Source organism: Ptychodera flava, chromosome 12, assembly GCF_041260155.1.
Source record: "Ptychodera flava strain L36383 chromosome 12, AS_Pfla_20210202, whole genome shotgun sequence".
Taxonomy (NCBI): Eukaryota; Metazoa; Hemichordata; class Enteropneusta; family Ptychoderidae; genus Ptychodera; species Ptychodera flava.
In genome coordinates, this window is record NC_091939.1 from 11,427,674 (window position 1) to 11,488,621 (window position 60,948).

Here is a 60,948-nt window from a genome sequence, read left to right on the forward strand (position 1 = left end):
AACAATGTCTCATTCCTTGCTGTTGTTTGACGATGTTGTAGATAATTGTAAAAGAAAACTGTAATCGTGACCAAAAAACGACGTAGGTCGCCCAACGTCACTCCCGTCCTATTATACAACCGGACGGGAGTGACGTTGGGCGACCTACGTCGTTTTTTGGTCACGATTACAGTTTTCTTTTACAATTATCTACAACATCGACAAACAACAGCAAGGAATGAGACATTGTTTTTTAATATTTTTTATTATCGTCATCATCATCATCACCAACAACAACAACAACAACAACAACAACAAGATTACTAAGTTCCCTGTGGTGTAACGTGCACACCTAACGTGTACGGACCTAACGTGACTAAGATGTCTAACGTGTATGTCATTTTAGGTTCTCAAAATGAGTCAAAATCTATTATGCCAATCGTGCAAACCTATCTTGTATCGTGCACACCTAACGTGTACGGACCTAACGTGGAGAGATAATTTTATGACGGAAATGTTGACAGTCCGTGTTAATGCATGGAAATAATATGCTACGTGATAGGCATTTATATGTTTATATTATAATTTCAAATTATTTTAGATATTCTTCGTCTGCCTTACCTCGCTTCTTTCCTTATGTTATCGACAAACTTTTTGATTTTTAGAAATCTCTGGTATTTATCCTCATTTCACTGTGGTATAACCATCTAGCTGTCTGTTTAATTCATCAGTTGTCCCCCCTGTATCATAACTACTGCGTCAGTGTCATTGCAAACATTCGAATTTTCAGTTATTGTCGTTCATTTTCTAACATTTCCAGTTTTGTTCCAATTCTCTAGTGATTGATCATCGGATGTTGCCATCTTTTCGTCTAATTTCATTTTTACTTTTCGTCAAAAAATCGAATCTAAAATAAAAATATTCTTACTGGTTAACTTCGGACTACATTTGTCTACACAAATAACATATGCAAAGTAAAGCAGTTAAAATAATACTGATATTGACAGAAGTGCAAACATATTTGCTAACCATGAATAGCCAGAGACCGACTCAAGTTCTTTATAGATAACGCGAGTTAAAACTGTAAAACAGGACATAATTAAACCCTCCTACAATCCTATTTTCAGTCTTTAAGCCTAATATGTACATACTATAATATGTACATATTATTTTTTGTGTGTATATAATATTTTAGATCATGTAGGCAGAAAAGTTCCAGAAACTATTAAACACTGATGTAGACGTTTAAAACCCTATTGCTATTGCATTATTTCAGATCGATTGCCTTTCGTAAGAAGGAAAATAAATTTGTGCTCTTCGTTTGTGGAATTCTCTACCGTCACAGCTTCATGCACTTCTATCGCTGGTTGAATTCTTTCGCTGGCCGATTTTTGCGTAGGCCAGCGGTGCGAAAATAATGCTCTGGTCGCGAGAATGCGGTAAACCGGCTGTTTTAATATAGTGCAATGGTGTCCCTCGTGTTTTTCAGGCTCGTGTTCAGAGCAATAGTATGGAAGACCGGTCACGACATGCGACATGCGACCTGCGACTTCAAACTGCGACCTGCGTCCCGCGAGTTTGAAACATGCGACCTGCGACTTCGGCATTTAGACCTACGTGTAACCTGCGACTTCACAACAGCGACCTGCGTGTTTGTCAAACTGCGACCTGCGACTTCACAACTGCGACATGCGACAACAACACGTAACGTTTCATGGTGTTTTCCTCAGTATTAGATTGGAGGCGTCTTGCGTGAACTTTAATCCTTTGAGCGCCAAAGTCTATTTTTGTCCCCTTTATATAATAAACCCCTGTCAATTTTTCTCCAATTTTTGCAAAAAAATTGGGAAAAAACCTGTAGCCAATGAAATGTGATGTCGATTTGGTCCAAAATTATCAAAAAATTACAGAAAAATCATACAATTGGTAAAATTTTGCACTAAAATTTTGGTGGGAGAAAATTACAGCGCTCAAAGGGTAAAACGTGGAAAGGAGATTTAACGTTCAACATCGATCAATTAATAAGCCATTGCTTTCGCTTTGGTAAATCGTTCACCAAGTCTGGCAAAACTCAATTCATGTACACACCAGTTCACTCATTTTCATCTGGAGAGATAATTTTATGACGGAAATGTTGACAGTCCGTGTTAATGCATGGAAAATAATATGCTACGTGATAGGCATTTATATGTTTATATTATAATTTCAAATTATTTTAGATATTCTTCGTCTGCCTTACCTCGCTTCTTTCCTTATGTTATCGACAAACTTTTTGATTTTTAGAAATCTCTGGTATTTATCCTCATTTCACTGTGGTATAACCATCTAGCTGTCTGTTTAATTCATCAGTTGTCCCCCTGTATCATAACTGCGTCAGTGTCATTGCAAACATTCGAATTTTCAGTTATTGTCGTTCATTTTCTAACATTTCCAGTTTTGTTCCAATTCTCTAGTGATTGATCATCGGATGTTGCCATCTTTTCGTCTAATTTCATTTTTACTTTTCGTCAAAAAATCGAATTGATCCAACTTTTGTTCAGTAAATTGGAAAAATAAAAATATTCTTACTGGTTATTAACTTCGGACTACATTTGTCTACACAAATAACATATGCAAAGTAAAGCAGTTAAAATAATACTGATATATTGACAGAAGTGCAAACATATTTGCTAACCATGAATAGCCAGAGACCGACTCAAGTTCTTTATAGATAACGCGAGTTAAAACTGTAAAACAGGACATAATTAAACCCTCCTACAATCCTATTTTCAGTCTTAAGCCTAATATGTACATACTATAATATGTACATATTATTTTTTGTGTGTATATAATATTTTAGATCATGTAGGCAGAAAAGTTCCAGAAACTATTAAACACTGATGTAGACGTTTAAAACCCTATTGCTATTGCATTATTTCAGATCGGTTTGCCTTTCGAAGAAGGAAAATAAATTTGTGCTCTTCGTTTGTGGAATTCTCTACCGTCACAGCTTCATGCACTTCTATCGCTGGTTGAATTCTTTCGCTGGCCGATTTTTGCGTAGGCCAGCGGTGCGAAAATAATGCTCTGGTCGCGAGAATGCGGTAAACCGGCTGTTTTAATATAGTGCAATGGTGTCCCTCGTGTTTATCAGGCTCGTGTTCAGAGCAATGGTGCGAACAAATCAAGACTGATATCGCAGTTTGACAAACACGCAGGACGCAGGTCGCTGTTGTGAAGTCGCAGGTTAGGCCTACACCTTGGTCTAAATGCCGAAGTCGCAGGTCGTATGTTTCAAACTCGCAGGACGCAGATCGCAGTTTTGAAGTCGCAGGTCGCATGTCGCATGTCGTGACCGGTTCTTTCCATACAATGGTGCGAACAAATCAAGACTGATATCGCAACTTTGGACAAACACGCAGGACGCAGGTCGCTGTTGTGAAGTCGCAATTACGTGTAGGTAATTTTAGGATCTCCACATGAGTCGAAATCTATCATGCCAATCGTGCAAACCTATCGTGTAACGTGCAGACCTAACGTGTACGGACCTAAGGGGTGGACCATTTGATATCTTGGGGGGGGGGCTTGGAAGATTTTGGGAAAAAAAGATGCCAGGTGGAGTTGCATGCTCGAAAAAAATGGCTTTAGGCTAAGTGGCTGATTGAAAAACAATCACATTGCGACTCGGAAAAAAAATCTTGGCAATTGTTCGATGCACACTGCAGCATCAATAAAAATCAAGCAGTAGCTCTGGAGTTTTATAAAGCATCAACTATTTCAAGCTTGAGGAACAATAACTTACAATTTATTAAACGAGGAACTGAAATAAATACACTAACAAAAACACTGAAAAATTGTCAAAAGTTACAGCTTCTATCACTGTAGCTTTCAGCAACTGAAAACAAGAACTCGTCTGAAGTGGTCTCATTGAGGAAGATTTTCACACTATTTCAGACGGCTTTTCTCTCCGTCATCTCTTTTATATTCTAAATCACTGAATATGAACAATTGTACAGTATACATGACCTTCTGATTAGAGGAAGTATGCTGAAATTGAAATAGCTCACCAGTGTTTTCCAGAAATGTGTAAATCTGAATGTATGGATTTTGTCAAAATACCACAAGAAGAGAGACAGCCTGCCATGAACTGGGTCAAGTGGACTCAGTCAGTCAAGTGGACTGTTCAACTTGCTAATATCACTCAAACCAGGACACTTGTCAGACAATGACATATTTTTTTCAAGCACAAGTAAATGCCATAAATGTACATGATTTTACAAATACATGTAGGATACCATCATCTCTTCTGATGACACCAGTGATGTTCTCAGAAAAGTTTTCACTGTAAGTTTGTTAATGCTTAATGTAGAACTCAGTAATCAGGTTGTTTGATTTGTATTTTCAGTGTGTTACCCATGGTATAAATAAGATCTATAAACTGATATTTTTGTAAAGTGAATCAAAAATGTACATTTATTTACATATCTTTATTTACTTTTCTTGAATATAGTCTGTGTGCGATAGAACAGCATCTTCAAGTTGTTACTGGGTGTGAAAAACCAAGGAAACAAACATTGCACCGAAATTTGGTAAAAAAAAATATATCTCGAAGAAGGAAAGTGAAAAATAAAGTTGCCAGCATATGCCCTGTAGAAAAAAAATAATTCATGGTGAAGCAGGTGGGAAAAAAATAATGGCTCTCCACCAATCTTCCAAGCCCCCCCCCCCCAGGATATCAAATGGTCCACCCCTAACGTGTCTACCTATCGTGTATATATACCTATCGTGTATCGTGCACACCTAACGTGTACAGACCTAACGTGTCTAAAATGTCTAACGTGTAGGTCATTTTAGGTTCTCCACATGAGTCAAAACCTATTAGGCCAATCGTGCAAACCTATCTTGTATCGTGCACTCCTAACATGTATGGACCTGACGTGTCTAAAATGTCTAACGTGTATGTCATTTTAGGTTCTCAAAATGAGTCAAAATCTATTCTGTCAATCGTGCAAACCTATCTTGTCTCGTGCACTCCAGACATGTATGGACCTAACTGTCTAAAATGTCTAATGTGTAGGTCATTTTAGGTTCTCAACATGACTCCATACTATCATGCCAATCATGCATACCTATCTTGTATCGTGCATACCTAACGTGTACGGACCTAACGTGTCTAAAATGTCTAATGTGTAGGTCATTTTAGGTTCTCAACATGACTCCATACTATCATGCCAATCATGCATACCTATCGTGTATCGTGCAAACCTAACGTGTACGGACCTAACGTGTCTAAAATGTCTAACGTGTAGGTCATTTTAGGATCTCCACATGAGTCGAAATCTATCATGCCAATCGTGCAAACCTATCGTGTAACGTGCAGACCTAACGTGTACGGACCTAACGTGTCTAAAATGTCTAATGTGTATGTCATTTTAGGTTCTCAAAATGAGTCAAAATCTATTATGCCAATCGTGCAAACATATCTTGTATCGTTGCTACCTAACATGTATGGACCTAACGTGTCTAAAATGTCTAACGTGTAATCCGGATATGCTGTCTGTGGAGATGCTGCCCAGGACCATTAGGGTCTACTAGTAACACTTTCACTCGCCATAAAGTTGATATATTTGTGTTGGTTTTATGACAATTTCGTCTAAGATATCTAAGTTAGAGTGTGCTATAGGAGCTGCATTATATGAATGTTATCGAGTTCATCCTATACCTTCCTATTCAAGAGCATGTCGGGCGCCTGCCAACCGTGAGTTTGAACCCTTCAAATGTTAGACTCTAACTCCGAAATCAGACAATATCATCGATTTTGTCCGATATTATTTGTTGATATTTGTTCCAAACGGAAATATCTGGATTGAAGATCGTGTAGGAATTATGACAATTTTATCTTGAACTAAGATAGATAAGCTTATTCTTTTAAAAGACATGGTTCAAAATTTCTTGAACGCCACTGTTTCTGACACAAAGCCCCAGGAATAAGTTAATACGAAGAAGCACTTAAAGGGAAACCTAAGTCCAGCGACATTGACCGTTTATCCCTTCCAAAATCACCCTTGAATAAAATGCAGCTCAAATTTGCAACATAATTGCACGCGCTGACGACTACGGAGCGACGAAAAGAGAAGTTGAAGTAGACGACATTTATGGAAATGAGCTCGGAATCCCATGGGCGCGAAAGGGCTCATGGGAGAAGCGCGCGTGACGTCATCGACGATACAGACGATTGTAGCTTGCAGCTGGAGGAGTACCGTTAACAGTTCAGCGCGTTCGTAAGACGACTCTGGAGAGTTCGGACAGCGATATTTCTTACATCGAGTATTACTTTTCCCCGACTGAAATCAAACCATACTAATTTGAACCAATATATGTAATAATGGGAAAGCATCTCCACACATCGTTCATAATTCCGCGGAGGGAGTCACTGTGCTTGTACAGACCCCGAACTGGATCGGAGACACTGCAGCTGAGTGACTCTGCGATCCTTCAGCGCTACGTTTCTAAAACAGAGTTTTCTTTATCAGTCGCTTAAAATTAATTTTTGGTTCGTGAATGATACGTAAGTCGAGCTTGGCCAGATCTTTAAGGTTGCGAAATCTTCGATATATATCGGAAAATATTTATTCGCAATTTGACAAATGTATAGTGTCGCCTTTTTTTCGAAGTTGGTGTCGAACTTAGGAAGTCAGGCTTACTCAGATCTACAAAGTGATGAAATCTCCGATATAATGGATATTTGCCCGCTATTTAAAACAATAGTATCGTCTATCTAGAATGTATTTCATACAAGACCAGCCAAAACTCTCGATGATGTCCGATATGTCCTCTGTTCAAGTCCCGATCGCCAAGTAAAAATGTATTACATGTAAAGAATGTAACTCGTGCAAGGCGCTCCCCAACTCACGGTGATATCCGATCGGCCCTCTCGACGGAGTTCCGATTGTAGTGTATGAAAGTTCGTGTGGAAATTTAATGAAAAAAATCCTTTACATGTAAAAAATGTATTTCGTGCATGAATAATTCTAATAATGTAAAACATATTCTTGACTATCGGCCACGGATGCTATGAACTAAGAGTCGGACAGAGGAGGTCGGGTGGTCAGAACTGTTAGGCACGTGGTGAAATCTCCGATATACATCGATATTTACCCACATTTTGACAAAGTATCGCCTAGTATCAGAGTTATGATGTCCAAAGTCGCCGATATTTATCGGATAAATATCCTTGATTTCGCAGACCCGGCGTGCCGACACCACACAGTGCACGTAAATCTAGTATCGTCTGGTATCGATATCGATATTAGCCTGGGAGTCCCGGCGCAATTTATATAATATCGGCGATTTCTCAGACCCGGTGTGCCGATCGAGACACATCATTCTCGACCGGGGGCCATCCGGGTACTTGCGGATTCTTACGTCATTTTTGCGTCACCGTGACAGCGCCGTTGGAAGTCCGAATTTTTCAACCACCAAAGAAATATTTAAAGTTTCAATATACATAAATGACATAACTTTTAGTTCTGCTTTTTTCCACACAATTTCTGTATCATTCGCTCTTCTGTATCGTCTGATCTCTCATTCACCTCGCTCGTATGCGTTTCACCTATTGACGTCTCTCCGCGGTCGAGAATAGGCAAGAAGTCATTGCAGTATCTTGTAATATCAATATTACGAAATTGCCTATATTTATTGGGTATATAAGGGCGATTTCGCAGATCCGAGCTGTCGAGATGAGAGACGCTTTGTGTAGTTTCGTCTTTTCGGATTTTAGAGTCCCGAAATCGCCAATATTAACATTTATCTGGTTAAAACCGGCGATAGTAGGCTGACTCAGCATGTCAAGATACGAACCGCATTGTGTAGTATCGTCTTGTATCGGTATCAGAGTCCCGAAATCACTTATAAAACAATCATCCTGAAAGAAGTAGAACATAACTTTGTATCTTTTGAGATTTTAAAACTCGCCCGACTTTCTTTAGCCACTGTCTTCGAAAAAGCTGTTCTGTGGGACGACGATAAAAGCTGACTCCGTTTGTTCTTCCTTGAGTGATTTTTGCACTCAACTGAACAACAGTTAATCATTTTTTATGCTACTGAGCATTGAAGAGTCCTAACGTGCAGAACTGCACTCCTGCAGTCATAGACTCCAATGCTTTGGTAAGCGGTCACACACGTTCGTGTATCACCGATGACGTCACGCACACTTCTCCCATGAGCCCTTTCGCGCCCATGGGATTCCGAGCTCATTTCCATAAATGTCGTCTACTTCAACGTCTCTTTTCGTCGCTCCGTAGTCGTCGGCGCGTGCAATTATGTTGCAAATTTGAGCTGCATTTTATTCAAGGGTGATTTTGGAAGGGATAAACAGTCAATGTCGCTGGACTTAGGTTTCCCTTTAAGGTAGTTCGCGCCCCGAAAGTGAAAGACTTAAAGTTTTGATCAAACTTTCCTCAAAGACTCTTTCAACCCTTCTCTTTAAAAGTCAAGAATAAAAATCGGGAATCAGCGTACAATTTGTTACAAGAGACACAAATTACCCATTATGTGCCGTATGTATAACCCCCCCCCCCCCCTCGTATTCCGAACGAGTGTGGCTGCGTCGCGGACGAGTGATTCCCCGTGTAGTGGCTGTATCCCTCTAGGAGCGGGACGTGGTGACACTCAGCCGCAGCTATCCGGCTACCGAGAACGGGTTATTTTTGTCAATATTCGAACATCGTTCAAAGAATTCAGTTTGGCAAAGTTTATATGAAATTTTCAAAATTACCAATTATTATGTCTTACGAAATTATCAATTGTATGTTTAATATTTTACGAATAAAATGAAGAACAATGTTCGGCTCCGACTCAATCGGTGAGACTACGAGCAACGATCGAGTCTTCTGAGCTCAGACGCGATTCAACATTTTTTGAGATTGTATGTTTGTTTATTTATCTATTTGTTATATTTGTCTGTATGTTTGTTATTATTTATGTATCTTATGCTTGTTTATATGTTTAAATATTTTTGTTTGTTTATTTGTTTGTTTGTATGCTTGGGTTTTTGTTTTCTCTGACTCCCCTGGCACGAAACAAATAAGCAAACACCCATGCACACACAAGCAAACAAACAAACAAGCAAAACAAATAAAACCGTTCTTTATTGACAAATATGAACACAAATACAACTCCTTATTGGTTCTTTATTGTATATGGATATAATAATACGTAACAAATAAACAAACACGTGTGAAAAACAAGCAAACAAATAAACAAGGAGCCTGAGCTCACTGTGGTATTGAGGATCATTGTTCATCTGACAAGTTATAAATTTTGAGCCGAAATGGTGTAGAAAGAGAGTTCCTACACAGAGAAATTCATTATACATGTTTTATGAAAAAAATATCAATATATTTCATGATACAGCTGATACAGTACTACAAGATCGCTGAAAACAATCGTCACGTTCCCATCAGGCGTAACCACGATCTACGCAGGAAGTTATAACGCATGTAATGCGCAGGATCGGAAGTGAACAATTATCATGGCTGCCGTCTTCAAGGAGAACTCTCAGCACGTCGCATTTAACATTAATTTTTGATCGTTTGTGTAATTTAGGGACGATGGCCATACCTCGACCGACAGGGAAAGAATTCGATCACAATTGGCCTGAAAATGCTGAAGGATTAACGCTTGACTTTGGTCCATTCGAGACCGTACATAGATGGCGACGAATGCCTGAATGTGACGAGTTCGTCGGCGCAAGGTAAACAGTTCATTCATTCGTTACCACATTCAATATTACAAGGCCATGGCTTGCTGGGTCCCAGTTCTGCATCGTGTCTTTACACTTCATATACTTAAAACAGTGTTAAAAATACCCTAAATTAGCTACAGTCCTATTGTCTGACCAGTTTTGGGTTTTACAATACAATTTCGATGGTCTGGTTGAACCAACCTCGAATGTCCACAATCTGTCATTTGTAAATTGTAAACATAAAAAGCTTATAGCGAAATTTGAATGTATTTCAGTGGAGCCGGCCATGTACTACTAGTATGATGTAGCAGGAGATGCCGAGTTAGAGTTACCCACAAAGTGTATTGATCCTCAGTCGTCTAAAAAATCCATGCCCTCACGCGAAAGTTTGGTGAACTCTGGTGGAAGACTAGTGTATTAGTACATTGAAATCTGGACATCATAGGCTAAAGACGTGGTTTTGAAGGACGTTCGTTTGTTTACAATAGTCGGTACACTTGTCACGTTCACATTTCTTTAGAAGCACAAGAACAAGAAATATTCTTCGCTTTTCCCAGGCATCATGTGGCATCATCAGTTAGGCGTCTGTCAACTTATTAGATTCCTAGCTTCTCCTTCGAAACAGCCTGTTCGATTCCTTTAATAATTGGAGTACAGGTCCCCAGGGATGACCTTCATCAGATTGTTCAAATTGTGATGAAATATGGATATTTGTATTTTCGAGGCAAATTTTGCCATTTTTTGAGACATAAATCTTCTTCTTATTAACAGCTGGTCCAACAGCTTTAATATTTGGTATACAGCTCCCTAGGGATGACCTTATTTAGATTTGTTCAATTTGTGATGAAATATGTAAATTTGTATTTTTAAGGCAATTTTTGTCATTTTTGTTCAAAAAAATCTTTTAAAATCTTCAAAACTGCTTGTCAGACATGTTTGATATTTTAGATATAGGTCCCTAGGATGGACATAGTTCACATTTATTAAAATTATGTAGGAATTTGCGAATTTCTTTTATCATTTTTTGGTCAAATTTTTTACCAAAACTGCTTTGATAGCAGTTTTGATAGCAGATAGCTTTGATATTTGGTATAGGAGTTCATAGTAATGATCAAAATATGATATATTCAAACTATTATGAAATCTGCAATTTTGTATTTTGAGGGCAATTTTTGCCAATTTTTACCATATCAGCTTGAAACTTATTTCTGAGAGTACCATCCATGTGAAGACATGATATATTACTTGGGTTCAAACAAAGAAAGCTCACATCAGAAATTTAGATCCCAGAGTTTTTGCAAACTTCTCTATATTGTTTCAGTCTCTAATAAGTCATACTTTCAACATACAAAAAGCAAAAAAGACAACTGCACACTGCCATCTGAATTGACTGTGCACATGATGAAAATTGTGCTGCATGAGCAACTCACAAACTGTGGCAGGGTTTATAGACAGAATCTGTCCTCCACTCAGTTGGTATGTGTTATCTTAGGGTGCCTTCCTGAATAGACTAATGGCAACACACCCCCTAGGATGATGTTACAATGCAATATGGCCCAGCCTGCACCTAGTGTTCAACAGTCTAAGTGACCTGTCTTTGGTTTGGTGTTTCTGCAGACGAAGCAAGCACACTGTTGTTGCCTACAAGGATGCCATATATGTCTTTGGTGGTGATAATGGAAAAAACATGCTGAATGACCTGCTGAGATTTGACGTGAAGGACTGCTCCTGGGGAAGGTAAGTGATAAAAAGAGGCCTGATGAAGAGAAACCCACACCTACTCATCATGATGACACAAAACCTGTCGTTAAAGGGACATAAGCTGTAACTTGTGGCAAGTTTTTCAGTATTCTGTTTCTGTATTTCAAATACCATGTCTGACCCTAATCCATTTGTCGTGCTGAAATTTTGAGTATTCACTTTGTCAACACAGCTTGTATGTGTGTAGTGATCATTGTTTATTGTTTACAAATGAATTCTAGTCTGGACTTGAATACAATTTTCAACAATAACAATGTAGATTATACTTATATACCGTAGATTGTGTTGATATGCTAAATACTCAGTATAAAATTACGGTTTAGGGATTCAATGCAGAAAGTGTAGGGAAACCACAAAACAAAAGTTCTGAAAAAATAGCCAAAAAAAAACAGCTTATGGAGCTTTTATTGAGATGTCTCCTTATGACAGAGGTAATAGTAAGGACAGGTGCCTTTGAATCCTGATGCAAAAGAATACATGGATGTCAGTGGCTAGCATTTGCCTCTGATCTGTCAATGAGATGATTCCTGGACAAAAATATGTTATATCAGAGTTTGCAACCCATGCAGCAACTACCAGTTTGGTATTGTGGATGTGGAGGGGAGAAAACACAACATGGAATCAAGAGGTCATGACTGTGGCATGTCACACTATATTTCTGGCAATACAAGATAAAAAATTCACAGCTGTGGTATTTGTCTTACAAGGAGAAGAAAAAAGTGATAAGCCATCCAGTGTTCATTCTAGGATGTATAAACAAGGGGCCACTGTGGGACCCTACTCCTGCCCCTAGGGGGCCATTTTAGAAAATCGGGGGCCATCATCCACACACATGTAAAACCCGTGAATTTTCTGTGGAAAATACTATAGTCTATCAAGTCAAGAAAAGGAGAGATCAGGCCCCGTAACCAACCAAGCCCCACTGCAAAGTTGTCCCCGGTACATACGCAACAGGCCCAACCATGGCAACAGCAAACTAACCTTTTGGTATGATTCGTTTTAATTATTGATATGACGGACTTGAACAACTGTACATATTGCTAAGGACTGTGATTTTGAATGTGGAGACGATCATGATCAAAGCTTAGCGCACTGGTAGGATTTCTCTTAGAATGCTCCCCGATTTGCACACATCGACAATTACTCATACACTGATACAGCACGAGATTGTAACCGTACAACCTAAATAATGTGATCGATACATCAACTTTTAAACATAACTTGTATGTATTAGCAAATTTACAATCATTGGTTCTGGTTTAACACAATGGTGTTGTTCTATGCATAGAACTGGCTACTTTGGAAAATGAGATACATGTATCCGACATAAAATGTTGCTCTTCAAAATGATCATCTGGCCCAGCATGGATGCTTTCCTTGCAGTGTTCAACATTTCATTTGTATGGACGGTAGACGTTTCTAAAAAAGGGGTTCATCAACTATGCTGGTGTTAAAAATCCGAGTCGTGACTAGCCTTCGCCATTCGCGACTTGTACCGTTGTTTACATTTATCTGCCATGCCACATGAGCACGGCTTCAATACCCTTGCTCCTACATCAGTCCTTTTTACCCAGCTTCCTATGCACCACCGTATATGCTGTACTGGGTATTTAATTACAAAGGTCGATGGGTAACTGAATCATTTTACATGTCATACTATGACTGATGTGATGACCTTCAGGGCGCCCATCTTCACTACGCGAATGTATGAACTATTGCATGATCGACCCATTCATATAATGTTGCGCCCTTAGTGGCGCATCAAACGGTGAAATTAGGGCGATTCGATATTTCATTGCGCGAATTGGGCAATGATGCATCCTAGAATTAACCCTGAGCTATCAAGGTTTTGCATAGACCATGCAGCGGGCTTGGCAAAGTTCACAAGATTTTAACATTTTCTGCAATTTTCAAAAATCGGACAAAAGTCTCAACCCTGTATCTATGGTGATTTTGATGCACTTACCCAAACAAAAGTTTCCTCGTTCATGCAAGGAAGTTCTTTGTATTGCATCACAGACCTACAGGGCTTATGCAGGGCTATCAGAATGTTTTAAATTGATGAATAGAATATAAAACCGGTGCTTGTAGATATGTGTCCACATAATTACACCTGAACAATCAAATGTTGATGATTGATCAATTTCTGGAGAGCTTGTAATTAATGCTGATTTTCCCTCTACTATGTTCACTAGAAGAAGACATCTTACAAGGCAGGTTATTTTGTAAAGAGAACTGTCTTGAGATGGGTCACCCCTATTTCCAAGTATTAACCCTTTGAGTGCTGTAATTATTCCCTCTCTAAAATTTTTGTGCAACATTTTACCAATTTTTATGAACTTTTCTGTAATTTTTTTGATAATTTTGGACCAAACAGACATCACATTTCATTGGCTACAAATACAATTTCTAATCAAAATTTTGGCAAAATTCTGAAAAAAATTTGACTGGGGTACATTTTATGAAGGTGACAAAAATTGACTTGGCGCTCAAAGGGTTAAGGTCCGTCCACCTGATTTAAAACAAGGGGGATGCTCTATTTTCATAATGAAGGGTGAGTATTTACAATATTCCAACCTCATGATCTGAACCTAATCACAGTATCTAGACCACACTGTATGTACAGAATTTAGAGCAATGAGCTGTGTCTGTTTTCTTGCAGAGCTTTTACCACTGGAACTCCCCCAGCATCAAGATACCACCACTCGGCTGTGGTCTTCGGAAACAGTATGTTTGTATTTGGTAAGTGACAAGTTCTGGAGATAGCAGAGTCATTCACTGTTGTTCCTGCAGTGTCTTTTGTAACTCTTTCGGAGTTGTTGCCAAGGTTTGGGAATACAATGTATTGGTAAACAATGTTGGAATTCTGGTAGCATTACAGCTATTCTCAAATGCAATTGCTTTGCTATACTGTTGGGAACCCCTGTAAAAAGACCAAAACCCTGACTGCATACCTTCCTTAATGAAAACACTGTTTTTCATTTACGTGGAGTGTTAGATGGTCAAATAGAAAGAAGAGCCAGGGATGTTGTTCATTAACAGAAATTGACACAAGAGAAAGCAATTTTAGGGGGAAGAGAAAGCAATTTGTCAAACACAAATGTGTTAACCTTTTGAAGTTAAGCCTGTGTATTGACTTTTGTATTTACTTTTCCAGGAATGCGTAACATTTTCCTTTTCAGGACCTCACTTCCATTTGTAATGTTGAATTTGAGTGTTTGCAGGTTTCACTAGACAGGATCAAGGACGGAATCTGATCCCTGGCCGTGGCATTTTCACTTTGTTGCAAAACCCTTTCACCACCATGGTTTCATCCAAAGCCATTGTAACCAATGGTGATTGTGGGCTTGTTTACAAGATATTCAAGATATTTAGGGGAGGGGGTGATGGGTAGTAGTGTGTGCCTGGAAACGTAAAGACTTAAACTTTTGCTCAAACTTTCCAAAATGAGGCTTTCAACCATTCTCTCTCTTTACCAAATCAACGGTAAAAATCGGGGCCACTGTGCAAAGTTTGGAACTTGCAAAAAAATTGCCCAACATTTTGTAATATTTGAAATTCAAAATGGCCACAATCCCTGTGTTAACTCTATGGAGGAAAAATTAAATTTCTGAAATTTTACTAAAGACAGTAAAGTTTTCCTTTCTCCAAGAGCTTTAAAGAGAGTCCCCACAAGTGGTAGATCAGAAAAGAATCGTAGAAATTTGAGAGTCTGAATATCTATCCCCAAAGCATGTTCTACTTTAAAGATCTAAAGAAAGGTGATGATTCGTCACCTGAAGTAAAAGCGAATAGTGTTTCAATCAAACATACAGGAGTAATGGGAGAGGGGACCACGTATAGTCCGTGGGCCGACCTCGTCTATCGTGTCAAAAATGCCAGATGGTCCTGAGGATAATTTTTCATCAGTACCAATGAAGGTTCCTTGCATACAATATATAGAAATATCCATGTTCTACTGCCGAATCTTGAATAACCTTGGCGAGAATTTCAGGTGAAAATTACATAAAAAAATGGTAGACGCAGACAAGGGTAAAGGTCACTATACCGTCATGTAATATAACAAACGTTTTCATTGGCGGCAACTGCAGGAGGGAAATCAAGGTCGCCAATCAGATGTTACTTTACTTAGTAATTAAAATGGCTGCCTCTACTGCTACGCAGTATGCTTGCCATGTCGTCGAGACAAAAAAGAAAGGAGCCAATTTGCTCCTTTGCAGAAAAATCACGCGCAAAGTTGCTAAGTGCAGTGAAGTATGGATAAATTCCGATGGCGTTGAGAAGGAGGTCGCTCAACAATTACTCGGTGAATGCCGAGATCAAGCCTCGGTCAGCTACCATCGTTTATGTTGTAAACGTTTCACGGATAAACGTAGCTGCAGTACAGTAGCTCGAGGTTTTGCCTGGGTATTTCAATTGGGTCGGAAGGCAAAACCAGACTTAGGGATGTGAAAAATACGCTCGGGAAATGACATGTTTTTATCAATATCTCACGATCCGCGCGGAGTCGCCACAGAGTTAGGTCCGAAATTGTGTCTTTTCCTGAAAGCCATTTCTAAACTACGTGCACTCCCTATGGAGCTAAACTAGCTAAAAACGATAAACACGGCAAAAAAACCGATAATTATCACTTTCTAAATATCGTTCTAAGTTCAGAAAATAGCTGTAGTTTAGAAAGTCGGGCTTGGAGTAAAAAAAGTTTCCAGGGATATATCGGATAAAACGATAATCATCACATTCTAAATATAGTTCTAAGTTTAGAAATTAGCTTTAGTTTAGAAAATTTACAAATGTCGGGCCTGAGGTTGAACATTTTTTTTCCGAGGATATATCGGATAAAAACGATAATTATCACTTTCTAATAGCGTTCCAAGTTTAGAAATTTGCTGTAATTTAAAAAGTTTAGAAAGTCGGGTCTCAGGTTGAAAAATTTCTTCCAAGGATATATCGAATAAAAACGATAATTATCATTTCTAAATATCGTTCTAAGTTTAGAAATTAGCTGTAATTTGGAAAATTTAGAAAGTCGGGCCCGAGGTTGAAAAATTTTTCCAAGCATATATCGGATAAAAACAATAATTATCGCTTTCTAAATAGCGTTCTAAGTTTAGAAATTAGCTGTAGTTTAGAAAGTCGGAGTTAGAGTGGAAAAAATTTTCCAAGGATATATTGGATGAAAACGTTGGAACACCATTTCTGTTGTCATCTGTATATTCCCTAGTGTTTGAAGGGGAAAAGTGTGAGCTTGTAGGAGCAGTCTTGTAGAACCTGGAAAATACTATCAGTTTTCTCCAGAAGTAAGTTTTAAAAGTCAAAGCTGAAATGTGACTTGTCCAATAGACCGACGAGATAGTACCTCCAAATTAATGCATTTGCCCTATCAAAAGTGTTGCCTGCCAGGCTGCCATCTCCCAGCTGCGTGCTCACAGTGAAATGTAGAGTGCGTGAGATGAAGTCCCGCAAACTTTTCCAAGAATATGTCGGAGAAAAGGTTGATACATGGTTTCTGTTGTCATCAGTATATTCCCAAGTGTTTGAGTATGCAGGAGCTTTCTTGTAGAACCCGGAAAATACTATCATTTCCCCCCCAGAAGTAAGTTTTAAAATCCAAAGCTCAAATGTGACTTGTACAATAGATCAAAAATGGAACAATACTACCAAAAGGTGTGTTCAATTATGATCGCGCGCGTCAATTTGTGCTTCAAGTTAATGCTAATGAGGCATTGATAAGGCTATGGACACGATTGTCGTGGAACTATCTGACCCACTTCTTGTCTGTATCTGAACACACCTTGGTCATGCGAATTGTGGCAGTATGGTTATTTACATTCGTCTTCACGTCACACATCTGGTTTATTTGTCATTAACACTTGCGGTGGCTATTTGACAGTCTCTGTTTTTGACGGTCAAAGAATAAACATTCACAATTTTTCGTCATCGCTCACTCACAGCCATATTTCTCTCTTAATGACATTCAATTCTTACCCAGTGCAACGGTCAATTCAACACAAGGTGCTTTTCTCGCTGGTCTATGGAAAAAAATCATATTTGAGCTTTGGATTTGCCGATTGGGAAAACTGATATAATAGTATTTTCCTGGTTCTATCCGACATATCCTCGAACAGATTTTTTCACCCGAGGCCCGACTTTCTAAACTTCAGCTAATTTCTAAATTTAGAACGCTATTTAGAAAGCGATAATTATTGTTTCTTGCTAAACTTTCTAAGTTTAGATTTAGATTTAGACAATTCTAATTTAGCTTTCTAAACTTCCAGCTAAACTTTCTAAAAACGATAAAAACACAATTCGGCACCCTAATGCTTACTCAAGCCCAGAAGCGCAAAGAGAAAGGTAATCTGCTGAAAACGCTGTTATCAAGTACATCAAATGAGCTGTCAGACTTTGATAATGACGACAAACAACATGTGTCTCCTAAAAAAACGACACCTACGGTCTGACCCTGCCTCTAGTTCAATTTCTGCAGCAAAACGCAAAAGTGCATATGTACTACCACCGATATGTATAATATGCACACGTCAGAAACGACTTGATCCTATTACAAACAAGAGGCTAGGTCATACGAAAGACTTACTGCCTGTGAAACTAACGGACGAACATTGATTAAAGCTGCCGAATGACTGGAAAGTTTTACCACAATTTAGAGGTCAAGACTCGGTCAGTATTGGAGTGAAGTATCACAGATCATGTTACTTAAATTATACCGGATGCGTAACTTACTCATCTCAGGAAAAAATCAGAGGAAGACAGCGGTATCATGAATGCTCCATCCTTCAAGAAATTTTGTGATGAAGTTGTACAGAAGAGAGTCATAGAGGGACGGGAGTGCATTGCAATGGATGTGATGAGAAATATCTTTATTAAAATGATCAATGACAATGAAGGCATTGGTGCATCCACATATCATAACTTGTCACTAAAAAGAAGACTGCAAGCACGGTTTGGTGACAAACTTGTGTTTATTCGACCTGAGTATCGGCAATGCGAAATTCTTATGGCTAGCAGAGAAGACACCGGTTCAGATAGTCATATCTTGAATATTACCAATACAGATTCTGAGAGTGAAGGGAGTGAAAGTGAAATGGAATCACAGTCGATGACAACAAGCTATTTTAACAGCCAAGATTAAAGGCTTGAGATGATCCATACTGCAATGAATATTCACAGTATTCTTGAAGAAACTGAAGGCGTTAATAACTGGCCTCCCAGGGCAGAAGACCTGTCAATCCAACAAAGTAGAAGTTTTGTACCCACAAAGCTGTTCAATTTCCTAGCCTGGTATGGATGCTCATCAGATGTTCATGTAGAGAAGTGGAATTGCTTTGCACTGAGTTGTGTCATGTGTTTCCTGCACAAACAATTCTATAGATGATGAAAGCAAACTAAGAGATGAAGAGAATGACTGTTCCTCAGACATTGATAGTGATGCTGAATAAACAAAAAGAATTGCATGAGACCAAAGATGGATATTACTCAGTGATGATAGAGAAGTACGGGACATCTCTGTATTTCAGACTCGTGACAACAGAAAAATTAGTACACAGTCATAAAGAATGCGTGGCAATAGTGTTTTGTCAATATTTGGTTAAAATGGAGTTAAAAGAATGATTTTTGGTCAAAAATTAGTTATAACTATCATTTTCCAAATAGAAGGACATAACTCATCATATATTTTCTCTGAGAATCATACACTAGTAAAATGAAATCATTTACAATTCAATTTAAGGGCCTTTTAAATTTTATGAAAAATTGAAAAAAAACCTCTATTTTGGTCAAAAAAAGGTTTATTTGACGTTTTGATCAAACTTAGTGTTCATTTTATGTCAGTAAATGTGAAATGAGAAAGGAAAATGGTTTACTTTTCATGAAAGAAAATAAACTTGTATGCATGTCAACATTTTGGTGAAAAAATTGAAAAATGCACGTTTTTGGTAAAGAAGGCCCCTTTTTACTGTAATTTCATTAAGTTAATTGCCATTTTGCTGATAAGTACCATTTTAACTGGTGATCATTTCAATAAATGCAATGCAAAGTAAAGCAACCTTGACTTAGTCATTTTTATCAAAAATATGCAAATCTGCACTGATTTGGTCAAAAATCTGAAAAGTACAGATCTAACTGCGGTAGAACATTAAATTTTCTATACAAGTATGTGTAAGGAATCAATTCCACCACATGACAACTTGCTCAAATTTCCTCTTTCAAAAAGTCAACTTCTAGAGCCCTTTTCAGGGTTCGGCCCCACAGACTACGTTATTGAGAACCAGCAACACAAAATGGTTGATGCGTTTCAAATTTCAAAAATCCATAGTGTATCAGTGCTTCCGGAATTATAACCATGATGTGAGATGGATTCAGTTGTAGAAAGTTTTCTTTTTGAACAAATTTTCATATTCAGCGACTCAATGTCTGAAATTAATATAATGACCAGATGTCAATATTCTTATTAAAATGTTTGTATAACTTCTCCCCTTCTGCAAATAAGCCTGCTCCATTGAAGTATACAACAGGAACTTAGGTGTATATCTTCTTCTTGCATCACATACAATCCAGCATGCCTCATTACTTTCCACACCTGATCTTTACAAAGACATAAGGAAAAGTAGCATCTTATAACATTGAATGTACACATACGTACTAACATCTATCATGGATGCCGCCTCCTGTAATAGTAAAATTTCCCTTCTACAGAGAGATGATGTACTTTATGAACAGGTAAAATTCCATTCAACTTGTCATTTTCAGCTTTAAAATCTGCCCTCAATAGTGAGGCCTGTCCGTAGAGACACCTAATCAGAATTCCCCTTCCCTATTAAGGAGCCTGGCCATGGACAAATTCTTTAATTAATGTAAAAACTACTAGTTATAATGGAATATCTTACTTCCTATAAAGGACAGATCAAAGCTATAGCTGAAAGCTATAGGCTGTGAAATTTTTTCAACTTTCTGTTATGGGAAGCCTGATGTTCCAAAGGTTGTCCAAAAGACCTTGAGCTGTAATTCTCAGAATTTTTTCGGACCTCAAAATATCTTCCAATTTCCTGCAGATATTTGATTAAAAATTAAGTGATATTGCTATTTACTGTGTCACAGCAGGCGTTTGTGACAGAATAGACACTAAATGAATCATTTTAACCTTCATTACTGTTTTCAGGGAGAAAACAGCATACAATAAAGGACACAGCGTGTTCATTTTTAGCCGGATGCTGGCCAAATTGACCGGCTACTTCCGTATTTTGGCCGGCTACTTTTCAGCAATGTTTCGCTCTCTAGCCCCCAAATTCTGGTGTTGATAATAATATTTTGATATTTTTGTTGTCTTGCAAGCCGGAGATCACATTTCAGAAGTGCCTATTTGGCTATATGTAGTCTAGCAATTTACGCGGTGAACTTTTTGCTATATCGTATCAGCCTGTAGTACCGCTATCTGCAAACATGTACTGTACTGGGAACCGCTCTCGAGGTTATCGACATCCTTGCTTTCTCGACTACAGCCCGAATTATTCCGACGTTCACATCGGGTGCAACTTACTATTGGACTGACGAATAAAGCCGACGTTTTTTCTCTCAAACGCAAAAGAGAAGAAAGTCTCAAACGCGGAAGAGAAAGTCGACGCTTGAGAGCTTTGGTTTTTCTGCGCAAGAGTAGGCCTTGTCTGATGGGTAGGTTTTTGATCAAATGTAAAGCGACCAAAAGTTACTGAGTCTCATTGTTCATACTTTTGTCAATCCATCCATAGTCGATCATAGATCGATATCGCGTTTTGTGGAGGGGCCGTGGTACAGCGGAAAGGAAAGTCTACACGGGAGTCTACGCTTGAAAACTTTGATTTTCTGCGTAAGAGTAGGACTTTGTCTTTTGGTTGCCGGAGGTTTTAGATCAAATCTAAATAAAAAAACAATTACTTGGTCTCATTTTTCGTACTTTTGAAACGCTACGTCGATGGGCGGCATAGATTTTATCTGGGCGGCCGTGAAATTAAAGTGGGCGCAACGCCCAATTAAAAGGCGCCGTGGAGAACACTGCAGAAGCTAACCGCCTACTTTTCTATATTTCCGCCGCCTTCAAAAAATTTTGAGAACCCTGGGACATATGTCATCAGGGACATGCAGTTGCATGTGTTTGACAGGACTCCCCAGGTTGTGTCTGTGGAGATGTTTTGTGTAACTGTTTATTCAGACAGTTCTTACCTCATGTTTGGAACTATACCCTCTGGCTTGTGGCTGTTGTTTCATCCCGGTCGGCAACCTGTGATTTCTGTAAGAGTTACATCTCCATTGTGGTTCAATGGAAAACAAAACCCATGACCTGTATACGGCTTGATGATTTTACTGTTGTTCTTATCAGTTTTTTGATACACCTAAAATGCAACTGGGTGTACCTTGTTAACTCCATGGAAAGAAAGTAAACCTTCAGCTTTCACAAAACCAAGAATGATACAAACTGGATTTTCCCTTTAGGTTTCAAAATGATTCCAGACTAGAAAAAAAAAACTGTAAAATTTTAAGAGTGTGCATATCATTCAGGCGAGCTCGAACACATCTTGTTCAAGCGTGGCTGTAATATGTGTGTCAAAAAACCTGTTGTCTGGTTCAATCATGTTAAAAAAATATGTCTGTGTTCTGAACATCTTCCTAAATCATTACCACTTCCAAGTTCAAATAACCAAATCATAGTAAGGACTACTGGTAGATAGGGAAATCTTTGGAAATGGGAAATTTTAACGGTTTTAGCCCATAGTCCTTGTGTAATAATTGTGGTTTTTTTTCTATCGCAGGAGGCTACACAGGTGATATATACTCCAACTCAAACCTGCGAAACAAGAATGATCTCTTTGAATATAGATTTAACACAGGACAGTGGACAGAATGGAAGTTTGAAGGAAGGTAATCACGTAAATTTTATTTCTTCTCTTTCAACCAGGCCCCATGAGACAAAACATAAAAATAAGTACCTCTTGGGAGAAAGAGGATGAAAGGGTTTTTTAGATCATTTCACAAATTTTACTGAGGAAAATTCTGAAAGGACAAGTCTTGGACCAAACAAAAAAAGCTGGTCAGATACGATTTGTACTGTTCTCAATTCTCAACTGTATGTACCGGGTAGATGATCTTTGCGAAGGAAAGGTTGTCTGTCTGATTGATATTGCATTCTCAAACTCCATTCACTATCTTTTGACGTGTTTTGGGTATTGTTGTCGCGTTTATAAACTGCAGTTGCTCATTTTGTTTTCAAATCATATTTTAACTGCCAGTTTCTGACTTGTCAACACAGTCTGTATGTGTGTTTACGTCTAATGTTATTATTGACATCTGAATTTCAGTCTGGACTAGAATTCAGTCATCAGTAATAACTGCATATTTTACACAAATCATTGCATTGGCAAGACTAAAACTTTGCATTTCAACATACCAAAATAGAATTGAATCAGACATAAATTTGTTCTATAGAGTAAAAGATAATGAAAATATAATAATTATCAAGACTTACAGCTATTTTTCCGCCCCTTTAACCTGCATTGTTTGATGCAATACATTGAAGGAATATTTCATTACGATCATTTATAGGTAGGGTTGGTGTTAACCCTTCGAGTGCTGTAATTTTTCCCGCCAAAATTTTAGTGCAACATTTTAACAATTTTTATGAATTTTTCTGTAATTTTTTTGATTATTTAAAACCAAACGGACATCACATTTCATTGGCTACAAGTTTTCATCAAAATTTTGGCAAAAATCTTAAAAAATTTGACTGAGGTACATTTTATATTGGTGGCAAAAGTTGACTGTAGCGCTCAATGGGTTAAAAGGGGTGTTCCAGAATGGAGAAGTAGTTCAAAGTTAAAAGATACAGCTCCTAGGGAGAGTGGTTTGATACATAATCAAATTTATGAATGCACTTCCAGTTTCAACTCAAAACAAAAGACAGGGACACCTTTTAAATGCCCTTCTCACATTAACCTTACCTTTTACCACAATGGTTTGACCCTTTCCCGTTGTTTTCTTGGGGAAAGTTGGGCCTTTTACACAGGGAAATGGGGTAAATGGGTTAAACCAACTCAATCCCAGGAATCCCTAAGTATTCCTGTAACTAAAGAAATTTGATCTGTTCAGAGTTTTACGGGGCAAAAAAATATCAGATGTGGAAGTGTACATTTGCTGTGCACAATCCATTGCTTGCATTTAACCTGCTTGACAGTATCACTTCCCCATCTGCAAAGTTAGTAAAAAGCGGTATTAACCCAAAACCATGTGTCTTTTCACCCACTTGGCTTGGTATGTTACAGCAGCTTTAGTCTGTAAAAATCATGTTTACAGTATCTCTGTCTTCAGGGACCTTCAATCTTCAAGTCTTTGTTAAAATGCAACATATGGGACATGTTTTGCTTTACTAGCCAACTTGATCTGAGGTGAAATATGAACTTGGCAAGTGAAGGATTAATGATGCAAATAAATCGTCAAGCACATTTGAGAATGTTCACCTTACCTCCTTATCAAAATAAAGTGGAGGTAAGAGGTTATATTATTAAAACAAACAGCAATTTTTTGACCTGGAAAGATGTGTTGTAATTCACATTTCTTTGGTTCCTGCTTTCTGTAGACTGCCACCAGCAAGATCTGCCCATGGTGCTGCAGTCTATGACAAGAAACTCTGGATATTTGCAGGCTATGATGGCAATGCCAGGTCAGTATGTGTGTCTACATCTAAAACTAACCCCCATCTATTTGTACCATTGTATTATAAAACACTTCTGTTTCATACAGACTGGAATAGCTTTCGCAGGATGTGTACATACGAAGGTTTGATTTTTACAAATGATTTTATATATGCAAGCTAGACAACCAAAAGTTAAATTAAGAACAACTGTACATGCGGTACTGTAAAAATTTTCAGCAAGGTGAAATGATTACACTTCCAAACCAGTAACAATGCTTTCAATATGGCAGCAACTCCTAAGGTGGTTGATGAATGAAGAAAGAGTTCACACTCTTGTGACTAGGTTTACTATTCATTATGCAAATGTTAATCAGAGTTGTTTCTGAATTTCACTCAAGCTACGGAGCTTATATCAGTTAATTTGAATGCAAGGTAGAGAAGAGTTAGCTGTTTATACTGTTCTGTTTTTCCTTTTACTCAGTCACTGACGTTCCTAGCATGTAATCAGCCTTGTAATGCAAAACTTAATAAAACAGGATCACTCTAAGAAATGCTTTTAAAATCTCTTCCTCCAAGACATCTCAGGACCACACGTCATATGAAACCAGAAATATCTGATTTTTTCCTATCAAATGGTAAGATATTTGATGAAAGAACGGATTTATATTGCTCTTGCTCTGTTTATGCCTGTCAGTAAATGAGATAAAAGTAGGTGAATCAATAATTTGATTTTGAGAGTCTTAAAGTAAGTTGGTAATCTGTTTTATTTGTAACTAGTTGGAGATGAAAAATGTTTTGGGTTTGCTTGTTTTGTTTTTCTCACCAGGTTAAATGATATGTGGACTCTTAATCTGACTGGTGAGCCGAAAGTCTGGGAAGAGGTAAGCTCTGCTCAGTTTTGATGGTTTGTCACTTGAAATGTGTTCAAACTGTAATTTTGTGTTTGATAATGAAGCCCTGATTTATGTTGCTTCGTAAGATTCGAAGATGATGTAATGTCAACTGTCTTGGACACCATGAGGGAGACTCTTGTGTTCAACAAGACCAGAATTCTCTTTGCTGTAATAAAATCTACTAAAAGTGATTAACACAGGCGCATATTGTTGTTGGGCTTTTTATGGGAGTATTATCTGCCTCGTAATTTGATATTTATACATGTTTGGATTTTTTCCTTGGTATTGGCGTCTCCCAATAAAACAGAGTATTTATCAGTAAAGAGCAAACTCCTAGACTTTCCAAATGCTGTATTTCAACAAAGAAACCATTACAAAACTGAAAGTCTTTACAGTCAACTAACACATTCTATTCATTAACTTCATTAAAAGTTGAATTTAAAATTTGCATCACTGCTACAATTTTGAACAATGTTGCTTTGCAACCAGGCTGTGACGCTTCAAATCACTCCTTTCAGGTACACCAGTCTGGAGAGCATCCCCCAACTTGCTGTAACTTCCCTGTTGCCGTGGCGAGGGACAGCATGTTTGTCTTTTCAGGACAGAGCGGCGCCAAGATAACCAACAACCTGTATCAGTTTTATTTCAAGGAAAAAAGGTAAGTTTTGCTCCAAAAGAATGTACATGACTTTTAAAGTCACTTACAAAACAACATTGTTGCATAATGACTCACCATTATCTGACCTTAAAAGTAAAAAAATTAGTAGTTATTTCTCACGGTGGTCATATTCTAGGCAATATGAGTCAATAATGCCCTATCTCTGTCCAATCAGAGACTGGAATCAATAGTCATGTGGTTACACACTATGATGTCATATGTATATAGAAGAGATAAGAAAACAAGTTTTGTATTTCTGTTTCTGTGAACAGATGGAGGAAAATCCCCACGGAGCATATACTGAGGGGGGCTCCCCCTCCTCCACAAAGGCGATATGGTCATACCATGGTGGCCTTTGACAGACACCTGTATGTCTTTGGTGGAGCAGCTGATAATACACTACCCAATGAACTACACTGGTGAGTCTCACAATTTCTTGTCCGGGTCCATTCAATGGCTGTCCTGCTATTTTAACAGTTTTACGTTTGGATCTGCATGGCATAACATGACTTTCACAAAGAATTTTAACTGACTTGACAACCCAAAGATTTTGAAAAATACAAAGTATTTACTGACTTGTCCAGCCAGAAAAGGAGGTGATTTCTTTTCTGGTTTGACCGGAAAGTAAAGTGTTTGTATTATGACATAGTAATGTTTGTCACAGTGATCATCCAGATGCTATGATTTTTATGTTGATTTTGGATGAACAGATGCAAAAAGAGTAATTTGGACTTACTTATTCTGTTTTTTGGGAACTCAGCAAGAACTGCATGATGTAGCATTGTTCCCAACTTTCAGGAGCTTTGTCTACCTAAGCTGACCTAAACACCTTTTAAAAGAAATATACACTCACAGTGATTTGAAACTTTTACAAACTCTCTTCTGTAATTCTCTGCAGCTTTGACCTTGACAGTGAAACATGGGAAGTAGTCATACCATCAACAGACAGTGAAGTAAGTCTTGTCTGAACTATTGATCGTACACTCTAAAATATTTGAATATGTTTTCCTGGACACCTGTACATGATATCAATGTTTCTTCAAGGCTGTTTCTATGCCAACTGGAATTGTGCAAAACCATTGTCTTGCAATGAAAGGGTTTACTTGTAAATGGAAATAGTGTTCGGAACTCTGCCTGTGCGAGTTTCTTCTTTGCAAACATTGTGTTTCGTGCACAATATCTAGATGCACCGCATCATCATAGCTGCAACATTTAAATTATACGATGTAGATATAACAGACATGTTTCAACTTTCATCGATCACCATCATACCTTGGATACAGTGTTTCCATTGGTCGTATGGGTCCCATACGACCTTTGAGCACAGTTCTGAAGTCTGTATCCCTTTCAGTCCGTAGTTTGTCACTTCCCATAGGATTACATGATAATACTGATCAAATAAAATTATATTGTCACCGCGCTAATTTTGAGATAAACAGTATTGAATTATTTCGTCCATAGAAAATGCATTGGTGAAAAAATGCTGACTCAGCATTTTTTCTCACAAATGGCAAAATCCATGGTCATTTATCTCACAAACGAGCGCGGTGGCCCCTATATTTTATCACACATTTTGATAATACTTACAAAGGAGAATCCAAAAATTGACAATTTAGAGAAATGACCTTACTTTTAATTTTACCGATCGTACATCCTTAAACCCCATACAAGTACCATCCATTTCCTGTAGCTGGTTTTTTTTTAATTTTCACTTTTGCTTAAATTTTACATGGAAAGCCATTCAAAGCTAAATATGACATGATTTTTACCTCTCTCAATCTAAATGTTTGAACCAGTGGAATTATCTACCAGCCTCTATTTTTGTTGAATTTTGCAATATCTTTGATTCGCGCATACGTTTTCAGATACCCAGTGGCAGGCTGTTCCATGCAGCCGCTGTAATTGGCGATGCTCTCTTCATATTTGGTGGAACGGTCGACAACAACATCAGAAGTGGTGAGATCTACAGATTCCAGGTGAGTGCTCTGGTAAAATGGTAAAAAATATTGAAGCCAATTAAAGGTACCCTCATCTTGTTCATGGTCTTCACAGACCACATAGCCTTCAGTGTCCAAATTTTGACCAGTGTCTGGAGATCATAGGAAGGACAGATGATATTTTGGTCATCAACAGTTATGAAAGTTGCTCAGTCAAAGCAGTTTTTGTTGACGACACACAACAATGCCCACAAATCTGGATTTCTTACACTTTGTCATTTGTCCAAACAAACGAAGCATCTTGCCATAAAAATTTTATGTTTTTTCCAGTTTGCAGCATACCCAAAGTGCACCCTAAAGGATGACTTTGGTCGACTTCTTGAGAGTCAGCAATTTGCTGACGTGGACTTTCTGATTGGCAAGGCAAGTAATTCTCCATTGACGCAAATTCTTTTGTACTCTGGCTTCATTGACTGTCAATTAATCTCTTTGACCCTGATTTCCCTGTGCACTGGTCCAGATTGACCATTGAAAACAGTTAAACTAGGGCCATTCCATTGGCAGTTAAAGGGGTTCAATTAAAGTTTACCTCCTAGCCTCACAATTCCAGACAAAAGATTGCTTTCAGTCACTGGCAGGAAGGCATAAAATGCTTGTGTTTTTTTCACAAAGATAGTAATTCTCTTAAAATTGCAATCAAAGGCGTGATAGCCCATATAATTTGATAGTTGAGATGTTTACAAAGTGACATATAACATGTAAACCAGGCAACGGATTTGTTTCTCACAATGCATTAGTGCAATATGCAAACCAATGAATACTCAACAAAAGTCAGCTTTTGTGATTAAACTATGAAGAATATCGCATACTATAATCATGATAAAACACTTTGAAGAATGGTATTCATGGCTGAGAGTTCATGTCATGGCTTGCACAGACACACTGCTGTCTCCTGTCTTGACGCAGTGATTGTTTTGTGGTATTCACTTTATTATCTACGATTTAACATTAAACTTGGCAGTTATGTGCTGGAGAGTGACAAAGTAGAACACGCCGAGAAAAGTTCAAGTTTTTGCCAGAGAATAAGTTGTTACAAGATAATTTAGTGCAGAATGTAGTTGAATAATGCTGGGTGCTTCCAAGAGTTCAGTCACCCTGGTGTATTCACACCAACAACAATGGCAAGATCGATGTTTATTGAGGGATCAAATTCAATATAATGAGCCATTGTTCAAAATCACTCAGCATTGTTCCTCTTCTGACAAGTAGCTTTTATACCAAAATCAAAACTCTTGCTTTTGTCATTTGACATTTTTAAGTGAGCTAAAGATTTTGGCAAGGAATTGGTAAATTGTACAACAATTTTCATACCCAAAATGTCAGTAAAATGCTCTCTCTCTGAGACTAGCAAATAAATTTCAGAGTGTGGGAAAAAAGTTGAATGATAAACATTTGAAATAAAATGCTCCTAGGAGGCAGATATTTGGACTGTCAAACTTTCATAATACGTCTCATATTGAAGGTCATTGAAGTAACTAAATTTTCCACTGGTTTTAATAGTTTTGTGAATGTCAAAAATTTGACTTTACCCAATAACATAGGCAGCCATGTTGAATTTCAAGTGTCAGTATAAATATTTGGTAATTTATTTCTCTAGTACCAGTCACAGCTGATTTTAATTCTTGATTTTGAACGAGAATGATTTAAGTTTCCCTACAGAAAGTTTTAGCAGAAGTTAGTCTTTCATTTTTGAGGTGAATACCATCTAGCTGAGAGGATGTCCACTATTTGAAGAAGATTTATATTTTTTAATACATTCTGTGTTTCTGTTCTTCAGGATGAAGTGAGGGTGCCAGCCCACATTGCAATAGTGGCTGCCAGATCTCCATGGCTGAAATCAAGAATTGAACAAGCTAGAGATCAGGTACATCAGCATTTATATCATCATTCAGGTAAATTTGGTAAAATCACGATGCAGGTTGGAATTAAATACCAGATTCAGTTGTAATGAACCTTGTTGACTAACACCATATGTCACAATTTCAGTGTGAATTTAATATGTTACAGGTACAGTAGCAGTAAAATTTTGATGATTTTTTTCTCCATTTGTTTCTACTGTCAAATTTTGAGATACCGGTACATGCATATCTTTCAGCCTTAGCGTTTACACTTGCATGTTAACACACATTTTCTTCTAAATTGCACACAGAATGTGTTGATGACGCTGTATCAGCTGTAGTGTTCAGCTTGACAACTCAAGCCCAAACAGGTGTAGACTACATTGCTTTTGTTGACAAGTGAATTCTGGTCCGTAATAGAATTCAAATGTAAACAATGCATTTTAAATGTGTAGATACTGTGTTGACAATGCAAATAGTAGGCGTTTCTACATGCTTTTGCAAGTACACAGTACAAGAAGTTGCAATTGACATACAAAACAAAAACATTGTAGAAATTCATCAAACATCACAGCTACTTGCCCTCTTGAGTTTAGTTTAATGCACTCCTCCTAATGACAGAAACCAGTGCTCATCTTAGGGTGGCTGCAATGGTGAATAAATACAAACATACTCCCTAAGATAATGTTGAAATGTACTACGGCTCAGCTTGGATCCACTGTTCTTCAGTGCTGCCGTGTAGATGAAACTTGAAATGATTCACTCTCCAAGAAAAATATTCCACTAATGTCCACACATCTACCAACATTTTTGTTCATATCAAATCTGCCTTTCAAAACGGAAAAAGGGCCGTTTTATTGACTTAACATGTTTACACAGAGATAAGGCAGACTTCAGTGTGTGGAGGGATTGTGGGCAGACCAAAGTTACCACAAAGCCAATGTCTGTATTTGCCCATGTTCCAAATCGTGCCTTCAGCACTGCATTTTTTTCTCTCTATCAGTCAATCTGTTGGTTGGTAAACATTTTGTTCCAGTCAGAACAAAAGATGAATTGCCATGTCAAATGTAAATCCGTTCCTCCCTTTTGTATTATCTCTTTGTTTCCCCCTTTTGTCCATGCAGTCACTACTGGGTTTTTTCCTAATTCGTCGCCATTGAATAGAGATGCTGTAACAGACAAGAAAAACAAGTGCTTCAAAAGTGCAATAAACACAGCCCCCCCCCCCTAAAAAAAAACACCATATAGATACTACTGTATATTTGACTGCTTTGCTCTGGGAGGAGTACTCTGTTTCAAGTTATCTTGTTTGAATTTGGTTTGTCTTAAAGTGAAGAGTATCTGCATGCAGTCTTGTTACTGTCACCACAGATGCTCATTAATTCAACTCTAAATTTAACACCAAGACCTTGTTTACTAAGCAACATGGCCTGGAGACACTTCTGTCTGGCTTCATGGTTTGTAGACTCAGCATGGTTGTGTTCTTCAATAAACACAGTAACTGATGTGACATTCCAGCAACTGTAAATGAGATTGCATTACTGTCTTTGACTGAAATGATTTATATAGAGGAGCAATTTTTTGGTCCATTTCAAAACACATGATTGACTAACTATATTTGGTGAAACGGACTGTTTTCTGGTGACACAAAAGCTCTCAGAGAAACAAACAAATACTGTTATCCTCATTGCCAATCAGCGTTTGAAAAACTCGTCCTCTCCTGAGTGCCTTGGTTGAGGGCAGTATGCAAGCATGAATTATCAGGCCCCTTCAGCCTTGTCACTTCCAGAATACCCAGGGTGAAGCACAGCTACTTTTAGCTTACAGCATAGACGTCAATATGATTCTGCAGTCAAGCGCCCATGTTCCTAAATGTCACCAAAAATCACGTGTTATTTATAACCCTTGCTTTATATTCAGATGAATGAGAGTGTCCCTCAAACAAGCAAAGGTAGGAAAAAGGCCAGCAGAACACTGCAAGTCCACCTCAAGGACGCTGTACCCGAGGCTTTCAAAATTGTACTGACTTTCATTTACACGGATAGAATTCACAAGGCTGTCAAAGGTGAGGCTCAAAAAATAAGATGTTGTATTACTCATTTTCTCACACATTGATGTCGACTAGCCATGTGTAATTTTTTGTACATTTGCTAGAAAAAAAAATCGAGTATAAGTTGACAGTGAACAGTTGTATGGCAAAAATAGCTGTACCAACAGCTCACACAAAATGGCCTAAAAATCTACTGGGGGAGGGGAAATAAATAAGCATGAGAAAAGGCCAAACTCTTAAATTGAGAAGATGAGCTTTGCTTTAATTAATAGGATAGGCAGTATCGATGCCGTTTCTTCTATCAGTTACGTCGTGTCAAAAGTCATGGAGTGTCAACCCTTTTTTTTCAGTTATTTGATACCAAACTAAATGAGTGCCACACAAGTACACACAGAGAATTGCAGTGTTGCACAGACACATAAATACCTGATTTTTTATCTACTATCATTCACTTTTTTCTTCTATAAATTTCAGTTCATACATTGTGTCTGGAGACTTGAAAAGATAGGCCTGGTCCATTTTTGTCATTTTATAAAGTTGGCCTTTTTTTTCACTCACCTGTATTTATTTTGATTCCGGAATTATTTTTGTTTAAACCAATAGGCTATGAAGGCAGAAGCATAGAGGTGGTGCTGCTGATGTTGGAGGTGTACAGGCTATCACTACATTTCCATCTCTGTAGATTGGAACAGCTCTGTGTTCAGTACCTGGAAGCATCAATAGGCCATAAAAACGTCTTAGTTGCCCTTCAGAATGCTGCTGATCTGAAATTAGACTTTGTCAAGGTGAGTGGGTATCATGGTAATGAATGCATTGACCTTTGACTTGATCTAAAATGAGACTTTGCTAAGCTGAAGGGGATGCTGCAGTAGGTGGACACATTAATCTTTGACTCTCTAAATCTGAAAGTAGGGTTTTAAAGGAATTTGGGTGCTGCAGCTATGAATACATTAACCCTTGACCCTGTACTTCACTGTACAGTAATCTTTGACTCTCTAAATCTAAATATTTTTGTCTAGATAATGGGGAGTGGCAGCGATGAAACATTAACCCTTGACCCTTGACACTTTCTCTGTACAGTAACCTTTGACTTGCTACATGTATATCTGAATTTTTTGTCTGGGTAATGGGATGTGGCAGCTATGAAATATTAACCCTTGACCCTTGACACTTGACTTCATTTGTTTACGGCATACTACGTGTTACTAGTAAATACCCGTACATCTATGTGCGGTTTGCCAATGTACTTTCTCACTGTAACACTCCTTTCATTACTACATTACGGTTCAAGAGATATTGGGGAATGCATTAAGACTTTGGATTTCAGTGTGATTAAAGTTGAGAACTAATTACATGATGTTTGTGTGACTTTACAAATAATTTAAGTGTTACTAAATGCCCCATTAGTGCGTAATAAAGTTTCAAAAATAATGTGACAGATTTGAAATTTGACAAAGACACACAGTCAACAACCCAGTTTTGGTTTACCAGTCTTTGAATATATAACCAGAACAATAACAACAACAGTAATTTGCACTGATTTTTTTTTATTTTTCATTTATTTTAACGGATTGTCTTCTTGTGTTGTAGGAATTCTGTTTGAATTTTATCGTCAAAGAGAGCAACTACAATGACATTGTAATGAGTAGGGAATTTGAATCCCTAGCACAGCCTCTGATGGTGGAGATTATCAGACGACGGCAACTACCACCAACTAAACCACCGCCAGAGCCTCACGTTGATGCTGTCAAAACCAGTGAGTTAAAAAAAAAACTTTCCTTTTCGGTGTGATCGTTCTACATGTCTGATTGACAACTGTGCGCCCTCAGCGTTTTATAGTGTATGGTCATGACTGAGGCAGTAGAGTTCAGCTGATGCTTGTAAATTAGTCTTCATAAAACATGGATAGGTGTAGGTTGAATGTAGAGACATTTCATGTAAAAGAGCTGACTGAGCCATACAAATGAAAACAAGTCTTGCAGAGCATATATATTCAATATCATTGACAATGTATATACTTTCTTTAGTAAGTTATTTAGTAACTTATTTTTTGTACGTTATTCCAAAGATCTAGCACAGTGACCCTAATTTTTGTTCTCTATGTAATGAAACAGTATTGTTTCAAATTTTTTCATAAAAAGACTGAGCAAAAGCTTAAAACTTTCAGTTTTCAAGTCATGTACTATCTGGAGTTAACCCATGGATTTTCTGTCTTTTCTCTACAGCCAACTCACTTGAACAAGATACTGAGGTCTTCCTGAAGGGATCCCTGGGTAAGGAATTTTGTGACATCACCCTGATGCTGGACGGAAATCCAGTGCCTGCCCACAAAGCTATACTGGCTGCAAGGAGCAGCTATTTTGAGGCCAATTTCAGATCTTTTATGCCGGATAATGACCAGGTCAATGTAAGTAATCCATCTGTACATTAAAATATATATTTCATAAACATGATGCGATATTTGTGTCTTAAACATACAGAGGCAGTATCTCCACACTTCCATATCTGACTTAAACGTGAATAATGGTGCCTTGATCATTATACTATAGCCTTCAGAATAAAATGGATACTTAAAGATTACGACTTAGAGGATAACATCTTGGAGAAGCCATACTGTCTGAAAAAGTAACCGTTTTGACCCCTAAAAAATGAGATCCTCTGTTCCCTATAAGAAGTAGATTGATAGAGAAAAAAAATTGAATATTGCAATATTGTCCAAATTTTATTAAAGAAATGCTGAAATTATGTATTGCAATTATTTGTAGTGCATCTTTACTTCATTACCTGCTTTCAGTATCGGAATAATGGTTTCATCCCATAATCTTCAGTTGGCTTTGATATATCTATGTACAAAGTAATTTGGATATGAAAGATGCTACGCTGATATCATCATAGCTCTACCCCATCCTGTTTTGTTTTCAGTGTCCAAATTTGACTTCCACACAGTGAAGTAGGAGGATATTTAAATTTTACTTTTTTTCTCTCAGATAACAATCGGTGAAATGATACCATCCAAGCAAGCCTTTGACTCGTTGCTACGCTACATTTACTATGGCGATGTGACCATGCCACCTGAAGACTCCCTGTATCCCTTGACTTGCACACACTGTACTTAATATCCTATAGAAATTTGGTGAGACCTCCACATCTTCCTGATGATTCTGCCAATCGTTATTGCACTTCATTTAACCCTTTCACCACCATGGTTTGGCCTAAATCCATTGTTATCAATGGTGAGTTTGGACCTATTTACAGGACACTAGGGGAGAGCAGGTTACTTCACCCCTTTCCTGTAATGTTCATCTGTTGCCCACTGGGTAATGTTGGTTATAGCAACTTACAAAATATGGATTTTCACTATTAAAAACGTCTTGCTAAGACACACATAAACAAAGTGGTTTCCTACTGCCTTGACCTGATAGTGGTAAGTGTATGTGACAGTGATTTGTGTAATAGAGTTCTGCCAGTTGTCGTGATTTTAATGCAGATCTAAATGACTTTGACCTAAATAAAATGACTTGACCTTCAAACCCTTGACTTAAGTTGCCGTTTTCTAAAAAATACCATGCCATTTCCCGTGAAATGGTGTTGACAAACTCTGGTATAGTAAGTAGATATAGAGATAAATAGTATGCAAACTATATATGCTGTAAATCATAAAATGTAATTCTTAGCTTCTCTGTGAATAATTGTTCCTTGATCTGTTTTTGTATGTCAAATCAACTTTACTTCTCTGTCGATTATGCACAGCTAATAACTGATATTCCTTGACTGACTGTTCAGATATCTGTTTTCGGCTCCGTACTATTACGGATTTAGTAATAACAGACTGCAGGCTTTCTGCAAACAGAATCTGGAGATGAACGTGTCGTTCAAAAACGTGGTCCAAATCCTGGAAGCGGCGGATAAAATCCAGGCCCAGGATATGAAGAAACACGCTCTCAGCATTATCACTCACAACTTTCCCAAGGTAAGATTTTCAATCTTTCACCCCCACTTTCCTGTGTAGAGGTCCACCTTGTCCATTGAAAATGATGGGATTGGGACAAACTAATATAGTGAAAGGGTTAAAAGGGTCTGCTATCTTTTGCTATTTCATTTACCAGCAAGTTCCATCAATGTTGGTGTACTTAAGCAGATTTTATCAGTTTTTCTTAGTGCTGGAAAATCATTTAACCCAACAACCAGACATCCAGACAGTTAACTTTGAAAAGTTACTGGCCAGAAGAAAATTGCACCTACCCTGATAATAAATTCTTCTATACTGCAAACAATACCTACCCTCTGATCTCAGCAGAGCAAAAATTAGCGATTATTTCCATTTGACCGTAGGACAGGTTAACCTGCCTGGCCAAAAATTTACCTGTCTTGGGCAAGCAGTTATTTCCTACTCTGCCTCTCAATCAAATTTCAAACGTTGACAAAGTATTGTGTATGCATGTACTTTGACACTGAAGTTGTTATGGCAAAATGACTATGCATTCAGTCTTTTGGTACTTGTACAGCCATCACCATGACACTGAAGAAATATCCTTGGCAGTCATTTCTTTTCCAGAAAGATGAAACTGTCACTTGCTATAGCTTTTGTCTTTCCATGACTTTATTTTGAACACAATGCACAATTTTTGTAAAATTTTGGATCGCTATCAAGAAAAAAAGGAAAAACAAATTGAATGTTTTCATTGAGTATTGCTTTCTTCATACATATAAAGAATTCTTTAGTTTACAGCCTGCTGAAACCTTCACTCACACAACTGTGGGTGCTGTTGGCCAGAATTTGATTAGTTGGCTTCTTGAAAGGAGAAATTTTAGAAATTGTTTTTGTTTATGCAGCTGACATGGTATGTTGCGTCCAAACTCAATTTTTGAATAGCATGAACTTCTTTAGTAAACGCTTAAATGTTTCGTTTGCAGGTGGCAAAGTTACCCAGGATCCGCTCTTTAAACAGGCAACTGTTGCTAGATATCATGGATGCCCTGGCCGAACACATGTCCGAGAGCCGACTCTGCCAAGACATGTCATCGCTGAGCTCCGACTGCCACTGAGATATCCCACCACCGATCTCAGACTGCCAATTCAACACAACTCTGTCATGTGACTAGCAATCTCAAGCTCTGAAGTCCTTCCCACCTTCAGCAAGCAGACTTGAAAGGCAAGCCACAGAACCACTGTAGGCATACAGTCTAGATTCTCAAGATGTAGGACACTTTGGAACTCTAGAGGGCATTCTTCATATCATTCAGTTAAGATATGTTTACATAAAGGAGCTGGTAGAGTTTTCTGCTGTTGCCAAAGATGACAAATCCCAACCTTTATCAGATATCAGTAACCATTTGTGTCCACTGGCATTTGCGGGGAATATACCCAACACTGTAAAACTTCAAACTTGCATGCATGTGGCACCAGTGCAATGAACGTCATATACAGTTGTGTATTTATATTTATTCTATCATGTTTGTAATGACATGAACAATTAGCAGTAAACAGCTGAATAGGCAGGCCTGTTTGGGGAAAAAAAGACTGTTCATTGGGATTCCCTGTCCAATTCCAGAAGTTTTTGTACATAACATGCACAAAGGTTTTTATTTTTCATCAAATTATATGTAGAAGTTTAAATGTCTTGTATCAAATACTACAGTAAATGTTTAGTAAAAGTCCAAGAAAGCTTTTGTATACCTGGCAACTTCAAGTGTGTTGCGAGCATGTACTTCTGTGAAAGGTACTTTTGATTCCGTTGTAACAAAATATCTTGTTCTTGGTCTTCAGTGGAACGTAAAGTAAGGTCAAAACAAACAAACAAACAAATCATATAATGGGCATGAAAATATGTGCATTTAATCAATTTGTCATCACTCACTTTTTGCTGAACTTTCCAGAGATGCTGTATCTTGTGGTTGCAGCTCAATTTTAGGGTGAAGCTCCATCATAAAGATACATAACATGGGTTCAGAGAACACCACTTTGGAAAAAAGACCTCCTTAACCTTGTGACAGAGACAAACATTCTACAAACCATCTGTTTTTATTTCAAGCAACAAGATATCTGGTAATCCAGTTAAAATTTGCAGAGGTTTAAGACCTTTGCCTGGGGTGTAGATGTTTCCCAAAAGATGACATTCAGTAGCTGGCGAAGACAAGACACCACAGATAGGACACGCTGCTTCAAGCATTAGCGCCCTCTGTGTTAAAAAGTGTGTACCATTTGTTTGGCACTAATGGCACGAATATGTAGTCTCATCTAAATCTTTGAAGTCATGTACAATTGTGATTCACTCTAATGGCCAACATTTTTGACATGTAAGATCACCAGTCAATAAAAGCAAAGCATTGTTCCTGGATAAATGATTTTCTTGCATGTTAATTTTTGCAAAAGTTGACCTCATGCTAGCAATAAATGAATGGCAACATTTTATTGTCTTGCAAGTTTGACGCAAGACACTTACACAGTATATATCGTACACTTGATACCTAACACTTGAAAAACTCCCTCTTCAGTTGATGTGCTGCTCATTATCTGCATCTGACATACAATACTCTTGAACTTGACTTGCTACTTGCTCATGTCAAAGGCATTTGTCAGCCTGAATGTGAATACACTACACTGGGGGAACAAAACATGACGAACAAATGACCTACCCTACTTGTTAAACTTGACATGCCCCACTAAAAACTAACAGTGCAGTTGATACAGACCACTTGACATTGTAGCGAAAGGAATTCGATTCCCCTACTTGAAAAAAAACAAACAATAGAGTGTGCACAGGGTCGTGAACAACCCTTGATATACTTAAACACTAAAACTGGTATACTATACTTGGTAAAAAACACTAAAACTGGTATACTGTACTCTATAAAAAACAGTACAAGTTTATGTTCAAGTGAATAAACTTGGGTACTCTTAAAATGTACCATTAGCATTGAAAAACCTGCGATGCAGTAAAAATTAAGTAGCACCTTACAGAATAAGGATCGTTAATATTCATACATTCAAATGTGGCCAATTTTTACATTGTGCGATAGTTGCAAAGTGTCGGTGGTTGTCATAAAAACAGATCAGAGGAGATGTGATAAAATCATTGATAACTATCATATGATAATGTAATCAGCTTGAGAGGAATTTGCAAACAGGTGTACCATATGGCTGAGGAGACCAATATTTGGTTCAGCCAGTAGGTTTTACATGAGATTGATTTCCACGTCTGCTCATTCTACTACATTCGGTGGCAAACTTATAAATTACAAAGATTATCAATGTACTCTCCAGAGTAATCGAAATTTCTGATTAATTGCATTCATTATGTTAATCCCAGAAGCCATGATATGACAATTTAAATAGCATTTTTTTTAAAGTTTTCTTGTTAAAATGCTTAATTAAAATGCTCACTTTTAAAAATATTCAACATGATGCCATGGAGTTATCAAAAAGACATTCATCTTTTTTCTCATAAAAATTTCTTCTCAAATAACAATAAAAATTACATGTGTTATTTTAATTTGAGACAGAGATTTCAAAAAAGGCATATGGTGACTACAAGCTGCATGCTTGCAGTCGAGTCAAAATTGCATTCAATGATTTCAAGACATTTACCAGCACAGCACGAGGTCTTTGTCTACGTGCCGTTGGGTCAACCAAGTATACTTTCTGAAAACAAAAACTGATATGATTTCTCCCCATATTCTGACGTTTGATCAAGTGCAGCTGGAATACCGATATAATTGCTTTCATTCTGTTTGCCATCTTCACAGGCGTACTCTGGCGGCAAATCCAGGCTTATGTTGTAATTATTGTTTCCTATTTTAATTCCAGGGAGAGTCACGGAGCTAACCTTGTTCTGGATAGAAATTTGGTCTGGCTCTTCATGTTCTTCAGTGATTTTGTGAGTGACAGAACTAGCTTCATCACCCATTTCAATGTCAAGGTCAGTTTGGGGCTGACTCTTTTCATTTCCCATTTGTCGTAGTGTACCTCTTGAATCATGAGCATGTGGTGCAGGCGATGTTTTTGCTGATTTCTCATTTTCACAAACGTACTCTGAAGTTAAGTCCAGGGTAATGCTGAACTGCTTGTTGCCGATCAGTATCTGTGGCTGTGAGGAGACTTCAGGGACATAATCTGATAGCTGGTCACTTTCCCCCATTGCAGTATCGTCAGTGGATTCTGCACCATGGATTATGCGTACTTGCTTTCTCTTTGGTTCATTTGTTTCCAATTGTTCAGTACAGTCAAAGTTTTGGTCAGAGCCTGTGTTTTTGAAGTTTGTTCTGGTAAGTTCCAGGCCCTCACTATCACGCATCTCCATTTCGAGGGACTTGGGCGATTTTTTCTCAATCTGATTTCCATCAGCGTACTCTGAAGGAAACTGCAGGCTAACATTTAACACTCTGTCACCTAGCTGGATTTCTGGAAGTGTCATAACCTTGCCAGTCTCACCATCATTTCGTTGGTCCTGCCCTTGCAAAATATAACCATCTCTTCCATTGCGCACAGCCTTTCCTCCAAGACTTTCTCTTCCACTTACAAAACTGTGACATTGTATTTGGATTAAACTGCCGTCAAGCTTCTCTGTGCTACCCATATCAGACGACTTCGTATTAGAGTTACCCAGTACAGGAGTCAAATCTGAACCTTTCATATCTTCACAAATATACTCTGAGAGTAAGTCTAGGCTTGCATTAAGTTCTCTATCACCTGGCTGCAACTCAGGTAATGCTACAAGACTTGATTTCATTAAATTGCGTGTATCATCTTCACCCCTCTTCAGATCGGCCATCTTGGTTACCATGGTTACTGCTATCCGTTCAGCATCTTTGTTGATACACTTAGGAGATGTCTCTTGACTTGATTCTGTTCTTTGTGTGGTGATTTTTAAATCGGACACTGTTGTATGACCTTCTGCTTTGTCAGATCCAGTGATGTTACAATCATAGATCTCCTTATTGGCTATCTTCCCGGCATCAATATACTCATTGGTCAAGTCCAGACTTACCTGAAGATTGCTGTTGTCAAGTCGTATGTTCGGCAGTGATATTTTCTTGCAAGTATCTGGTATTGCTTGAGGTACAGCCTCTTGTTTCAGTGTCTCTCTTTGTGTCTTGAGTTTACCAGTGTCATCGCTCTCTTCTATATCGCTATATTTTGGCAATTGCACCCTACTTGCGCCAGCTTTCTGGCCAGTCTCAGTTGAATGCTGTACTTCATGTCTGTCACATTTGTCAGCTTGCTTGCTCGGCTCGCAGATAAAGTCAGAGATCTCTGTCTGCTCACCATTACAGCCATCGTCCGAAAGAAATTCTTGACAGATTTTGAAGTCATTCTCACCGACCTGTATCTCTGGCAGTATTGTAGATTTGCCGATACCTGGCAGTGTCACCTCCACAGGCTCCCCGGCGTCATTGACTCTCTCCAAGTCTGAAAGACTCATGTTGCTCTCGTCAGGGTCAAGTTCAACACTTGATAGTAACTCATTTCCACTTGATTGAAGACTCCACTGCTTGACCGTGTCAGACACAAAACTTGTTTCTGTTTGATCGGTTTCAGAACAGTTCTCAGAAGGAGACACTAGGCCCGCATTCACTGGCTGGTTTGATACGTGCAATGCTGGCAGAACCACACAGTTGGAGGTGACCGGCTTCCCCTTTGTTACATCTGCTTTTGTTGCAATTTCATCGTGTAGGTCCAACCTCCCAGCGCCATGATCTTCCTCCCATGGACAAGTTTCACGTGAATGTGGTTTATCAAGGGTATCGTCATGGTGACAGAGTTCTTGTTTCTGTGATTGCATTCTTTCACATTCAAGGATGTGCGTCCGATTGGCTAGTTCAGCTTTGACTGTTGTTTGTGCTTTATTTTCCTCTATGTGAACACACTCAGGAGGGACATCTTGCACAAAACCCCCTTCACTGTTCTGTGCTGACAAGTTGACACCTTCTACAGACTTTGAGGTTGCCTGGATTGTGGACATGCTTACATCAAACTCAGTTTCTGTCTTCAAGCCTGCAGTGGACGCTGCATTTCCACCTTTACTGCTGTTGATTTCAACTGTTTGTGGTTGTAGCCGTTGATCAATGTCAGTAGTTGGAACATCGCCTTCTGACGGTTTTAACTCACAACAAACAGCAGCCTTCTGCTCTTGAGTGTCACTTGAGGGCGCACTTTCAGATTCTCTTTCACCATTACAGACATACTCTGGAGCTAGATCTAGAACGATGTTTAATCCTCTGTCACCTATCTGAATTTCTGGCAGTGTCACAACACTTACATCATTTGCTGTTACCTGATGTGCCAACTTCACTCCACTGTTTTCTCTTTGCATGTCAGAACAACTTCCATTCTCTCTCTTCTCCAGATGACTTTCTGCTGGTACTTCCCTATCACATAAGTTTGGGCCACACTGGTCAAAATTCTCAGATTCACATTTGAGATGTTTCACAACGGTAACACCTGCATCCGATGGAGAGGCTGGTCTCTCCTCTGTGTCGTTTTCACAAACATATTCTGAGGAAAACTCAAAGCTAACTGTCATTTCTCGTCCACCGATTTTAATTTCTGGCACACTCACTTGAAGTTGTGTGTTTGGATCATTGCCTTTCTCCTCCAACTGTAAAGCGCTCCTTTCTACCGGTTGAGTTTGATTGGATGAATCAGCATGCTCAACTTCCAAGTCGACCACTTGATCTGGAGTCAGCTGTAGTGAATCACTCTTGTCAGATTCATCGCTTTGCTCTGAAAGCAGCACAGTGCCTCTGTACATTTCACTGTACATTTCACTTGAACGCAATTTCACAGGTGTAGTTTGCTCATGACCTGTTCGTTGGTGACAACTTGGCTCAACAGAATTGACCTCCTCAAGTATTGATTCATTCTCTTTTCTTCTATCATTCAAAACCACATCAGGTGACTCGATTGGATCCGTACAATCATTACTAGTCATTTCTCTCTCCTCCTCTCTCTCCAACCACGGATTCTCACCCAATGCTGGATGATGCACATTCATTTCTCTGGCGGTATATTCTGACCTGTCCTCATCTGCTTTTGTGGACTGATGACAATTTTGCCGTTGTACGTCCATTCTGTCAAATTCACGAGCCTCCAACTCTCTGTCTATTGGAGAGGTGTCGGCAATTTGTATGATTGTTTGTGTCTTTTCTTTATATCTTGTCGGAGGATCTTCCTCCTCCTCGTCAAAATCATAATGATGGTCACCAAATCTTGAGGAGTCTATGTTCACATCCTCCTCTTTGACTTTCCTTTCCACTTTGATCCCTCGAACAGATTCACTAGCAACAGTTTGTTGGTGGTCAGCTCTAACACTTTCCTCGTGCTTCTCTTCACATCCAGCAGAGCCAACAGAACTCTCTGAATCTTGCATACTGTCCAATTGTTCACACTGATTCAATGTACTGACTTGATAGACTTTCCCAGCGAGTGCCAAATCACTGTGTTTCAGTGTAGCGGCTTCACCACTTCCAGACATTTCTTTCACTGGTTCTGTGTTCTCAGCATACATGTGATTTGTGTCCAGCCGAATGTAATCATTTCCTTTGACTTTCTCACCACTCTTCCACACGTTTGAATGGTTCACAGTTATTGTCGAGACGCTAGCAACCTGGTCTGGTTCAGCTGTGTTGAAATTGCACACCAATGGTGGCTGGCTGTACTGACTAGAACAATCCTTTTCTGTGAGCAATGAACAACCAACGATCATCTCTGTGGCCTGACCCTGGACCTGTGTTTCACTGTCATTGTTAGGTTGATGATCTACCATGGTTTGAAAGTGAGTAGAACCATCATTGTCATTACAATTAACCTCTGACCTTGACTGCTCAATGTTTGTCTCTTTAGCCTGTTTTTTTGCAAGTGGTTCATCCACATCATTATATCTATCCCCCTCCGGTGCCTGATGGACGCTATCATTCCGATCATTTTGCTGACTTAAAATAGTGGAAGTTTCAGGCTCCGTCGTTTGTTCTAACCATGGATAAACTCGTTTCTGTTTCAGTTTGTGTTTCATGTAGCTAACTTTCAGCTGCTCTGTTGATGGTGGATTGGGGCCTCCCAAGCCATACCTTGGAACAAATCTATCCAGTTTTACTTTTTCAGTCGGTATCATATTCTGTATGCAATGAGCCATCAATTCAGTGATGTAGTCATACGTCTTTTTTGGAGACAGAGTTAGTAATGCCCATTTTTTTGAAAGTTTGTTGAAGGCACGCCGATTCTTCACTGGATGCCCATCCCTCTTGTTGATGTCTGTATGGCTGTTGTGATCGATAGTTGCCAAGGAAACACACATTTCATACGTTCGTCCTCTGTAACATCTTTTGGAGGCATATTTTAGGATGACATTGTGATAACTTTCCAGAGTTCCAGTGCTGCGATTTCTTACGTAGTACTTCAGCGAATCAACAAACGTCTTTCTGCAGAGGAGTTTCTGTACCACTTTGTATGCAGAACTATTTTGTGACAGGTAAGTGAGTCGTTTTGCGGCAGGTGGGAGCTGTCTGGGATGAAATGTGCAATGGCCGCCCTCCCAGGCGTGCTCTCCCCGAATGTGATGCAGGAACTGATGGACTATCTCTCTCATCGTATCTGGGTCTCCGTTGCAATGTTGCGCAGCAAAGTAGAAATGTTTGCGAATGGCTGGGATCCACGGAACCAGCACTTTATTTGCTTTCAGGCGCGATTCCAAAATCAGCTTCTTTGCGATATTTTTCGCTTTATGCCACATGTCTTTTGAGTACTGAATTGCACGGAACCGTTCTTCCTGCATCATGCTGGTGATCGCAAAGTGATCATCCGTGACAAACTCGGTGACGTTAATCCCCATATCTTGTACAGCTGTCATACTCGCTCGTGCACATACGATTTCCATGGTCGTGGACTTCCCATCCACCTCGCGCACGTCAAGATGCTTCTGAAATACAATTTTGTTGGTTTCTGCCATCATCAGAGTGTACGTGTGTTTTGTCGCATGCATGCCCGGAGAGTCGCTGCGTCCATCACCCTGCAGAATGACAGGTTCGCCGGTCTGAAGCAGATCAAGCTGGATTTTTCTCATTTGGTTTTTCGCTGCCTGGAGTATGACATCACTCATCGCATGAATTATCTTGTAACTGTTCTGCACGGTGCCAAGATTCATGAAGCTGAGAAGCCGAGTCAAGCGATGCATGTTTGGCTCCCCCGACAACACATATGCAATGACAAGAATAAGATTTATGACGAAGTGGCCGTAATACATCTCACTGGAGTACCACTTTCCAACATGTGAACACAACTGACACTGAAAACTTATAACAATACACACGCCCTTTCTTATTTCTTCAATGATGCTGACGCTGCCCTGACATTTCTGACAACGGACCAATGAGAATACAGACCGCAGCTGATCTACGGAAACGATACAGTTGGGTGCAGTCGCATATCGTAACTCCTCCCCTAGGCTAGAAAGGGGTTTCAGTTTCAAGTGCGGTTCACTGCTGTCAAAGTATGATGGATGAGCAAAATACTCTGTTGTTGGCATTGGTTTTTCTTCTAATTTAGCACGCTGTCTAATTAGTCGTTTTCGCCTCCTGATCTTGTACAGCTTCTTTGCATTGCATTTGCTTGGTTTTGCCCCATTATCCACTGGAGTGATGGGTTTTGCTGCGTTATCTACCAGGGTGACATTAGTTCTTTGAGGGGCCTGCTCACTGGGCTGTGAGTTACTGCCTTTACTGTTCTCCCTGGGAAATGAAACAGAGAAATCATATACTGTGTAACATTGGAATACCAGGTACTTCACAACATATACTAGACTAAGTGCTCCAAGTCTGTGGGCATTATCAATATCAAAACAGAGTAAATTGAATAAACTTTAGCAGACTGCCACGCTACTGGGAGGCTGTTGCGTAGATCAGGGGGGGAATGCTAGGCCATGCAGCCAGTAACTACTGCAGAGAAAAGCCAAGCGGCTGGAGCCAGCTGTCTAAACATATACCAATATGCTTCAGCTTTTCATTTTGGTCTACTCCAGATGGATAAATAAAAGCAAAAACAAAGCTGGCAATGAAAGGTTTACTGTTGTTATTGTTTGCACATGTGTAGCTGCCTTGGTTACGTATAAATGAACTTCTTCAACATCATCTGCTTGAAGAAAGTCTACAAAGCCATGATGAAATTCAGATGCTATGTTATGGTACAGTATATGACATAGAAAATGATGAGTTAAATTTTCGATCTTCTCTGATGTGAATTTGTTCTAGCCATAACAGTCATATGGAAGCCACACAACAAAGCAAATGTTACATAAAATCTGGTCCTTCAGACAACTATCAAGGGTACTTGTGTCTGGAACAGCAAGCCTGTCAAAAAATATTGCAGCCCGCTAACTGATATAATTTACTTGATTTATTTATATGATGTATACAAAGCAATTATACAAAATAAAAAAACTTACACTATCTGCTTCAAGTGGACCATGGCAAAGAGGATAAATGCATCATAGGACTGGTGCATGAAGCCATAGGCTTTCCTCATTTCCTGGAAAAGTGGCCAGGAGTGTCTGATACGAATGACGTGGGGTGTTTTAAGATGATGCAAGGTTCTCCCACTCTCTCTTGTCCCAATGCGAAGGTCTTGCCATTTCTCTTGCAGGGAACGGAAAAACCAACTTTGAAAAAAAATTGAAAATTAATTAAATAATTAATTAATTTATTTATTTATTTATCCATTCACTTCATTATAGAGATTCTTTTTGTATGGTCTTAATGTCATATGCTGGCATTACACTGTAGCACAGCCATACAAACCACTGTTGTATGCTCACAACAAACAATTTTTAAACCTTTTCGCAAAATTCTCAACTGCATGAATAGGAATGAAGCCTTCAACAGCTCTGTATTTAGCGTAATATATTCTCAAAAGATGATAGATAAATTTTTATGATTTTCTTTGCACTTGACTCTCCAATATAAACTTGTACAACGTAACAAGCAAATATGACTTACCTCATCTGGAACTTGGTTTTGGGCTTTTGTGTCAGTTTATTCTAGTATCAGTGGACAGAAAAAGCTATAGTTATAAATATGATAAACGAGAAAGATTGATTGATTTTTTGAAGTTTATCTTCTTCCCCGAAGGTTGCTGTGCAAAAGTATACGCAATGTCAAACTGCTTTGGATCAAGAAAGCTTTCTGCAACCCCTTTTACCGTGGAGCGCTCACCAACCCATCCTTGCAAAATGCTGACACACCAATATCTAGATATCTTCTTCAATCACAGTATTATGTTACTTATTTGCCCAAAGATCGTTTACTTCTTTCCTTTGACAGATTTAAGATTTAAGGCTGATATAAAAAATTTGTAGTTCCTCTCTACCAGACAATATCTACCGAGGGAGCAAAAATTCACAATACCTTTATCCCATGTTGCTTCTTGAATTCTTTCCTTTCTGAAGCTAACTTTGGCTTAGCAGTTTTTTTTACTCTCTGTGCGCTCTTGGTTTTCTCTGTTCTCTTGGTTACGTACACTTCAGACTGTTTAAGACATGGAAATCAAAGATTTGAACTGGTCTTCAGAACATCAAAACGGGGAGAATGGATATATATGGCATGGTACATTACTGTACGGTACAGTACATTTAAATGTGGCTGATGATGGGAATGGAAGTTATCAGTATTCATGTGACACAAACCCTACACAACAAAGCTCCAACAGCTGTACTTAATAAAACCAATTTTGAGTAAACCTTGGTGCAAGAAATCATGGTACACAGTTCAAAACTAAAGGAAGCTAGCTCATTTACCTCATCATCGGCCAGTAATCTTGAAAGAGGTGAGACACAAGATATCAGTGTTTTGTTCTTTTATTTAAAAAAAAGCAGCGTTTCTCATGGTTTCTCTCACAAGGGGGAATGTCTTGGGGCATTTGGTACTGACTTTTTTTTTTTGGGGGGGGGGGGGGGGTGGTTCCATAATAAGTTATTCAAATTAAGGCTTTTTTTGGTTAAAGTTACAGCTACTGTCCTTTTAAAGTGAAGTAAAGAAAGTAAATTTGTAGGCTTTAAGCAGCAAAGAACAAAGGAAAAACTTAATATCAGTATGTGGCTATTCCTTGTATATTTACACCAGAATTTCAAGTACAATTTTAAATATGTAAGTAATCTGGCAGGAAACATTATTTTCTGTAAAAATTTGATGTTCTTGCCAATTCTGTTATTCTGAACTTATGGGAGAATGCATCTCAGGTCTTTCAGAGTGAGGAAAATTTTCACCATGTTAGTTTATTGAAAATCAAAAAATTTTATTTGTTTTCATACAGTTAACACAGGGATGGCAGCCATTCAGAACTTCAAATATAAGTAAATGTTGGATAATTTGTTTCTTATTACCAAACTGCGCACAATTACCCTTGATTTTTGTTCTTGGTTTGGTAAGAAAATGGGTGAAAGTTTAATTGAGGAAAGTTGGAGCAAAAGTTTATGTCTTTCACTTGAATGGCACATACAGACTCAGCTACCTTTGCATTACCATAGTAACCGATACCTCGAGCAAGATGCAACCAAAACAATGTACCAGGGAGTTAATTATTGCCACTGAATGAACAACAAAATACGTCTTGCTTACACTTGACTTTGATGCTTGGAAGTGTTCATCCAGCTCTTTTTCAAGGTCCTTGTGAACTTTGACCTGAATGAACAATAAAGGTGGTAATAACGAGAAAAATTATGTGCTTCAAAGACAAAATTTCATGCATTTCTGTACAATTTTTACTAGCAGTAATCACACACACACACACACACACACACACACACACACACACACCACTGTGCAGCTAGGAGAAGATGACTAGTCTACTCCTTGTAAAGTCCCTGAAATATTCATCTTGGTAAATGATGGATGGACCCCAAACCTGTACTAGGGAGCCATCATTATTTACAGCCTTAAGGGGTCAGAGGAATTTCATCGGAAGCTCTGAAATTTCCAGTAAACCCGTGCCAACCATGATGAATTTGAGTAACCCCCCTCTCTAACAAAGAAATTTTGACCGACACCCCCTCCACTTAGAAAAGTTAAATATCAATACATGTATTTGTATAATTTACAAAAATACAGCAATAGTAAAGACCTTTCAAATCCTCTTGTACCCAGCTAGATTATCATTGGTTATCTTATGACGGTTGAAAAAGGTGAAACCGACAAAATGAAATTCAAAGTCACAACAAAATGTAGATATAAAAGCTCATGCTACAACCAGTATCCTACCATATAGTATTGTTTACCTTGGATGGTTATCATGACTAAGGTTTTCACTAAGATATCTGACAGGGCAGAATTTGAAAGTACAGGGGGAGAACACGCAGGAGGCTTAGGAGGAAACTGTCATAGGGGGTTGCATGTCCCTGTCTTGCATGGAAAATTTTGAGAAATTGATGTGTGCAATGGTGCAATCTGAGTATATAGGTGTGGCTGGTGTTTTTCAATGTGCATTTTTACTAAGTGAAACTGTTAGAATACCTCACATCGAAAATTTTGAGAAACTGATGTGTGAAATGGTGTAATCTAAGAGGGTTTCAATTCATTTTGCACCAAAATTTGAGTAATCCCCCCTTCTTTCTCTGCAGTTTGAACGACCCCTGCTTTCAATTTTTTGAGTGACCCCCTCTGATTCGCCTGACCACCCCTATCCGCACGGGGGTAAATAATGAGGGCTCCTCTATTCATTGCAATCTGTCTTGTCCCTCCCTGTTTTGTAATTTGGGAGGAAAAAAAGCAGACCTTTGAGTTTTGAGACCTGCATTGGTGCTTGATTGGTTTTAACTTAAAGTTGAAGTATTTTTGTAAAGATAATTGTCTGCTTGAATCAAAATGCAGACTCTTGGAAAGATAGCAATCACATTCTGTGGTAAAACGGGAGTTATAAGGCTCATGGAAATCATAGCACTGGGGGCGCTATAAACTCAAAATTTCCATAGACTTGCCCATGCAAAAAATTCATCAGTAGTCAGCTGACATTGACCTGACACCTGTCAAGAGGATTCATGCCGCTGAATATATAAAATAGGAAAATTCAACTCAACACTGCTGTGGTGGCCATGGAAAATTAATTAGTGGTCTTGTGTCTTATGATATTTTTCATATTAGCCTTTTTAAGAGCTTGTTTTCAACTGTTTCTTGTTATCACAATGGAATGGTCTTACTTGTTATCACAACTTCGCATGGCAGATCACATTGGACATATGTGATAGGACATGTTAAAGGTATATCATACATCCTGGATTAGAAACAAATGCAAACACATTGGTCTCTTGCACACACTAGCACTCTCTATATGAGAAAAATTTGGATCGTAGACAAGATGAGCAGGCTACAGGCATCAGTGAAAACACACAGTGACAATAACAGTATGGAGGGTCCGTAATTGACTATACACTAAACAAACAGGAAGTGTAGAAAAGTGGCATACTGGAAGAATGGAGAAACGGGAGGTATCAATGGATCCAGTGTCAACTTTTGCTCTGTCTTCCTTTTGTCCCCTCTCCTCCAGTTCCTTACAGATATCCTGCAACTGGAAGCAGAGTGATGAAGTGTGAATTGATGCCACTCAATACCATTTAACCTTTGGGTCACCCATGAAAAATCACCTGGGTCAGCTTGGGTGAAAAGGGGACAATGTCACAAACGATAAAGGCCTAAATTTGACCATCTCGTACGTCAAATTCTTTGGACTGCCGTCGCCACCTCAAACTTATTCTGTTTTACCGTCGGGCTAAAGTTCGGTATCATATAGAAGCCATCGAACAAATCATGTTTAACTGTTTACATGATTAGTGCTGACCGCTTTGATTTCCATGGCGAAAGAAAATCTAGATATTTAAAATTGTTAATTATTAACAAGATGTAGCCGATTCAGCAAAATTTGCTGCCTGATGTATGATGCTGGAAATCACAAACAAATACAAGTTCCGTGCGGACCAGAGTTTACTAGCGGAGTGAAAGGCTGAAATTTATATCACTATTGCATTTAAAGCGTATGAAGTTTGTAACATGACAAGAACAACATGGTCACCCTCTTCACGAACACGGAAACTGTCCAAGGAAACGAAATTTGATGATGAATGACTTGGCATATCGTGCGATTTAAGACTGTTAAGACTTAGACGTGCTGCATGGTAACAAACGTCAGAAAAATTCATGTAATTTTCAGCACGTGCAGTTTGTGCGATCCTAAAAATAATTTACTCACGCCTAGGATATCATCGTCATTGGCGATCTTTTCATCCATGATTGGAGAGCACGGTGCTGCCTGACCTGACTCGAGTACGGGGTAGTGCTTTTCTTTCAAAACTTTAAAGGTAACCACGCCCCCAACCAGAATCTCCCGCGAAACAGACGATAAAATTTGAACTTCGACCTCTCATTACTGGAGGAACGACGGCACAACAATGGCGTCTACCGGCGATATTTCTTCGCTGAACAATTTAATTTCGCGATTAAAATACGGCCAACCTGCCCAAATTGTGCTTGATTCGCTGACAAGAATCAGAAGCGAATTTATAAGAAGATCAGATGGGGTGGAAGAATTTCGAAGATTGGGAGGTTTGAAGCCTCTGCTGACCCTGATAAGCACACCGAACGAGCGAATTGTTGACGTTTCGTTGAGTATCCTTGCGAACTGTTGTATGGAAGAGAAAACTCGAATACAGGTAAAAATGTGTATTCTCAATAAGTATACAAGCTTTTGTGGAATCTAGGGCTTCATGAGAGGGATGAGGAATTGAGTAAGATGTATTTCAAGTGTGCACCTAAAAATCACGACTGAAAATTTTGACAGACTAGGGTAAAAACTGCCACTGAACTGCGTTATTTATGACCGGGGGGGGGGATATTTGCATATTATCTACATAAAGTATACTCGACAAAACAGAGATACTTACACCCGGTACCCTGACAACAACATTATGTAGTAATTTATGAGTATATCCGGTGCCTCGCTGTGAGCGCTTTAACGTTCACATATCATATTTGCCATTCATTGTTTTTTTTTGCAATTCAGAAATAATTATCGATTCCAACAATTTTAACAGACGTTCAATGATTTCTTCACACAGTTTCATTATATTCCTTGTCAAGTTATTTCTACACAGAATTTACTTATTACAATATGCAATATTATTTATTCTTTATTTACTAATTTCAATTATGTTGTCTGTGTTTCTTTTATTTCATCTCGAAATAGCTAAATTGGTTTTATATGAGATACATGATCAACATAAGTCCCATGAAGTTGTTTTTTTCTACCATACATCCATAATAAAGCCATTTCCATCAAGGCATAATTGTATGCCACCATGCACACCAGAAAATTCAAGCCGTTGTTTCCAGTCTGCAGCATACCTATCTTCTTGAGGTATAAAGTTGTGATTTCATCTGTAATTGTTCCAAAAAAACTCTTTTAAAAACATATTTGTCAACAAATTTATATTGTCCAAGTTCAAGAACTGTCAAAAATAATTAGTGGTGAAGAGAATCTCAGAAAAGGAACAAAATAAGAGTCAATACAACATTTTGCAGTTTCTTCCATTTCCTTCCATTCAGGTAAAACGTCTCAATGGAATAAAACCTGTGGGTAAGTATCTCAATTTATTTTTTAGTTTTATCATAGATGTTAGAAAATTTTGCAATTTAAATTCTTTAGTGGTACGTTGAAAGTGTAAAATAATTCAGCTTTGTAAATTGTTAATATTCTTTCCAGTTTCATAGACACTTGTGATTAAATCTAATTTACTTGAGCCATCTTTCACTTTACATACAGCAGTAATACTAGACTAGAAAATCGGTTGCTCAAGGGCGCTTTCTACGAGGAGCGTCCTCGAGCGACGGATCTTTCAGTCTACAGTAATACATGTGTCAGAATTCTGCAAAACATTTTTATAAATCACTACTTGCATGTTTATCAACATAGGTGGTTTTGTTTGTTTTTTGCTGTCTTTAGCTCACACTTGGTATATGTATATATACACCAAAGACAGTTTTAATATGGTAGTCGGTGGCGTATGTATGTCTGTCTGTCTGTCCACATCAAAACTCTAAAACTGTTGTGCTTATCATCTCAATATTTAAGGTCTACAGGTGCACCCAGTTTGGAGAATGGAATTTGTTCAAATGAACATATTATTAGTGTAAAAAAAATGCAAATGAGGTAAAAAAAGTCAAAATTGTGCAAATTGCTACAGTTCTGTAACCAAAGGCCAGATTTGGTTGAAACTTGGTATGCAGGCTCCCCAAGGTAGCTTAAGTTAGATGTGTACAAATTGTAGTGAAATTTTCATAGTTGTGGTTTTTGGGCAATTTTTAGCTCCGCTGTCAGCGACGCGGAGCTTATCAAATAGGTTGATTTTCCGTCGTCGTCCGTCGTCGTCCGTCGTCCGTCGTCCGTCGTCCGTCGTCGTCGTCGTCGTCGTCGTCCGTCAACAATTGCCTTCTCCTCTGAAACCGCAAGTCCAATTGCTTTGAAATTTTATATGCGGTTCACTTTGGGTGACCTCACTTAAGTTTGTTCAAATCGTGGTGAAATTTGCATATTTGTATTTTTGGGGCATTTTTTGGTGTTTTTGGTAAAAAAATCTTCTTTTCTCAAACCGCTTGTCCGATTGCTTTGAAATTTAATATGCAGTTTACTTATGGTGACTTCAGTCAGATTTCTTCAAATCGTGGTGAAATTTGCATATTTGTATTTTTAAGGCAATTTTTGTCATTTTTGGTAAAAAAATCTTTAAAAATCTTCTTCTTCAAAACTACCGGTCAGAGAGCTTTGAAATTTGGTACATATGTCCCTAGGGATGATCTATTTAAGATTTGTTCAAATTGTGAAGAAATATGCAAATTTGCATTTTAAGGCAATTTTTGCCATTTTTGGTCAAAAAATGTATTTCTCAAAAAGTACTGGTCTGATAGTTTTGAAATTTGGTATACAGGTTTCTATAGATGCACTTAGTAATATATATTGAATTTCTGATGAAATCTGTAATTTTGTATTTTTGGGCAATTTTTGCCATTTTTGGTCAAAAAATGTGTATTGCCAAAACTACTCATCTGATAGCTTTGAAATTTGGTATAGAGGTTCCTACACATGAACTAAATGATATGTATTGAAATTATGATGAAATCTGCAATTTTGTATTTTTGGGGCAATTTTTGCCATTTTTGGTCAAAAAATGTGTATTTCCATCTGATAGCTTTGCAATTTAGTATACAGGTTCCTACAGATCACCTTAATGATATTTGTAGAAATTATGATGAAATCTGCGATTTTGTAATTTTGGGGCAATTTTTGCTATTTTTGGTCAAAAAACGTGTTTCTCAAAAAGTACTGGTCTGATAGCTTTGAAATTTGGTATACAGGTTCCTACAGATGAGCTAAGTAATATATATTTAATTTCTCCTGAAATCTGTAATTTTGTATTTTTGGGGCAATTTTTGCAATTTTAGGTCAAAAAATGTGTATTTCAACAACTGCTCATCTGATAGCTTTGAAATTTGGTATACAGGTTTCCATAGATGAACTACATGATATTTATTGAAATAATGATGAAATCTGCAATTTTGAATTTTGTGGCAATTTTTCCCATTTTTGGTCAAAATATGTGTTTCTCAAAAAGTACTGGTCTAGCAGCTTTGAAATTTGGTATACAAGTTTCTATAGATGAACAAAATTTGATCTGTTGAAGTTATGATGAAATCGGCGAACTTTCTTTTTGGGGGCAATTATTGCCATTTTTGGTCAGAAAATTTTATTCTCAAAAAACTACTCATCAGATAGCTTTGGTTGACATGTTCCTAGGGGTGATCCGATGTGATATTCAAAGTATGATGGAATCTTCAATTGTGTATTTTAGCAGCTATTTTATCGACTTTTTTCTGGCCACTGCATTGAGCTATCAAAGATTTCCACCTTCTTCATCAACATGTGTCAAAAATAGTTATTCTCTACATAAACACAGCGGAGCTATATCGGCCGCTAGGTCGCTTGTTCGCGGTTTTGGTCAAAAAATCTTCTCTGAAATTGTTTGTCCAATTGCTTTGAAGGTTGGCATTCATGATCCTAGTGTTGACCTCTGTCAGATTGTTCAAATTTCAGTTAAATTTTTATATTGTATTTTTAGGGCAGTTTTTCCCATTTTTGGTCAAAAACAAAGCGCACGTCTTGTTGCTTTAAACTTGATGTGCATATTCCTAGGGGCAACCTTAGTTTTGTGTCTGCAAATTGCAGTGAAATTTTCATATAAGTATTTTTGCGGTAATTTTCCCAATATTAGTCAAAAATCTTCTCTGAAACTGCTTGTAGGATTCTTTTGAAATTTAATATGGTGATCTAACGGATGACGTTAGTTTATAGTAAAGCTAATTTTTAAAAGTGTTTTAACCAGTTTATTTGTCTATAAATACATAGTTCCTTTTTGTTCTGTTAAAAAGGAATAAAACAAGAATAATTTGTTCTATGGAATTTGTGTTTTCTAATTCTGCATGTTGGTTGAAAAACGAGACCATAATTTTCATAGTATCTATTCATGTATTTAAGTATCTTTTAACTATCTTGCGCTTTCCTCCTGATGTGCAGTGGGCTCTTAAGCTTATATCTGATTGGTGGATTTTCACTATTCACAGCAACTTAAGGAATCTATTGTGTATAATTCATTGAATTGGTCAGATTCAGCCAACCAATTTGATAACAGCTTCCGAGATGCTGCACATAAGCCCTACATTTTGGATACTTTAGTTACTTGTCATTTACTATGCCTAGACAGCACATGGTGATAATGTGAGTGATAGAGGTTGACTTTTGAGTTGGCAAATATAGATAGATTAGATTGATTAAATGCGGTCTCATTCTGTGTCCTTACAGTTTCCATTTTGAAGACGCTGAAACAGACGAGTATCCTGAATCGAGCAGCGAGAACATTGGCTAACCTGGCAATAGACCCGAATATTGCTGAATTCATTCACCTGGAAGAAGGGGCAGTTGCAACCTTAGTGAGTCTTCTACAGAACGCAGAGGATGACGAATGTCGTCAAAGTGTCATCAGGGCACTGCGTCAGCTGTCCAAGACAGAGAAACACAGGGACATTGTCATTGAAGCTGAAGGAATTCAACCAATTGCGGAGTTGCTGAAGTCGAAACACACCGGCGTCATTGTGGCCAGCGTCAGAGCTGTAGCCGAGATGACGAAGAATTGCGACCTGAATTGTGTTAGGCAGGTCACCGATGCGGAAGGGTTGGCAAGCTTAGTCGACCTCATAACCCATGCAAAAACTGTCATCAGGGAACACGCTGTATTGTCGTTGTTTAATTTGATGTCACATGGCATTGTACGCCCTTCTGTCGGGTCTGCAGGCGGGATCAAAGCATTCATCGGTGATATCAAAAAAGCAACCAACACTGCCACCTTGTCTGTTCAACTGCTTTGTGTCAGCTGTCGTGAAGTAGTGAATCGGGTCAAAATAAGAGAGCTCGGAGGGTTGGAACTGATGATCGAGATGTTGAAACTGGATGAGTATGCGACCCATCATGAGACTATAATAGCATCGTTTCTGTGCTTCGTGTATGATGACAAGAGCCTTGACGTAATGGTAACAAATGATGTTGTTTCTGTGTTGTTGACCCACCTGCACCGAGCCATTGGAACTGAAAATCAGCAAATGTCAGCAGACTCAAGTATGGACGTCTCAGATTTGGTGAAGCCGAGCAAAGCTGGTGAAAATCCGGAAACAGAGGTGACTGCTGTCGAGATTACGAGAAATGAAGCCATTGAAAGTGACTGTGTTCCCAGTGAAACCGATTACACCAGTAGTGAATCGGCTGTCTGTGACGAATTAAAGACACCATCAGTTGGTAGAGTTGATCATTTGGCGTCAACACCACAGTCCAAGAGGCAGTGCAGCAGTGGTGGTGGTCCCACATCCTGGCCTGGTCTGGAAACTCCGGGGACTACCAGAGCCTTTTCACCGTATCTATCCCCACCTGGCGACCATGACACCACGGCCCAGTATGCCAGTCCCTCCTATAGTTACTCCCCTCAACACAAGATGTCACCCTACGCCAGCTGGTCACCCCCAGGTAGTGTGTTCTCAGTCTACTCCGACACCAGCGATCCAGGATTCCAGCCGGAAATGTCACCGGTCCATCACGCCGAGGAAACAGATGAGGTATTTGAAGATACTGCAGACGACAGGCTGTACAATCCTGAGGTAACACCAGAAGAAAGTGCTGGCAGTTCACACGTCGTAAGAGAGGATGCAGTGGAGGAGGCTGATCCATCAGTATCTGGAGAGGCTAGTATGGACAATGGAGTATTGAATGATACATCAAGTGCAGTCAAAGGTGGCACATCAGAATCTCCAGCTCAGAGCAACAGTGATGATAACACAAATGTTACAACTACATCCATGTGCTCAGAAAGAGACTTTGATAACCTACAAACGAGCAAGACCAAAACACATGTTGAGTGTCCCGAACCAAAGGGCTTGGAACATAACATACTTCTGTTTCTGTCAAGGCTGTCCCAGATTGAGGACCCAAGTAACATTCTAGTCACAAAGCCCTGTTTGAAATCCATCTTGGGGTACATTGTAAGCACTTCAAGCATAGGCAACCGAGCAGTCCGGATCCTCACAAGACTGATACGGAACCCACACTGTTTTGAGTCCATGGTTCTCAGTCATGCACCGTCACTCATACACCTGCTCTTGGAAAAGTCAGTCACAAATTTACCAGAGAGAGACGATCCTGATTTCACTTCAAGTCCTGCGAGTGACACAAGTAAGGAATGTGAGGCCTCACAGGACGGCAAAGAGGACCAAGCAGATTGCCTGAAGTATGCAGAACTCCTGCTGAAGAATTTAAGCATTCAGGGAGAAACACCATATGGACAAGGGGTGATTTCCCATTGCCTCTTGGCTGGAAGTGCACAGGAAAAATTGGCCGGCGCCATAGCAGTGCCGTTCATTTACAGGTGAGTCACGTTCGACTCAAAAGTGAAGTGCTGTGAATTGTTTAGGACAGGAAAACTTTGATCATCATGTTTTTTGAATTAAAGGGCCAGTAGCTGTAACCGTTGATGATTTTTTTCGCTCTTTTTGTCGTAAATGTCAATTACAGTTTCTTTTTCTACTCCCTAGAGCATGTTGAGATGCACAGTATTCAGCTTGTAAACTCAGCCTGTACTTGTGTAGACTGCATTGTTATTGTTGACAAGTGAATTCTGGTCCGGATTAGCATTCAAATGTAAATAATAACTGCATATTATAGAGACCCTGTATTTTGTCAATCTATATATGGTGGTCATGAACCCATATTCTCTGTCATTCGCAGGAATTCAAGTCTCAGGAAGAAGATGCTGACTGAATACAGTGCTCTCAGAACACTTGTATCAGCCATCAGAACCCTGTCTCACGAGGACGGAGAAATATCAACAATGGCTGCTGATGCTCTGTCACACCTTTCCGTGGAGGTGGGTATAGCAGCACCAGCAGTGGGAAGGCTGCCCTCAGTGGTCAAAAGTAGAAATGTGCTAGCATCAGCCAACCAAGAAATCAGGGATAGTACCAGTACATTTATTTCACGTGATGTTGATGTTTGTGCTGATCCAGGTCAGGATAGCTGTGCCTACCAGCAATCACGATGTCAGAGTGATATTCAATTTGCTGTAGCAGATGGCCCAAAAATCAAGGCTAACAGGGAACAAATCGCCAGCTCATCGACGGTGTTTGCAGCAATGTTGTCAGGGAGCTATGTTGAATCAAAACAGAGCGTGGTTACCATCAATGAAGTGACCCACCAAGCATTTTCTTTCATCGTACACCATCTGTACGGATGTCGCTTAGAAACCTGCGCAGTGATGCAGGAGCTATTAGACACCATTGAAGAATTGGAATTAGAGATTCTGGCGCTGTCAGACCGTTTTATGCTGCCGACTTTGTTAGAATTGTTACACGACGTCATCATTGTACGATACTTCAACTTCTTGAGCATTGTTAGACTGTACAGATACTGCTGCCTGTACCACTGTGGCAGTCTTCAAGAAGAATGCCTCAGTTTTATACTGACAAAAGAGACAGGCATAATGACACGAGTTGCGTGTTTTAAAGAACTTTCTCAATGTTCAGAAAATGACTCTGCTTACGATAAGATATATTCCCTCATTGAAAGGAATATATGAAGTATTGGTGTTCATATTTTAAGTTTCACCTCCACCAAAAACTTATAATTTTAAATTATTTATTGTAATGTTGTAAATAAAAAATGTACAGCAAGAAAGAAAAAAAGAAAATGTATGATACTTGAAAAATGTGTTGTTGTTTTTTATTTTTACTCATTCCATAAAAATTTGCAAATTCCTAGGAAAAGCAAAAGTTTGGCTGCTGTCTGTAAGGTGAATATTCTAAAATTTGAGAAACTACTGAGATCTATGGTACAACAAAGGCTAGGTTTACTGTATGAATAACAGAATCCCATTGCAATTTTTTCATCATATGACAAAGATCACATTACACCAACTAAAATTTTTGAGACAATATAAAAAATCTGACATGTGGGGATGGCTCTCATAAATCTGCAACTAGGTCAGAAAGCTATCAATCCTATTAATTTAGCCAAGGTCCATGAAGATACTTGTTCCCCATTGTCTTACACCGACATTGGTTTGAAAACTCCCTTTGTCTTTTCACATGCGCAGCCCAGTATTAATGCCTTTTTTGATTCCCCCGTTGGCCGTATATAGGATTTGCCCCCTCCCAAAGGAAATCCGTCAACAGCTCGTTATCACACTGTCACACAAGTAATATCCTCATAGACTCTCCACAGTCGCTGTGCCTTGTTTTGTGCGCGTCGCGATGGGCCTGCATTCGAAGGCTGTGCAGCTGTGAACACGCGCTGCGACTGTCGGTTCTTGCAAGTGTATGAATATTCATAAGGGTAGTGACGTCAAAAGAAACACCTATCTAACTGGGCGGAGAGAATATATACTAGTAGCTGGTAGACCTATATACGCGGTATGTTTTTTATTTTTCATTTTTAATTTTATTTGCTATGCTACCTGTCATTTTTGTTTGATTAACGGATGTGTGGAGTTCTATAAAGTACCGGATCAGGCAGAAATCCGACCGTCGCTTGCAAGAACGTCCAGACCCTGGGATTCGCGTCGCGTCTCTGAAGGGCGCGCGCGTGTTCAACAGGGAAGAACGCGAATCGCAGGGTCTCTGCCAGACTAGTAATATCCTTACAGATTCCCTGAGTGTTCTCCGTAACTCCCATCGGTCTCTGGCTTTAGAGGGCGCTCTCCTGGGTGCTCTCTCATGCTCATAGTCACCTGTGGTTCGATACACGGAGATTACCGCTGTGGCATGGCATTGGAAAAGTAGGCAGCGGCCCATCGCTATGTATCGAACCACAAGCAACTGTGGGTGCACTGGCATGGCAGATGACTCAAATGAGCAAGACGCAATCCGGTAATCCAATACCCATGGATCACGGGGAACTTAGTCTCCGATGTTTGATTGTCGTTTGTTTGTTTGTTTTTGTTTACAATACAGATATAGAGTAAATAACAGCAGCAGACACATGGTTTGTTTGCTTTAAAAAATTGTAAAATGAGCGCAAGTACAACACGCACACACTGCCCGAACTAATCCTCTGCCCGGACAAATACATTGAAGTTGTAAAGTGGTGAGATACTAGTAAGCAAAAATATTGAAAAGAAGACCAGCATTTGTTATAATAAATTTCTTCAGATTTATAAACAAACACAATGCCCCTGTAAGTATCCTCTCTCTCTCTCTCTCTCTCTCTCTCTCTCTCTCTCTCTGTTAAACGCGCGCGGTGATAGGTTCTCTCAAATATGAAACAAGTACCACTAACTTCATTCAATAAGCTTATCGTCGAACAGGGTGCTCAGGTAAAGCGGAGTTTGCAAAAAAGTGCGAACCCACTGTGACATACATCATGCGTAGGCCTGTACGATATGGATATTTGCCATAAAACTTGGGTCATTGATTAAGCGAGGTTCTGTTGAATGCATAGCAATGTATTGTACGTGCGCTCTTGCTAAAAGTTGAACCAGTTCGTATTCAAGACACGTGCCAGACATCAGAAACTGATATACTCTACAGTTCAGTCGTGCACCCGTCGGGTTCGTAATCCCTGGCTTTAGAATCGTTGAATTCTCGAGTGTTCGATATCCTGAACGTGATGATGCATTAGTTTTCCTTTCATTTTACCCGGTATACAACAGAAGACCTTTCCAATCTATCTTTTAATCAATCTTACAATTGCACTGTGAATATGCTCGTTGGATATTATGTATTTGATTCTTGTGATGTCAGTGTGTTTCGAATTTTATCAA

The 60,948-nt window shown here is 38.7% G+C and overlaps 3 protein-coding genes across 3 annotated transcripts; 2 read left to right on the forward strand and 1 right to left on the reverse strand.

The window, feature by feature from the left end:
- The first annotated feature begins 9,466 nt into the window (after positions 1-9,466).
- On the forward strand, positions 9,467-37,915 carry LOC139144997 (leucine-zipper-like transcriptional regulator 1). The gene is made up of 19 exons (XM_070715881.1): positions 9,467-9,712; positions 11,321-11,440; positions 14,127-14,206; positions 22,261-22,369; positions 24,081-24,164; positions 24,964-25,018; positions 25,549-25,688; positions 25,961-26,107; positions 26,587-26,641; positions 27,554-27,664; positions 27,956-28,048; positions 29,463-29,549; positions 31,444-31,588; positions 32,177-32,358; positions 33,164-33,329; positions 33,799-33,980; positions 34,561-34,658; positions 35,357-35,543; positions 36,488-37,915. Exons 1-19 carry the CDS (start codon positions 9,570-9,572, stop codon positions 36,617-36,619), a joined length of 2,316 nt encoding a protein of 771 aa, XP_070571982.1. The 5' UTR covers positions 9,467-9,569; the 3' UTR covers positions 36,620-37,915.
- On the reverse strand, positions 37,385-50,898 carry LOC139144995 (uncharacterized). The gene is made up of 7 exons (XM_070715879.1): positions 50,796-50,898; positions 50,016-50,117; positions 48,176-48,238; positions 46,967-47,086; positions 46,559-46,599; positions 46,009-46,221; positions 37,385-45,295 (listed from the first exon to the last, which is right to left on the reverse strand). The coding sequence occupies exons 1-7, from the start codon at positions 50,832-50,834 to the stop codon at positions 39,199-39,201; spliced, it is 6,675 nt and encodes a 2,224-aa protein (XP_070571980.1). The 5' UTR covers positions 50,835-50,898; the 3' UTR covers positions 37,385-39,198.
- LOC139144996 (armadillo repeat-containing protein 5-like) lies at positions 50,802-58,891 on the forward strand. The gene is made up of 4 exons (XM_070715880.1): positions 50,802-51,255; positions 52,148-52,178; positions 55,455-57,561; positions 57,921-58,891. Exons 1-4 carry the CDS (start codon positions 50,995-50,997, stop codon positions 58,765-58,767), a joined length of 3,246 nt encoding a protein of 1,081 aa, XP_070571981.1. The 5' UTR covers positions 50,802-50,994; the 3' UTR covers positions 58,768-58,891.
- Positions 58,892-60,948: the final 2,057 nt, after the last annotated feature.

Bases quoted from the DNA above. Each gene is read 5' to 3' on its own strand.
- LOC139144997 (XM_070715881.1), top strand. From the start codon at position 9,570: ATGGCCATACCTCGACCGACAGGGAAAGAATTCGATCACAATTGGCCT. The intron at 22,370-24,080 runs GTAATCACGTAA...TGCTTTCTGTAG, and splicing joins GAATGGAAGTTTGAAGGAAG to ACTGCCACCAGCAAGATCTG. The intron at 34,659-35,356 runs GTATCCCTTGAC...CTGACTGTTCAG, and splicing joins ATGCCACCTGAAGACTCCCT to ATATCTGTTTTCGGCTCCGT.
- LOC139144995 (XM_070715879.1), bottom strand. From the start codon at position 50,834: ATGGATGAAAAGATCGCCAATGACGATGATATCCTAGGC. The intron at 50,118-50,795 runs GTGAGTAAATTA...CTCTGCTTCCAG, and splicing joins ATGACGATGATATCCTAGGC to TTGCAGGATATCTGTAAGGA. The intron at 47,087-48,175 runs GTAAGCAAGACG...TGTCTTAAACAG, and splicing joins TCCAAGCATCAAAGTCAAGT to TCTGAAGTGTACGTAACCAA.
- LOC139144996 (XM_070715880.1), top strand. From the start codon at position 50,995: ATGGCGTCTACCGGCGATATTTCTTCGCTGAACAATTTAATTTCGCGA. The intron at 51,256-52,147 runs GTAAAAATGTGT...CCTTCCATTCAG, and splicing joins AAGAGAAAACTCGAATACAG to GTAAAACGTCTCAATGGAAT. The intron at 57,562-57,920 runs GTGAGTCACGTT...TGTCATTCGCAG, and splicing joins GCAGTGCCGTTCATTTACAG to GAATTCAAGTCTCAGGAAGA.